General features: G+C 41.4%; 1 protein-coding gene, 1 long non-coding RNA gene and 1 pseudogene across 3 annotated transcripts; all 3 read right to left on the minus strand.

The window, feature by feature from the left end:
• Positions 1-8830: 8830 nt before the first annotated feature.
• LOC110220196 (immunoglobulin superfamily member 1-like) lies at positions 8831-43419 on the minus strand. The gene is made up of 21 exons (XM_078146270.1): positions 43386-43419; positions 43097-43132; positions 42614-42889; positions 40490-40789; positions 39889-40185; positions 38597-38896; positions 37887-38174; positions 37360-37461; positions 26384-26503; positions 16711-16783; positions 16416-16451; positions 15926-16302; positions 14656-14952; positions 14031-14330; positions 13007-13306; positions 12302-12589; positions 11763-11870; positions 11600-11627; positions 11355-11431; positions 11204-11241; positions 8831-10821 (listed from the first exon to the last, which is right to left on the minus strand). The coding sequence occupies exons 1-21, from the start codon at positions 43417-43419 to the stop codon at positions 10690-10692; spliced, it is 3807 nt and encodes a 1268-aa protein (XP_078002396.1). The 3' UTR covers positions 8831-10689.
• On the minus strand, positions 23037-23133 carry LOC144454616 (U6 spliceosomal RNA; annotated as a pseudogene).
• LOC144454291 (uncharacterized) lies at positions 35060-37091 on the minus strand. Of its 2 annotated transcripts, none has more exons than XR_013482665.1 (2): positions 36940-37091; positions 35060-36432 (listed from the first exon to the last, which is right to left on the minus strand). It is a non-coding gene; the product is annotated as an uncharacterized LOC144454291 (long non-coding RNA). The 2 variants fall into 2 exon arrangements; XR_013482666.1 differs by lacking the exon at positions 36940-37091 and adding an exon at positions 36638-36898.
• Positions 43420-57740: the final 14321 nt, after the last annotated feature.

The following is a 57740-nucleotide window of genomic DNA, read 5'->3' on the forward strand; positions in this document are numbered from 1 at the left end:
TGGTGCTCTATCCACTGTGCCACCTAGCCACCCCTGGCTTTTTAAATTTTTACCTATTTTCCTCTGAATATTAACTCAGATATTCTTTTACATCAAAGTAGCTATCAGCAATTGGGTTCTTTTTCCATTGCTTACACATTTTTATTTTTAGTTAGTCTTAATTTTTAGCAGCTTAATATTATCACAATCAAGTTTCAGCCCAAGTTGTGGGTAATGTTGCCCTTGGCCTCAGGTCCTCCTCCGACTGTTTTCTAAATTCTGTCTAGGGGCTCAACCTCAGGGACTGCTGTCCTTCTCACCCACAGCCACAGTCTGGGATCCTGTGTGGTCAGCACCTCTAGTTCTGGAAACAACAGGGGGTCCTTCAAACTTCCCTCTCTCAGCGTCTACTCTTTAGATGAAAGTTAGTGAGGTGAAATTTGTTGAGGTCTAGTCTGCTTCCCTCAGGGTTTACTGTTTGCTGATTCAGTGGCATCAGCCTGGAGGCATCTACACTTCACTCAGGCCCAAACTTCAGCCCCTGGAGTCTTTTTTGATGCTCTCTTAACTTGTCTTAGGAGGACAACTGCTTCACCCCCTTATTTCTGCTGCTCTGCATTAATTTTGTGGTGATTTTCAGTCTGTTTGTGGAGGAAATCTGGGGAGCCTAGACATTTCTGAGTCAAACCATCTTTACAGAATCTTTACAACATTTTCTAAAAGACTATGCTTACCAAGGCCAGCCACTGAGAGTCATAGATTTTGCCAGGCATATGGGATTTATGAGACTTATAGTTCCTATATGGGACCACTTATATTCCTTCTTGCTAGGCTTTTTCCTGTATATTCATTCTCCTCTGTAGATACTGTTCACATTGGTAAAAAGTGTGACCAAGGGTTTATGAGTCTCTTATCATGTTTTCCTGTGGATGCCATACATTCTGCCCTTGTAATTCCCATTCCAGTTTTAAATCTCTGAGGAACAGTGTGTTATGGTTATATGGTCTTCTCACATTCTCCATGGTCCTCTGTCTCATCAAATATTGGCTTCTTTCACCTTACTTTGCAGTATCCCTAGATGTTAACACTTGTTTCCTAGATCTGAAGGCCCCATTTCTTTCTGCTGTTAATGATTATCTGTTGGTTTATCTGCTTATGTTCAAGGTCTTTGAGGTTTCTTCTTGCAGAGATCTTTGGTGATTTTAGATTTTTCTGCTTGTTTTCCCCTACTATTAATTGTTTGACTCCATCCTCTCTTATGGAGGTTTCCTTGAAGGCTGGATCTCCAAGCATTTCAGCCTCCTTGCATACTGGGCAGTTCATGGTTCACCAGCAGTGATTTTTGCCTTAAGTAACTTTTGGGTGAACAGAACTGACCTCAGCTTCATGCTGAGCTCTTTATCTCAGCTGTAGTGGTTTGCCACTCATCTTCCCTGTTCCCCTCCATACATAGTGACCTGTTCCAGTATCTTGTCCTTCTTCTCCTCTTCTTCAATTCTCTGGCCCAGCACCAGCAGGCAGAGAGCTATAGCCTTATATGCTATCCAATTGTCTGGTTCTCCAAGGCTCTGGGAGGAGGTGGGGAGGGGGATGTGGTATTATGTTCTATTTAAAGCCCAGACAAGCATCTGGCCCCTTTATGGTTCTTCTGCAGACATCTTTTGCTTCCCTAGGAAGCTTCTGCCCCTGAAATGCCAGTGTGGCACTGACTTTGTGGCACCACAAGTCTCTGCCCCAGGAGCGCAGTATATAGTGACCTGAGCAAACGTCCATAGCCTGGAACCAGGATCATCACAGCAATGGAAAGAGGGGTGGGGAATGGGGGGTGTGGCTAGATTTTGCTGTGATTGCTTGTATCAAATCTCTGGGTCAGGTTCTTGGGTTGGCTGAGTAGATAAGCTTGGGGGGTGAGGAAATAATGCTAAGTGAGCTCAGGGTAGAATCAGTTCATGTTCTTGTTGTTCTTTATTTATTTGTTAAAACCTTTTGTATCGCAGGTGTCCTAAGTCATGGAGACAGCTGAAGCTGCTTTCATCTTGGACTCATAATTTCTCTTTTGGAGAGGTTTGGGTGGCAGGGGAGTTAGAAAAAATGTCTAGTCCACCATGTTGTTGATCATGTGGTCCATACTATTACATTTTGATTATTTCTGCTTTTTTCTTCCTACAATTAAAGGTTATTCCAGCTTTCCTTTATGTTGTTTGGTAAATGTTCAGTCTTTAAGAGTTTATGGTATCAGCAGTGAAGAATTGAAAACAGGAAGATGCCTGTCATTTAGGGAATGACTAAGCAAATCAGCATTCATGAAAATAATGGAATTTTGCTGTGGTTAAGAAAAAAATGCATATGATGAATATGGACAAAAATGGCAATATTCACAGTCGAGTGCAGAGCAAAGTAATCCAAGTGAAAGGAATGATACATTAACTGAATAAAACAATGCACATGGAAAGAGTGCCCACAAAACTCTCAACAGTAAATGACACAGTCAGTGTCTCTGATAAAGGCATCATTTCGAAAACATATAGAGAAGTGAGTCAAATTTATAAGAATGCAAATCATTCCCCAATTGAAAAATGATTAAAGGATATGAACAGGCAATTTTCAAAAGAAGAAATCAAAGCTGCCTATAGTCATATGAAAAAATGCCCTAAATTACTATTGACTAGAGAAATCCAAATCAAAACAACTCTGAGGTACCATATCACACCTATCAGATTGGGTAATATGATAAAAAAAATGAAAATGATAAATGTTGGAGATGTGGGAGAACTAGAACACTACTGCGTGTTGATGGAATTGTGAACACATCCAACCATTCTGAAGAGCAATTTGGAACTATGGCCAAAGGGCAACCAAACTGTGCCTACCCTTTGATCCATCAATACCACTACTAGGTCTGTATCCCAAAGAGATTATTGAAAAGGGAAAAGAACCCACATGTACAAAAATATTTATAACAGCTCTTTTTGTGTAGGTAAAGAATTGAAAATTGAGGGAATGCCCATCAATTGGGGAAAGGCTGAAAAAGTTGTTATATATGAATATAACAGAATACTATTGTTCCATAAGGAATGATGAGCAAGCAGATTTCAGAAACATCTGGAAAGACTTGTATGGATTGATGAGGAATGAAGTGAGCAGGAGAACATTGTACATAGTAACAGTGATATTGTACAATGATCATTTGTATGATCAATGACTATATAAATCAATGATCAAGGATGAATGACAGCTCTTCTCAGCATTACAGTGATCTAAGATAATTCCACAAGACTTATGATGGGAAATGCTATCCACATCCACAGAAAGACTTTCTGTTCACATGCCCTATTCAGCAGCACAAGCCACTAACTTCTTCCTGTTGAAAAGCATTGTTCTCATCCCTTGCTCACTGAATGAAAATCCATAGATTGTGATGATAATTAGAATAATGATAGCATCCATTCATATGGTAATTTAAGGTGTCAAAAAACTGTACATATATTACCTCATTTGATCCTCACATCAAACCTGGGGGGGGTAAGAGCTATAACTATGCCCAGAGACTTCCAAATACTTGGAAACCTGGGCTGCTCTGAATTATGCCAGCACAGTACTACTGTCTGCCTTGTTCCAGGGGTACAAAGTCTCTACCTTGTGCAAATAGATTTGGGAGTCAAAGGTATGGAGGTATTAACTGACTTCTCTTCCATCTCCCTTGCTAGGTCACCAGCCAGATATTGGGTCCTCCTCTCTTGTTAACATTGTCTCTTCTTGATCTCATTAGCACTCATGGATGCAGTTAACAATTCTGCTATTGAAGCCCAAATCCATCTGCCTACTCCAACACTAATCCTGGCAAACTAAGTCTTACATTACTTTATCAAAAATGACTTTTTAATGTTTCGAGATGGGTGGCCAATAGTCATTTCAAACTCAACATGTCTAAACCTGAGATCACTGCCTTTCTCCTGAAATTCATCCCTTTTCTGAAATTTCTATTTCTTCCTCAGGCATCTCCATCCATCAAATTAGCTAGGCTCATGCCCCTGAGGTCATCCTTGACTCCTCTCTCTCTGTCTCACCCCTTCCTCCAATCCAAATCTCATCACTTCTAATCTATAACATGTATAACATCAAGACCCTTATATTGTGGCAAGGGCACCATTTTTTTTTTCTTGGCTTTCACCCTCTTCTATCTGAACTGTTGTGTAACTCATGATTTTCTCTCCATCACTTCATCCTCCCCTCCAACTACCAAAAAAGATTTCCTAAAAGTTCTAGTCTTGGCATTCTACTTGGCAATAAACTGCAATAGCTTCCCCTTACCTCCAAGATCAAATATAACTTCCTCCATTTGGCATTTAAAGACCTTCCTTATCCTAATTCCAACCTTTCTTTCCAGCTTTGTGGGGATTAAGTATGAATTGCATGCTCTGTGGCAGAGGTAAAACAGCTACCTTATTCTTCTTTCCACCCAACATATGGGTCATATCTCTTTCCCATCCCTTTGGACAGGCTGCCTTTCTTCTAAGGAATATGTTTCCTCCTCACCATTAACTTGATGTGTGTGTGTGTGGGGGGGGGAGTGTGCTTCAAGTCTGACCTGGGCTCAATTCTCTGACTCTATCTAATTCATTTCTCTCTCTCTCTCTCTCTCTCTCTCTCTCTCTCTCTCTCTCTCTCTGCCTCTCTGTCTCTCTCTGTCTCTCTGTCTCTCTGTCTCTCTCTCTCTCTCTCTGCCTCTCTGTGTGTCTGTCTTTCTTTTTCTCTGTAACTCTGTCTCTCTCTAAATCACCAAATGGCATGTCCACAGGGATTGGAGAGGAGGAATAAGGCAAAAAACATGGATTGTAGGGGTGTGTAGGTGAAGACTGGAGAGGGTCCTGGAGGATAGAGACCTGAGTGTGAGTCCCAGCTCTAACCTGTTTCATGGGGCTCTGTGATGTTGGACAAATCTCTTCCCCTCCATGGGCCTAACTTTCCCATTTCTAGAGCTGAAGTCTCATCATTCATTCTACCCACCTACTTGATCAACTCTGGTGGTTCCTTGTAGCTTCAAGAATTAAGTATAAAATATTCTGGTTGGCATTCCAAGCCTGCTAATCTTTCCAGTCTTCTCTGACACATACTCACTGATCCAGAGACACTGGCCTCCTGGCTGCTCCGCCGACAAGACACCCCCTCTCTCAGCTTGGAATGCTTTCTCTACCATCCCCCACACCTGGAATGCTCTCCTCTTCCACTCTGGTTACTGACCTCCAGGCTGCTGGGGATTCTTCCCTCATGTTGTGCTACCAGTGAATTACATCGACACTCTTCAACTTGCCGATGTTCATGAATAAATCTTTCGGTCATAACAAGCCACTAGCAACAGAACCAGCTGAAGTTACATGATTCATGTTGCAGAAACACATGCCTCTTCCTCATGTACTTGTCCATCAATGAAGTGTTTGTACCTTAGTACAAATGCTTTTGTGTCTGATCAAATCCCCGATATTACTTATTATTTGAACCAGACTGGAAGGTTAGGATCAAAATTAGAACATATTAAATACAAGGAAACATCTCAGTGAGATATTTGGAGTTGGTTGCCAGTGTCAGGTTCAAATATCATCTCTATGCAGGTGACTTCCACCTCTATGTCCCCAGCTCCAGTCACTCCCCTCAGCTATAGTCTTTCATCACCACCTGCCTTTTGGATATCTTGTGTTTCACAGGCATCGCAAATTCAACATGACCAAAATAGGACTCCTGACCTTTACCCCTCCCATCTTCCAAATGTCTCTAAGGTGCTGTCCAAGGCACCACCATTGTCCAAGTCTTCTTGCTTGGCAACCTTGGTGACACCCTTGATTTCTCTGTCTCTTATATTCCACACATCTACTCAGTGGGTAATTCTTGTTGTTTCTTGTATGTGCCCAGTTCCCACATACTTATTTTAGCAACAATTTTTAAAATACTCACCAGAGTGAATAATGATAAAGCAATACAATCCAATAGTAAATTACTTCTAGTGCAGAACTGGACAAAAAGTTCACTAGAACTCTACCACAGTTGGAAAAGTGGCTGGTAATAAAACCAACACCAATACAGGCAAACAAGCCAGAATCCTACCAGCACCAGCTTGCTCTTTTGGGACTAGATTCCCTCAGATGCTAAGGAAAACTCCTTATCAGGAAACTGACCATCCTGCAAGATTACATCAGTTTTGGCACTCACTCCACATCTGAACCCTAATCGTTGCTCCTCTTGTCCAATGCTTTTAGTTTCCTTTTGTGTGTTTTCTTCTGCCATTGTTCTGTATACTTCTTGATGGAAAGGATGTCTTTCTCTTTGATATTGGTATCCACAGTGCTTAGTCGAGGGCCTGGTACACAGGTGCTTGAAAATTGTTTATGACTGACTGACTAACAGCACAATCAGACTGACACCAGAAACACATGTAGATTTGAAGTCTCAATGTCCAGAGTCTGCAAGAATGAAAAACTTCCCCTGAGAAAGCCCAAGGGTGTCAGAAACCTCAGCGTGGAGATTTTGGAGACCCTGGGAAAATGCAGATCATACTACTAAATTGGCAGTGTTCAGAGCAGCCTAGATTTCCAAGTATTCTGATGTCACTAGGACTCTGCCCTGGGATGTTATAAAGGCTCCTTAATATACAGTTTTCTGAATCTCATATCTCCAAAGAAGCTTAACCCTGGGAAGCAGAGGTCAGTGAAGAAATGCAGGGAACCTTGGGTGAGACTAAGCAGGGCTGACCACCTCATCAACAATTGCAACAAAGCACAGGCCTGGCCCTGACCCAGAGTCTTAGGTCAGGAACTCATGTAGGAGAGATCAGCAAACCAAAAACACATTGACTAATATTTCATATATATATATATATATATATATATATATATATATACATACATATATATATATATGTATACACACATACATACATACACATACACACACACATATATTGATATAGATAGATGTGTATGCATGTATATATGTGTGTATATATACATATATATGTATAAATGTGTATATATATATATATGTGCATGCATGTGTGTGTGTGTGTGTGTGTGTGTGTGTGTGTAATACAGATCACCAAAGAAAATTTTTCTTTAACAACTCTAAGCAAAGACAGGAAAATGTGGATTTTCTAAAAGAATTACGCTAAAATATATGGAATAGGAATCAATGATTCCATGAGATAGGAAGAAATTTTAAATAAAAATGGCTGAAAAAGTAGAATATCTGATATAGAAAACAATACACGTGGACAAAAGGTCAAGAAAAGATACTTTAATAATCCCTGGACTTCCTGAAAACCATGACCAAAAAATCACCCTGTAACGATATTTCAAGAAATCATAAAAATGATCCACTTCTATTAGAACCAGAGGGCAAAGTGAATATCAAAAGAATACACTAACCATTTCTGAAAGAGACTCCCAAAAGAAAAGTCAGAAGAATTCCACACACCAAACTCCAGATCTCTCACATTAAAGGACAACAATGCTGCAAGCCTTTGAAAGATGATCTTTCCCAAGGAATCACAGTCAGGATTATAAAAGACTGAAGAGCTTCTACTCTAAATGAGTGTAGATTTTTGTATAAAATGTTCAAAAGTGTATGACCTCAAAACTCAGAATTGCTTGCCTTATAAAGCTGAGTATATGCCTATAAAGGAAAAAAAATGGAGATCTTTAATGCAATAGAGAACTTGCAAGCATTTCTGACAGATTTGAAACAATAATAAGAACGAAGCAGCAGCAATTGAGCAGCAACATAAGAAGTCTAGAGAAAACTGGAATGGCCAATTGACTCGAATAATTAGAAGGGGCTGTATGATGGTGGAGTGCTAATATTTTATGCTTTTTACACTGGAAAAATGACTCTCTGTGACTGTTTTTTGGTTTTGATCCTCAGATTTTGGTTTGACACATTTTCTTGGTCATTGCGGAGGAGGTTTTGGGGAGCTGAGGCAAAGTTTCTAGCTCTCTGCCATCTTGACTCTGCCTTTGCCTACATTCAAACAGAGAGCAAAGAAAGAAGTACCCCTTCGGAAGCTGAATGTCTTCAAAGGATACATATAGAGTTAAAAAGAAATCACAGGACTTGGATGCAGATTGTTTTAATCATTTTAAGAGGCAGAAGAAAAAGGAGGGTGAAGGTATACATTACTATAGATGTGAGGAAGGGAGGGTAACTATTCCTCATATTTGGGGTGCATGAGAAAAGAGTATACAAACAAGTAGGAAAAAGTTGGGGAGTGGGCATCAGATGAACCTCACTGTTATAGAAAAGGTACAGAGAAGAATTACATACACACGTGCATAAATAATTTTGCGTAGAAATATATCAAACTCAATAAGGAAATGCAGGGATTAGGGCGGAAGGGGTTAAAGGGAAGGATAAGAGTAAGGATAAATGTACCTTTAGCAGTCTTGAAGAAGGAATGGCAAGGGAGAAAAAGAAAAGAACAAGAACCCAAGTGGGTTCCTTGATTGTCCTTTAAACAATTGGGAATGGCTGCACCAACAGGAAATCAAAATGACAGAATAATATTGCACCATGTGAAACCACAAATGAGATGATTTCAGAGAACCTTGGATAATATGAACTGATGCAGAGTGAAGGGAGCATAACCAGGAGCATAATTTATGCAAGGAGAGTAATATTGTGAAAAGGAAAAATAAAACTTTGAAAGACTTAAGAACTTTGAAAAATGCAAATGCTAACCACGCCTTCAAAACACCTCTGATGAAGCATGGTGCCAACTCTTGACTGAAAGTAATGACACAAAGTACAGAAACATAAATTTTTGACAAGAACACCATCAGGATTAATTTCACTTAACTTTGCTCATTTATTATAAGGATTTTTTCTTTTTTTAATTTGGAAATTTTTAAAATTCTGGGTAGGGATAACAATAGAAATGCCAAAAGAGAAGAAGCATTTACATATTTTTAAAATATACAGAGGAGAATAGAAAAAAAATTTCAAAGGAAATATGCGCAACAGGATGGTTTTGAAATCAGCATATGAAAGTTACATGTGTATGAGTGCATGTGCATGTGTGTGTGTGTATGAAATGGAAATTCACAGTCTCATATGTTATCTGTTTTTACGTTCCATTGGGCACATGGAAATGCTCAGTGTTTTTTTGTATGTGTTTAAATTCAAAATAATTTGAAAAAACACTACAAAGAATCTTGCCTTGAAGACACAGTATAAAAGAAAGAAACAAACAAAAACCACAACTGTGCACAAAGGCAACTACCTGGTGACCAGGAGGAAAATATTTCAAAGGATATGAGCAGTAGATATTGAAAGGGATGCCAGACAATTCCCAACAATCTGCCCATCTCTGTACAAGAATGGGGTAGACTTAAGGGTTCTTTTCCTTATGGGTGCCTCATCATTCCTTGGTCCCTTCCTGACTTCTCCATCTAGCCTATATTCCAAGAGACTCCTATCTCTTTATTGTGAGTCTCTAATCTTTCACTTTGATTAAACTCAATTTCTAAAGGGACTCCCTAGCCACTTAATCTCTGCAGACCTCCATGGTCAGACTAGATCACATATACAAGTTCCTTCAGATTTCAAGCCTGTTTTCAAAGACTATCTGGACCTGGCCTACCTTGTTACCAATAAAAGTCTACAAAAATCTCTTAAGCACTTACTCTGCATGAGCCATCATGGTAGACACTGACAATAAGAGTATGAGTTGAGTAGAAGAGGGGTGGGGATCATGGGAATGCCTTGATGAAGTTGATGGCCTTTGCTTGGGACTTTGACTGTCTGTGCTGCCAAGAGTGTATGAGAAGACATAAGTTGTAAGAAGACTTGAAAGGTCATGGGGAAGCCTATGAAGGGACTTTGAATGATACAGGGTTCTATTTTTAATCCTAGAGCTGATAGGGAGCAAGTGGAGTTTATTAGCTAGGGGGCTGACATATTCAGGCCTGCACTTCAAATACAACAATTTGATGGCTGAGGGGATGATAGATTGGAGTGGGAGAGACTGGTGGCAGGCAGACCCACCAGCAGGCAACTGCAATAGACCAGGGGTGAGGTAAGCCCTAGGGTAGTCACTGTGTGATTGGAGAGAAGGGGACATATGCAAGAGACTGTGTGATGGTGGAAAAGACAGCTTGACACCAGACTGGATACATGGGGTGAGTTTGAGGGATCAGTGGAGGACATCAGGGAGGTGATGAGCCTCAGTGGATGCCTCCTTTTCTAGTCTTCTTGCACCTGATATCCCTGTACTCATTGTATAAGCCAGCTACACCAGAGCATTATTTTTGTCCTTGCACACAATAGTCTCCTAACTTCATGCCTCCATGGTGAGTGTCCCTCCTTCCTTGAATTGAATCCTTCCTCCAATCTGCCTCTTAGCTTGCCTGGTTTCCTTCACAACTTAGCTCCAATCCCATCTGGTGCAGAAGGTCCTTTCTGGTCTCTGTGACCACTATTGACCTCTCTGAGATGATCACCCCCTTCTACTCTGTAAGTAATTGTGTGTATCTCACGATTGGAGACTGATGCACTTGGTTTGTGTAACTCTAGACACCTGTGGCTATCCCTAATTGCCATCAGGGCTCCTCAGCGACGGGAACCTGGGGAAGATGTACCAGAGAACAGATGAAATGAGGCTGAGGGAGAAGACAGGGGTGGAAGAACAGAAGGGAGAGAAGTCTTTCATGAAAAGTGCCCAAACCATTAATTCTGGGACACAGTGGCATAGAGGGTAGGTTCTGTGGGTGTCTCCTTGGGGTTGGCTTTCCTCTTATTTAAGGTTCTTATGTTCAGCTGAACGTAGGTCACTCCCTGGGGTTCTTCTGCTATGGGGCCCTGAAGGGAAATACAAGAGTGAGGGAACAGTGAGTGACATTGGAGCAGGACTTCTTAATGTATTGGTGCATCGTGAATGCTTTGACAGCCTGTCTGGTGAAAGCTATAGATGCCTTCTCAGTCCCATTCCTTTAATTATATGAAATGAAATCCATGAGATTATGAAGGAAATAAATGATATTGATGCACAGTTATTGAAATACTAAAAAAACCACGTGACTTTGAAAACGCCCAATTCAGATGTACTCTAATGAGGAAGAGAAGAAAGAATATGTAAGTGATTAAGAGGTGGTCCAACCCTGGGTTTAAAGCCTATTGGGAAAAGTTAGGGTCAAGGATGAAACAGGCTTCTCCAGGTGGAGGACAGGGTGGGCTAACTCACCGATGGTTCCCTTGGTCTGTCCTTGGCCACTTCTGTATCTGAGGTGGAGGGAAGGTTCCATCATTCTTCCTGTTTTTAGGACCAGAAATCCCATTCACCATGCCCTCGCCCTGCCCCAGGATCATACCCTCTCCCTGTCCAGATAACTTACACAGGACTTCCTCTCTGGGGGCCTTAGGTTGATGGGGCAAGGAAGTGCTACAAGGAAGACAAGGGTGACAGAGGCACCTGTTAGTAAAGAGAGAGAGAGAGGTAGGAAATAGGACATAGGTAAAGAGTTGGGAGCCTCTGTGAGCAACCCCTCTTCACCAGGGACCCTGTGCAGTGCAGAGCATCCAGGGTTACATGGGAAAGAAGGAAAAGGGGACTGTGGGAAGAGGAGCTGAGTCTCCTTACCTCCTAGGGTTCTCTCCTGGTAAAGACCCTGGTGAGAGAGACATGGGAAGGGAAGAAGCAAGTTAGGGAAGATCTCAAAGGCAGAAACGGAGGGCCCAGTCCTTACCCACCTCTTTATTCCTTCAGACCCTGAGGGGTTTCACTCTATCTTTGCCACACTCACCCACAGGGATGGATCCTTGGCAGAGGAGTGCCAGCAAGAGAAGGCAGAGGAGGAGGAGGGAGGAAACACAGCTGAGGGTGATGAGGAGGGTGTTACTGAGCTCTGAACCTGGGATGGTGGAGAGAGAAGAATCTTCATAAATCACTTTCCTGAGGGGACCCTGTTCTTGCCCTGAAATTGTATCTGAATTTGGTCTACTTATCCCCTTCTGCAGCACCACAACACCACCGCCCTCCAACAGTTAGACACAAATACTGCTCAGAGAGGGCTTATCCCTTGGAATCAGGGTGAGAAAGCCAGAAACCAGGATAGAGATGTGTGGGTTATCAGGGAGCATGAGACAGGGGAAGCCTCATGACCCAGCTCACATCCTTGGTCTCTAAAGTCCTGGAACTGAGAAAAGAGTCAAAGTGTCTGCTGTCTCTTATGCTGTGTCTCTTGGCCAGAGCCAAGGCCTTGGTTTCATTTCCTTGTAGGAGCTGAGGGAGGGAGTGGTTGTTGGTGCCCTCCAATGGGTCCTGTGGGTGTCTTCCTCTCACCTGTCACTATAAGCTGCAGGGGGTCACTGCATTGTGTCCAGAGACTTCCATTGGTGCTGAGTTGGTATCTGCAGCTGTAATTGCCAGAGTGCTTGGGGGTCACATGAGTCAGGAAGAACAGGGCTCCATCTTGAGTGGGATCCATGCTTGGCAGGTTTTTGTCATCTCCCTCCTTGTAGAGAAGAAACTTAGAACCTCTTAATGGCCCCCAGCACCGGAGAGTCACATCGGCCCCTGAGGCCACCTCTGGGCTAGGCCAGGCTGAGAGGGAAGGCTTGGGAAGTGCATCTGTAAACACAAATAAATGCCAGAGAATCTTAAGGTCCTTTCCACATGGAGAATGGGGATGGGGAGAAGCAACAGACTTGCGTTCCCTGAAGAGCTCTCTGACCATCGACACTTACTTCCATTGGCTCTTTGATCATTCCTTGCCCCAAATGACTTTCCTTGGGCAGGGGTGGATGCTAAGCCTCAGATATTCACTTCCATCATTGTCTCTAGAACTTGGAATAGTACCTAAGCTAGCCCATTCTTCCACTTTTTCTTTTCCCTTCCTTAGGTACCAGCAGTTGTCCCAACCTCTATCTCATGATGCTCAAAAGAGTGCCCTCTCACCAATATGCCTTTTTAGACTTCCTGGGCTACCTCTTAATCTTAACTTCAAATCTTCTACTTTATTCCCTGGGAACCTGGACACACTCTCACCTGTCACCCAGATCTCTAGGACATTGCTGGGCTGAGAAACCTGGTATGGAACCATCCTGCTATAGTAGACACAGCTGTAGTTGCCAGCATCCTGGGCCCTCACAGAGAGGAGGGGAAAGTCAGCTGAGGTCCCAGCTGGGCTCTGGCTCTGCATGGGTTGAGAGGTCCCCACCTTCAGCAGAGTGAATGTCACCCTCCAGAAAGATGACTGATGGGGCTGCCGGCATTGGAAAGTGACATTCATCCCGGACTCCACCACAAAGCCCGGGAGGGCTGAGAGGGAAGGCTTGGGCAGAGATCCTGTGAGCAAAGAACATAGGTCTGGGAGTGAGGACATCTGTGTGAAGGTGTGCTCTGCCTCTGCATCCCTGTGTGACCTTGGCCCAGTGTATGGCTACATCTGAGCCTCAGTTACTTCCCCTGTAAATGAAGGGGTTGGAATAAAAGATTTCTCAGCACATTCCAGCTCTAGCAATTCAGGAATCTAAAGAGACTTTCATATTTGAGGGATCCCATCCGATCTCTGGTCTTGGGCCTCTGATGACTCTTGGGTGAGAAGGTCATGACCCCTCACTTTTCATCTGGGATGTCACAGACAGGCCCAGGACTCTGACTAAAACCAGGGCTCAGATCATGGTGCAGGAAAGAGATGGTAGGGTTCATTTCCAGACTCAGTCACTTACTTGTGTGATCCTGGACAAATACTTTCCTGTCTCTGGCCCTCAATTTGCTCATTGGTAATAGGAGGGTTTGGCCTCAAGAACCTCCAAGGCCTCTTTCAGCTCTGGGTCTCTGTGACTCTTCTCCTAACTCCCAACTCAGTCCCCACCATCACCTTTCTCCCCAAGATTCTAGTCCAGAACAGAAATGCCTCATGTCTTCCAAGACCTCTGAGTTCTGCCAGCCCCCAGGGTAGAGCTGGCTGTGTAGACACCAGGCTCTTGTCTCTGTGACACCCCTGTCTGGGTTGAGAGCAGAGGGGTCATACTCAGAGTTATTTTTGGGGCCCACACCCTCCCCTCACCTGGCACCACCAGCTCCAAGGCCTCACTGGACTCTGATTCTCTAGCAGACACTCTCCATTCCATGTAGGTACAACTGTAGCTCCCAGTGTTCTCAGGTCTCACAGATGGGAGCAGGAAGCTAGTCCAGAGATCTGCTGAGGTGTGCTGCTGCAAGGGCCCCTTGGTCCCAGTCTTATACAAAGTAAAGGTCACCTCTTCAAGGGAAGACAGCTTGGGCCTTGAGCACCAGAGAGTGATGTTGGTCCCTGGGGCCATCACGAGGCCAGGTTGGGCCCACAGAGTGGGCTTGGGCAGTGGTCCTCATGAGAAAGAGAGACACCAAATGTCAGGGTTAGACTGACCCTTCAAGCACCCCTACCTTAACCACTTAACAAGAGGGGAAACAGTAGTTTAAATTCTGTTCTCACTTTCTTGTTGGGGGCCTGCCTTGAGGTCGGAACACCCCTACTATCCTGGGGCCAAAAGCTGATTCCATTTAGGTCAGAGAAGGATCCCAGTATCTTCTCCAGCCTCCTCCCAAAGCGTCTCTTCAGAATTCCCGGGATGTTATGCTGTCACCATAGCTCTGTGGGCCCCTATGTGCTTTTTAAAATTGGGGATTAGGAGGTTCCCACCTCCACTCACCATGCACAGTCAGCTTCAAGGCCTGGCTGGGACGAGATCCTCTGTGGGGGGCTGTCTTCTTGTAGTAAATACATCTATAGTTCCCGGTGTCCTCCACCCTCACAGATGGAAATGAGAAAACAGCCTGGGTCTCTGCAGGGCTCTGTTGCTGGAAGGGCTCCAGGCTCTTTGCCTCCAGCAGGGCAAAACTGTAGTTCTGAGAGAATTCAGTGATTGCCATTTGGCACCTGAGGGCCACTGTTGTCCCTGGGGTTGTGAAGTGGTGTGAAATTGAAATGGAGGGTGCAGGGAAGGCTCCTGTGGAAGGAGAAAGGAAGAAAATTAGGGACCTGATATCTCCCCCTAATCCCCTCACATCATTCCCTGAAACAGAGCTGAGGAGGAGAGTGGGCTTAGGGCCCCTGACCAGGCCCCTTTGACCAGTCCTGCAGGCCTGTTCATGGCTCAATGACTTGGCTCCCTGGACCCAGATGTTCTGGGCCCAACAAGAGTCTTAGAGTTCAGATTGAAGGGAAGAGCAAGGCCAATGGCAGAGGAGGTCACCCTCCGCATCTGCACCTCTTCTCTCTTCCTCCAAGGAGCCCATGTCTGCCCCTACAATCTGAACCTGCTGGACCAAGGCAGGATGCCCATGCAGTATCTCTGGCAAATTCACACCTTTCCCTTACACTTGGATGTTTGCAAACCTCTTTCCTACATCAAATCTTATGAGTCGGATGTTAGACAGTTGCCCTAATTCAGTCCTGGGCCCTACACACTTCCATACACTGCCATGTGGTGCCATGTCCCTGGAATGCCACCCTTGTCCCCCGCTCAGTGAATTCAGATGGCTGGCAGAGCTATGCATGACCCTGGGTGGTCATGGGCTGCTAGAGGAGGATGGGAACTCTCTCTGGGCACCTCCATAAGGAATGACATTTTTCTCTGGTTCTCCTGTTCTCATTCATCACCCAATTATCAGGTGCCACCTGCTCCACAATGGGGAATTCCCAAAGATTTAGGGAAAGAAGCACCTCTGATTTCCTCATGGAGCACACAGTCCCAAGAATCACAGGGGTTTGAGCTTAAATGGCCTCCTTAGATAATTCAGCCCATGCGTTTTATGTCATAGAAGAGAGACTGAGATCCACAGATGGCTGAGGACTTGCCCACTGTCACCCAACCAGGAGCTAAGGGGGCAGGTTTTGACCCCTCTGCCACAGCCTCCAATCTCATCTCTCAGGGCTAGTCTCCTTCCCACCAGGGATGGTTGTAGACCAGCACCCCTCACCTGTCACCACCAGGGCCAGGGCTTCACTGGGCTCTGACCACCACGGCCCCTGCCCAGAGCGGCAGCTGTAGCTTCTCGCATCTCTCTGGTCATCCACATTCCTGAGCACGAACTCTGCCTGCTGCCAGGATGCATTTCTCTCATCTCTGAGCTCTCCATCCTTCCAGAGCTGGAATCTGTCACTCCCCAGGTGGCCCTGGCACCTGAGGGTCACGTCTGCTCCACAGCGGACCACAAGACTTGGGGTGGCCCAGAGGGTGGGCCTGGGAAGAGTGTCTGAGAAGGAAACAGAGTCCATATTCCTGGGGATTTCTCTAAGCCTTGTTCTTCCTTCACCATCAGATTCTGAAGCCCCTCCTTGAATCACTACATCCATTTACCATAATGTCCCATTTCCCTTCTTGCTTATACTGGAAATAGATGTCTGAAGTACTGTAGTACAAGGAAAGCAAAGGAAAGAGAACAGTAGGATCTTAGGGGCAGAACTCACCCATCTGTGCCCTCACAGCCCAGTCGAGACAGAGCCCTGTAAGAGAAGCTCAGGTTACACATGCTTCCCCTACAGCCTATGCTGACCCCATCCCCAGCTCTCACCAAAGGCCCAGAACCTCTCAGTCTGCTTCAGTCAGAATATGAAGGAAGAGCCCTTTGAGCAGACACTGGGGTCTGGCTCGCCCAACAAGTTTCTTTCTTCTTCTTAGGCTTCCTCCTTGTTCTTCAGCATTGGGAGCCAAGGACCTTGTCTCAATGTCCCTCCCTCCCCTGGCCTGACCCTGGACACTCACCAATGGAGATCAGGAAAGTGACTGTGGCGCGCATGGTGGGTCTTCAGCTCTGGCCTGAGGTGCCCAGCCTCAACTGTGCACAGGGGAAAAGGTAGGCGGAGTAGAGGGTGACCCAGGATGTGGTGGCTAGCCCTGCTGTCTTACACACCTTAAACCCAGGCCCCATGATTTCCGCTGTTATACTGATGAAGGAGGGACCATGGTCCTTTAAGGATTAGCTCTCAAAGGATCAAGGTGTCATTAGGTTAGTATAGCTGGCCAAAAACCAGAGAATCTGATGGGTAACAAGTATTGAAGACCGTTGAAGAGTACTAGGGCAAAAATTGCCTTGCCTGACAATGACTGGGACATCCCAAAGGAGCCTTATCCTGAAAAGTCAAGATTAGGCACAAGATTGGGCCTAATGCCATGGCCTAGAAGACCCTTGGCCCAACTGGTTATGGAGCACGTGTTCCATGTTTGGCATATCTTTTGGGTCAATCTCATCATCTGCTCTATTGAGATGAATAAGATTAGCATCATCGTTAATAACAATGGCTATCATTTATCTAGCGCTTTCAGGCTTGGAAAGTAGTTCACAATTTTTTTCTCCTTTGATTCTCAAAACAACGTGGTGGGTACATTCTATGTTATCCCCATTTCATAGATTTTAAAATCTAGGTTTAGAGATTAAAAACCTGAGGTAGACAGAGGTTAAGTTATTTGCTGAGGTTCTCCCAGGTAACAAGAGTCTAAAGCAGGATTTGTACTCAGAATTTGAACTCGTTGATTCCAAATCAATTGAAGTGATGAATCTGGCACCAGATACTGTGGGGATTTGGTGCAATTTGGGGGTGCCTGACCCACAGGTATCTAAAGATCTCAGTTACTTACTGCCTCTTCTGTAGGACCCCACAATGGCAGCACCTTTCAGTCCAGGAATGGCCAGACATGGTGTTGGCTGCTCTGATTCCTGTTTGGTCAGGCATTGCAGCTACTCATAAAATTGTTCCTTGACCAGGAAATCTCAGGAGGCCTTCATGGCAACAGCTGCCAGCTCTAGGCTGCCTTGCACATCATCACTCAGTACTTCCCTGTCAGAGAGGCCCATGAAGCAGGCAGCCTCCCGCCTAGAGAAGACCCTGCTGAAACTCAATGACCATTTATTAAGCTTCTGCTTTATGGCCTGCCCTGTCCTAGGTGCCGGAATTCAAAGACAAAATAAAGAAATGGGACTTCCCTCATGGAGCTTACACTCTATTGATGAGGACAAAAGCATACTTAAGCATATATGTCAATACCAAATACTTATGCATAATGATTTTTGAGTGGAAGGCAGAGTTCTATCTTGAACAGAAAAGGGCTTTTTAGAGGGCACAGAGGAAGAGTAAAAGAGGGTGATCTGGGACACAGGAGGGAGTTAAGTTGAAATAGATGAGTATGATAGAAGAGAGTCTGGTGATCAGAAAAGATAGCCTTGGCCTGGGCAACTCATGGCTCTGGATCCTGAGTAGTAGCAATGGGTAGTAGGTAGTCAGCCCTTCACTTCAGGACAAGGTGAGATTGAGTAAATTTCATCCTCTGTGGCTGGAAAAGGGAGTTGAGCGCACATGTGTGATGCCAGCTCAGATAGTCACGGGTATAAGCAATCATCAAACATTTATTGAGCCCCTAGCGTCGGCGGGCTCTAAGGTAACTGCTGAGGAATCAAAGTCAGAAAGGTTCTCAGGAAGCTGCCATGTTTTCAGGGGAGACAGCGTGTGCCCAGGTGGAGGTTTGTGCAGAATAAATGCACACAGTATCAATATAAAACAACTCATGTGAGAGGGAAGGCACTAGCAGTTGGGGAATCAGTAATGACATTAGGTTGAAGATAATGTATGAGCAGTGTCTTAAATGAAAAAAAAAAAAGAATACCCAGGACCTGTGAGGCAAAAGTCAGTGGAGGGGTATATTATAGATATAACAGATAGCCCAAGCAATTATATAGCTCTATATTGTTACTGTTTTATGCTGTATATATACATAGAGACACACATATATGTGCATACTTATACACACATATGCATATGTATGTGTGTATCGGTATAGTGGAAAATCACTTTCAATTTTTCATCTAATGATCTAGTGGTTTTAGTAAATGGAAAGCTTGAGAGATAAACAATGTGGTGAAACAGCAAGCTCAAACGCTTCTGAGATCATCACCAGCATTTAGAGAAGCAATGTTGAGAACTCAGACTACCATTACAATTGTTTACAAGAAACACACCTTAAATATCAAAGACACATTAAAAATTAAAATGATCAAGTTACTTAACCCCATTGCCTAGCCAAAAATAAATTAAAATGATCCACTGGAACAAAATTTATTGCTTGAAGTGAATTAAAAAACAGCAGAGGCAGGAATGATAAGGTCAGAGGAGAAAACAATCAAAACAGACAAGAGAGAAACAGGGAAACTATGTGCAACAAAATAGCAGAGTATCTAAGCACTAAAGGAAATGTTAAATGTATTATAAGGGGAACTACACAGAAAAATTATAAGATTTGGGGTCTTTACTCTGCCCTTTCAAGAACTATATGAATTTAGCAATTAGAACAACAAAATGAATAGGAAAGAATTGAAGAGTTTATGTGGAATTTTGGATAAGATAGATACAAAAGATTTCTGCTGATTATTAATAAGAAAGTTGTTATTCAGTCATTTCAGTCATGTCTGACTCTTCATCACCCCATTTGGGGTTTTCCTGGCAAAGATACTGGGAAGGTTTGCCATTTCCTTCTCTAGCCTATTTTACAGATGAGGAGTGACGTAAACAGTGTTAAATGACTTGCTTAGGGTTACACAGCCAGTAAGTGTCTGAGGCCAGATTTGAACTCTGGAAGCTGAGTCTTTCTGACTTCAGGCCTTACATTCTATCCACTGTGCCACCTATTAGCCTTATGAATATTAATGGAAAGGAAAATATGTATTTCTAAGTTTTTCATAGGCTAAAAATCCCCTAAATAAATTAAAAACAAAAGTAACAAATGAATCTTTTACTGAACACAACACAATACAATATAATTAATAAAGAACATTTAAAGACAGTATTAAAATATATGTCAAACTAGTTTAATCTATAAAATTTTGTAGGTTAAAAGACAAATCAAATACCAATAGGTAATTTCATCAAATAAAATGATAATTATGTGATAAAAATTAAAAAAAAAACTTCAGATGCAGTCAATAATTTGTAGGTGGCAAATATGTATATCTAAACCTATTGATTAAAAAAAAATCCAGAAAGGGTGGAGTACATGGATTTGCCTTTGCTGCTATGCTGAACTGTGTGGTTTGGTTTTTAAAATCTGCTTCTTTGCAATAGTAGGAAGTTGTCCTTCTTGCAAAGATAATGGTGACATATATGTAATAGTTCACTTTAAAGGACTGATTTCAAAAAACGGAAGGTTTGTTGAAAAAAAATGACCAAATTCAGAATAAATCAGAATCAGTGGACATTGAATCTTTGAAAGAATTGCTTTTTTGCTGATGCTATGACTTAGTAAGCTATAGAGAGTTACCAAGAAATGTCATTAGAAAGAAATAGAACAAAGAGATTCTATTAACAATTAGTACAGAATATGTAAATTATCTGAGAGTCCCTGTACCAATGCACACAAAGGCACAATGGGAATTCATCTCAAATTAAAGACAAAGTTTGATCGTTGGGCTAGTGACCTTACCTGTGATTTCATTAGTCTAGGTAACTCCCAGGTGAAGGAATTTCATTTACTAATGTACTTGAACATGTCCTGGGCAACCTAAAGTCCAAAAGTTTGCCTAGAACACTGAGAGGACAAATGACGTGCCCAAAATTGTAGGGACAGTATGTTGTAGGGTAGGCTTTGAATGTAGCCCTTGTTGGCTTCACTTCTGCTATCAGCTATACCATACTGTCCATAAATTGCTAAAGGCTGAACCTCACTAAGAAAATAAAAATACAAAGCATTACTAAACCAAAATAATCTATTTACTTGTTTCCATATCAATAAATTACCAAGGATTTCTTCATAGAATAAGGCAAATTATAACAAAATTCATCAAGAGGAATAAATAGTGAAGATTTCAAGGGTAACAATGATTTAAAAAAGTAGTTAGGCTTTGTGTTCTGGGGCCTCTGATCCTGGCAGTTGGAGGTTGTAGGGTTCTGACAGGTTACCTGGTGTAGGGCTAGAATCAGCAACACTGGAACTCTATGGGTAGGATTGGGTAGTCTGGCCCCTGATGGTTGCCTGCTCACCCTGGCCTTTCCTTCTTTTCACTTTCCTTGGCTCCTTGCAGATGGATATCTCACTGCTGTGGGATGTTTTTCCACCTGGGGTGAGCCCTTGGAACTTCCCAGAGTTTTGCTGAGGCACTGGGAAACCTGGCTTCCAGAGAATACCGAGGCACATGGTGGTTTTCTGAACCAGTTTCCATACATTCCCCTGCCTGTACTGAGGCATTCGGGGGTCCTTGTGTTGGTGTTTGCCTGCTCCAGCACTTGGAGTTCAGAATCTACTCCTGGTATGCTGAGGTGGGGCTTAGCACTAGCTTCCTGGGATGCCTCTTATTCTTTGCTGCTCCCCTTCCCCCAGAGCAAGAGGGGCCTTTCCCATTAATCCCTCAAGCAACCTGTGCTACTGGACTATTGCACCCAATCTCTGCTGGTTCAGCTATTCCAGGGTTTTTCCTGGGGTGATATTTTCTGGGCTTTCAGAGGTTAATAAGGAAAGGTGAGAGCAGCTAACTTTTTATTCTGCCATCTTGGCTCCCGGAAGCAGACTCCCAATTCTAATTTTTAATGAATTGTTTTCCTCAGTTAGCTTTTGCACATCCTTTTCCATTTGGCCCATTTTATTTTATAGGGAGTTCTCTTCAGTGAGTTTTTGTGTCTCCTTTCCCATTTATCCAATTAACTTTTTAAGGAGTTGTTTTCTTCACATCCTTTTTTTCCATTTTGTCAACTGTATTTTTAAAGAAATTATTCAATTTTTCTTTTATCTCTATTATTTGACTTTTAAAATCCTTCTTGAGCTCTTCCAAGAAGGCTTTTTGGGCTTGAGACCAGTTCATATTCCCCTCTGAGGTTTCAGATGTGGATATATTGACAATGTTGTCCTCTCTTGAATTTTTATTTTGATCTTCCCTGTCACCAAGATATTTCTCTATGGTCATTTTTTATCTATGTTGATTTTTGCTCTTTTTGTTTGCCTTTTTTCCTGGCTTTTAAAGCTTATCTCTGCCTCTGAGGCATAGAGGGCACTGTCCCAGGCTTCTTATGCTGGGGGCTAAGGGTCTGATTGCTGGTTTGCTGAGGAAAGGCTTGCCACTATCTTGCTGGGATGCCTTCTTTCCTGTATTTTCTCCCTTTGGCCACAGCAAGAAGTACCTTTTTCATTAGTTCTCCTCATTCCCTGAGCTAAAAGACTATTGCAACTCATCTTTCCGCTGGCTCTACTATTTCAGTATTTCTCCTGGGGTATTATTCTCTGGGTTTTTCCAAGGTCAATAAGGGAAGGTGAGAGGGATTTACTTCTTACTCTGCCGTCTCAGCTCCTGGAAGTCAAAATAAGTCTTTCAAACATTCACTCTGTGGGCTGATAGCTCCAGGAGCAGTGTTGCCACTGCTATTATCACTACTACTGCCAATTCACTCACTCCCAAGGCCTATTCCAGGTTTACTGATGCAGTGGCTGTATTGGCATGCCCTGCAGCCCTGCACTGAATTGTGCTTCTCTCTTAATCAGTTCCAACAGATCTATCCTGCTGATCTTCTAAGCTGTCTCTGGCATCTGTGGGCTGAGAAGACTGGAAAACAGCACTGCTGCTAGTGATTCAGTCCCCTGAGGCCTTCTTTGGCTTTGCTGAGGCCAAATCTGCTCCTCCCCTCTCAAGGTGGTGCAACAGACCTTTCCCATAGACCTTCCAGGTTGTCCTGGGCTGGAAACCTGCTTCAATACATTTTTTTGTGGGTTCTGCCGCTCTAGAATTTGTTCAGAGTCACTTTTTAGAGGTATTTGAAGGGGTATGTGGAAGAGTTCAGGTACATCCCTGCTTTCACTCCACCATCTTGGCTCTGACCGCCCCCCCCCCCCCGTCTGTAACACTTAATAGATCACCTCTTGTTCTGAATGGTGCTCATCCTTCCTTAAATAAGAAAATATCTATTTATCAAAACAAAACAAACCTGTCAGCTAAGATAATTTTGTCCATGTTTTTATTGATCAGTCATTTTCAGTCATGTCTGACTCTTTGAGACCCCATTTGGAGCTTTCTGGGCCAAAATTCTGGAGTGGTTTCCCATTTCCTTCTCTTGTACATTAAAAGTTTCGAATATTTCACAAATTTGACCATCATCATTATGCAGGGGTCATGCTAATCTTTGTATCATTCCAATTTTAGTATTTACAGAATTTAGTTTAGAACATTTTTTCATATGACTATAGATAGCTTTGATTCATCCACCTGCAAACAGCATATTCATATCCTTTGACCATTTCTCAATTGCAAATGACTTGTATTCTTGTAAATTTGACTCAATTCTCTACGTATTTGAGAAATCAGGTCTTTATCAAAGATATTTACTGTAATTCTTTCCCTAGCTTTCTGCTTTCCTTCTAATCTTGGTTGCATTAGTTTTGTTTATTAAAACACAAAAAACAAAAAAAACCCACCCCAAGCCCTTTTAATTTAATATAATAAAAATTATACATTTTACATTTTATAATGCTCCTTGTTTGGTCTTAAATTCTTCCTAATCCATAGATCTGATAGTTAAACTATTCCTAATTTTCTTATGGTAGCACTCTTTAAGTGTAAATCATGTAACCGTTTTGACTTTACCTTGTTATACGGTGTGAGATGTTGTCTATATGTATTTTCTGCCATACTGTTTTCTAGTTTTCCCACCAGTTTTTGTCAAATAGTGAGTTCTTACCTGAAAAGCCTGGATCTTTGAATTTATCAAACATGAGATTGCTACGGTCATTGCTGTTGTATGCCCAATCTATTCCATGGATGCTCCACTCTGCTTCTTAGCCAATACCAGATTGCTTTGATCGCTATTGCTTCATAATACAGTTTGAGACCTGTCACAGCTAGACTGCATTCATTCATACTCTTTTTCATTCGTTCCCTTGGTACTCTCGAGTTTTTGCTCTTCCAGTTGAATTTTTTAATCATTTTCTCCAGCTCTGTAAAATACTTTTTGACAATTTGTTTGGTATGGCCATGAATAAGTAAATTAAGTTAGGTAGAACTATCATTTTTATCATATTGGCTCAGCTGACACATAAGTACTTGATATTTCTTTTCCAATTGTTTTGATCTGACTTTATTTGTGTGAAAAGTGTTTTGAAATTCTGTTCACATAGTTCCTGGGTTTATGTTGGCAGGTAGACCACCAAGTATTTTCTACTGTCTATTGAAATGCGATTTCTCTTTCTATCACTAGCTGCTGGGCTTTATTGTTCATGTAATGAAATGCTGATGATTTGTGTGAGTTCATTTTATATCTTGCAATTTTGCTAGAGTTGTTAATTATTTCAACTGGTTATATAGTTGATTCTTTAGGATTCTCTAAGAATGCCATCATAACATCTCTAAAGACTGATAGTTTTATTTCCTCATTGCCTATTCTAATTCCTTTAATTTCTTTTTCTTCTCTTATTGCTAATGCTAGCATTTCTAGTACCATATTGAATAATAGTGGATCTGATAATGGACATTGTTGGTTCACCCCTGATTTTATTAGGAAAGCTTCTAGTTCATCTCCATTACTGGTAACACTTGTTGATGGTTTTGGATAGATACTACTTGTAGTTTTATGAAAAGCTACATTCATTTCTATGCTCTATCATGTTTTCAATAGGAATGGGTGCTACATTTTGTTAAAAGTTTTTTCTGCATTGATTGAGATATCATATGATTTCTGTTGCTTTTTGTTATTGATATGTTCATGGCTGGATAACTGGGCTCCTGGGTCACCTTCAAAAAGATACTCTGGGCCCAGGAAGGCTCTGAGAGCAGAGAGTGATGGGAGAAGGAACATGAGTAGAAGATGTCACCCTCCCCACCTTCCTCTCTTCTCACTTCGTCCAAGGGGCCCAGCTCTGTCTCTACAGCCTGGGCCTGCTGGTCCAAAGCAGGATCCTCATGCACCATCACTGGCAAATTCAGACTCTTCTGTTAAGCTTTGAGGTTTGGAAAGCTCTATCCTCTCAATAACCCCATGACTGGGAGGTTAGGAAAAAAACAGTGAGATTCCCAGTTGTTGGCTCTACTCACTTCCCCACATAGCTGCATGATGGGGGGGCATACCTGGCCTGCCACCCCTGCCCAGCCCTCAGTGAAGCCAGAACAGAGCTAGCAAAGCTCTGTGTGTCCCTGGGTGGTCAGGGGCTGGCAGAGGAGCATAGGGACTCCCTCTGGGCATTCTCTGAGCAATGAGATTTTCTCTGGTTCTCCTGTCCTCATTGCCCACCCACTTATCAGTCTCTTCCTGCTCAGTGATAGGGGACACCCAAAATTTAAGGAAGACTCTGCTCCTGCTGCTCTCAGGGAGCCCACAGTCCCAGGGACCACAGGAGTTTGAGCTCAAATGACCCCATTAGATAATCCAGCTCATAAGCTTCATGACATGGAAGAAGAAATGGAGGTCCACATAGGGTTGGGGACTTGCCCACTGTCACCAACTAGGACATGGGGGGTCAAGTGTTTGTATCACCTGCTGCACTATCCCAATCTCAGCTTCCTTCCCCCTTCAGCAGGCTGCCTTCTAACATAGGCCAGATGGACAGCAGCCTGGGATGGTGGGAAGGGCCCCAGTGCTAGAGTGGGTGGAAGAGAGAAGTGTAGGCACTACACTGGAAGGGTCAAGGGCTAGGACATTGCCACTTGATATAATCAGGTATAGCATCCTGGAGCAGCCAAGATCTGAGCTGGGCTTTAAGGATGAGTAGGAAAGTGAAGGATGAGAGTGGGAAGGGCCTCCCAGGCAGGGGAACTCTGAGCAAAGGCAGAATGGTGGGATATGAAGAGAGGCGATGTTGTCATCTGTCCAGACTGATGAGAAAGTAATGAGGGCAAAAGGGAACAAGGGGAGACACAACTGGACAGGATGCATGTTGCCAGTTTGGGCTTAAGAGGAGACAGGAAAAGTTTATGTAGATAAAGTTTGCTCTGGTAAAGCTGTGTGCCCCTTCTCCCAAAGGCTGCTGTTTATCCTCTGAGGGAGGAGCAGCCCAGCTCTCCTGGCTGGGTCACCAGGGAACTCTGACCACATGAGGAAAGATTCCTGGGTTTGGGGGTGGGAGACATGGGTTCAAATAGTGGCCCTGACACTATAGGACCCAGTGACCTGCTCAAGTTACCTTACCTCTTCTCCAGGCCTCAGTTTCCCTAATGGGAAATTATGATGCATGTGTGCTCTCCTCCTCACAGGGTTATTTAGGAGAAAGATTTCAGAACCTTATTTATACTCTTAAATTGTGAGCAGGGGAGCCAGGAGTTCCTATACAGTAGGAAGGTGGAGTAGTAAAGTGTAGGCAGGTAGGAAAGCCTGAGGGTTTGTCCCACTTGCAGGTGACTTTCCAGAGAGGAGTCTGGAGCTCCTCTCTCAGGAGTGACCTCCTTCCCACCAGGGGTGGTTGTAGACCAGCACCCTCTCACCTGTCACCACCAGGACCAGGGCTTCACTGGGCTCTGACCACCAGGGCCCCTGCCCTGCAGTAGGATCTTGGGGACAGGACTCACTCATCTGTACCTTGACTATCCAGTCCACATGCAGCACTGTAAGAGAAACTCAGGTTATAGAAGCCTTCCCTCCAGCCAATGCTGACCCCATCCCATATATAGGTATAGATCTATATATACACACGCATATATACCCTGGATAATGAAAGACTGGTGGAAACATCTTCGGTATATTTATTTTTAATATATCTATTTTTATTAATATCTTTTAGTTTTTATATGCTTAGAATTTCTTCCAATATACCTGGGGTACTTCCTCCTTGCAAAGAATATCCCCATAAAACTCATAACATTTTTCGAGGTAAAAAAAAGAAGAGGAAAAGAAACAAACCTGTTCATTACATTAAAGAAGTCTTAAAATATATGCAGTGCACTCCATGCATGGAGCTCTCCTTGCACAGCAATGTGTTAGGGGTGTCTTCTCTCATCTCTTTATGAAGACTCTGTTTGCTCCTTGTAATTTTGTCACATTCATTTTTATACTTTACCTTTTTAAATTTAATGTCTTATTTTCCCACAATTACATGTAAAAACAATTTTAAACACTCTTTTTAAAAATTTTGAGCTCCCAATTCTCTCCTGCTCTCCCTATGCTCCTCCCTCACTGACAAGGCAAGCAATTTGATATAGATTGTACATGCAAAACATATTTCCAAAACATATTTCCATTTCCATTCCGTATCATGAAAGAAACCACAGACCCCCCAAAAAACAAGAAAAATAAAATTAAAAAAATATTCTTTGATCTAGATTCAGATTCCATCTATTAATTATCTGGAGACACATAAACATTTTTTTTCAACTAAGTTGTTCAGAATTGTCTTGGATCATTGTATTACTAAGCATAAGTAAGTAATTCACTGTTGATAATTCTACAATATTGCTGTTCCTATGGGCAATGTTTTCCTGGTTCTGGTCATTTCACTTTGCATCAATTGATACAAGTCTTTCCAGGTTTTTCTGAAATTTACCTTCCCTCATTTCTTACACTACAATAGATTCCAATCAAATATCACAACTTGTTCAGTCATTTCCAAATTGATGGGCATACCCTCAATTTTCAATTCTTTGCCACAAGAAAAAGTTGTGATCTGTCTATCTATCTATCTATCTATCTATCTATCTATCTATCTATCTATCTATCTATCTATCTACACATGTATGTGTACACATATGCATACATATATATGTATATACATACATATATACATATATACATACATATATACATATATACATATATTAAATATAGGTCCTTTTCCTTTTTATTTTTTCTCTCCTTGGGATCCAGACCTAGTGGTAGTATTGCAGAGTCAAAGGGTGTGCATAGTTTTATAACCCTTTGGGCAAAGTTCCTAATTGCTGTACAGAATGGTTGAATTGGTTCACAACTTCACCAACAGGGCATTTAGTGTCTCAGTTTTCCCTCATCCCCTCCATCATTTGTCATTTTCCTTTTCTGTCATATTAGACAATTTGATAGGTGTGGGGTGGCAGTTCAGAGTTGTTTCTTTAATTTTTTAATTAATTAATTTATTTTTAGTTTAGATAAATTAATCAAAGAAAATTATAATAATGTGATACAAATTCTAAACTTTTCAGACAAACCCAAGGCAGTCCTTAGAGGCACATGTGGATATCTGAACACCTTCATCAATGAAATAGAGAACTTGATCATGCAATGAAAAGAAACTCTGAAAGCTACAAGTCAAAAAAGCCAATTCACACAAAAACAGAAATTCTGAAAATCATAGAAGAAATAAAAAAAATAAAAATGAGCTCTTAATTAAGCACATTAAAAATTTTAAAAGTAAATAAACTTTAATCTTATTTTAAAAGATTCATTAAAATCAAATTTCCAATATTAAAATTATTTTTAAAAGGGCAAAGAAAAGAGAAATAAAGGAAATTACCAGACAGAATTTTGACTAGTTAAATGTCAGCACAATTATAAGAAATAAAATGGGTGAATCATTTCAAAAATCTTAAATAATCAGATTATTACCAAAAGAAATAGAACATTTAAATTGCTCTGTATTAGAAAAATAAATGAAAATTAAAAAAAAACATAAATGAGACTCAAGACTAAGAAGAAAATGTCCCAGGACCAAATGGATTTACAAGTGAATTTCATGAAATATTCAAAAGAAGCAAATTCTAGGTTTGCATAAATCGTGTGCAAAGTTGTTAGTTGATTATTGTCCTTTGTTGTCGAGGAGGACCAAAATGACATCCCTATCCTAGGATTAAGTTACAGTGTGTCTACCTGTGGCTGATCAGAGCAATAAGAGATCAGAATGCTCTAGCCCAGGTCAGGCAGAAATAGTCCATGTGAACATAGGGGGTGGATTCCCTAAATTTGTGCATCTCCTACTTCTCTTGAGCTAGTTCAATTCTGCTTTGCTCACAGAGCTCAGCATCTTCTCTGATGAGGGCACACCATGCTGGGCAGTACTGTGCCAGTGTCTCCCATGTTTCACAATCAGTTCCAAAGTTCTCAAGACAGACCTTGAAAGCATTCTCATATCGCTTCTTTTGACCACCAGGTGAAAGCTTGCCTTGTGTGATTTCTTCATGAAATAGCCTTTTTTTTTTTGCAAGCTTATATTTGACATTTGAACAATGTGGCCAGCCCATTGGCCTCTCTGCTGTAGAGTTTGAATGCTTGACGGTTTAGTTTGAGAAAGGACCTCAGTGTCTGGTATCTTATCCTGCCAGATAATCTTCAGAATCTTCCTAAGACAGTTCAAATAGAAGTGATTGAGTTTCCTAGCAAGGTGCTGACATACTGTCCAGGTTTCACAGACATACAGTAACGAGGCCAGCAAAGTCAAGGAGATATAGTATTTTATGGAACTTCTTCTGTGAGATAAATATCATAATATCAAAACCAGGAGAGATATCTGAGAAAGAAAATGTAAGACCAGTATCTTTAATGATTAGCAGTGCATAATACTGGATAAAATATTAGCAAAGAGGCTTCAGCCACATACTTAAAAGATAATGTATGTGATATGTTTGAGTGTTATCTCTAGAATTCAATGATCATCTAGTATAGGAAAAGTATAAAATTGCAAGATAACAAAAATATAAAATTATAAAATATAAATGCAGAAAAAACTTTTGACAAAATGCATCTTTACATTTTGAAGACATTAGAAAATATAGAAACAAATAAACCTTTCACTAATGGGGTAAATTATATTTACAGAAATCATAGAACTAGAGTTCTTGGTAATAAAGAAAAACTAGAAGCTTATTCAATGAGAGTACCCTTTCACACCTTCCATATCAATTTTTTTGTCAAGTTCTTTCAATTCTACCTTTTGAGAAGATTAGAATTGATATTGTATTATTTTCTTATTGACGCTATTTACAATTAATTGAATTGTTTCCTGTAACTGTGTATGTCCTATCGTAGTTCTCTGTCTCTGAACTTGAGGTTTCAGCTGGTGTGCAATGAGTTAAGTTTAAAAATCCACTCCCCTGCTGCTCACTGTTCTATTCTTGCCTCAAGGAATTAGCTGACCTTGGGGTATGAATGTGAACACAGAGGAGTCAGGCCTAATAACTTTACACCACCAAGCTATCTTCAAAGATGTCTGCTTTGTTGTATAAAAAAGTCTGGGCTGTGATCTCACAGGTGGATTTAAACAGTGAATGCTTATAAGTTTCAAGGAAGAAGGAAGGAGTCATTTCTAGCCCCTCATTATGAAACTTTCAACCAATCATATTGTTACCCGTCTCTCAGCTCTGCGATCAATCATCTTGCTTGCAACCCTATGCTATCACCTACCCTGTTCTGTTTGTTCTATGTTGCCCAAAACCTAGAAAAAGGGGAGCTGGCTTTTTGCTCAGGGTCTGTGGCCAGAGGAAGAGTCATTGACTTTTTTATTGGGCAGGTAGCATGTCCCCATTAAAAAAAAATGCCATCTTGCTCAAAGAGTGGCTTCAGTTTATTATTCGTTAAATTTCACTTTTGCTACTTTAATACCATTCACGTATTGCCCCTACTCTCATCTGTCTGTGGACCACCCTGCAACAGGGTTTCATCTCACACCCAGATTATCAGAGTAGTCTTCTGATTGACCACTCTACTCCAACTCATTCCCCACTCATCCTTCCTTTACTCATCTGTCAGTGTGACCATTCTGAATTGCAGGTCTGATCATATCTCTTTCCTAGTAAATAACCTCCAATGACTTCCTATTTTGTCATTGATAAAATATAGAATCTCTTTTGGCTTTTAAAGCCATTTCAAACCTGTCTTCTTCCTATCTCTACAGTCTTCTTACACCTTATTAATCTTCATGTACTCTGAGTCAGTGACACTGGCCACTAGTTGTTTCTTACTCCAGACAACCCATCTCCTAACCATAGTTTGGGAGGCTTTCCTTCCTCATGCATACTTCCTGGATTCCTTGACCTTTTTTCAACCACTTTCTGCAAGAAACCTTTTGCAAATCTTCCTATTGCTAACATCTTCCTTCTGAAATTATTTTGATTAATTATGAATGTATCTGGTTTTTGCATACTTTTTTGCATGGTGCCTTCCACTTAAACTACAACCTTCTCAAGGCCAAATACTTTCTCTTGTCTTTCTTTGTATCCTCACAAATTAGCACAGTGTCTAAGACACAATAGGTGCTAAATAACAGCTTCTTGATTTAACTGTAAAATAAGATTATTTGTTATCACTACTATAATTTTCTATAGGTCTAGAAGTACTAATACTATTATTATAAGAAAAAAATCAAGGCAATCAAGATACACAAAGAAGCATCAAAAGTACTGCTTTCTTACAGATGATATGATTATTTAGCTGGTAAACCACGGAGAGGTGACTTTTGAAAAATCACTAGAAATAATAACTTGAAAAAGTTGCAGGATACAAAATGAATCCAAGAAATCCCAAGTCTTTCTTTATTTTACTTACAATAGTAATTAGAAAGAGGTAGAATAAAGAAATTTTATTCTAAGTGACTAGAGAATATGTAAATTATTTGAGTCCCTTTACTAAGGCACTCAAAGGAACTATGAAAATTCAAGTCTAATTAAAGGGAGGCTTTAATCATTGGGATAGTGCCCTGTGATTTCATTGGTAAAGTATAAAGAATGCCCAGGTCATGTCAGATAGAAGGAGAAGCAAAGAATTTGTGATAAAACAAAAGATATAGAACATTATGAAATGCAAAATGGATAATTTTGATTACATGAAATTAAAAAGTTTTTTGCACAAACAAAACCAGTGTAATCAAGGTTAAAAGGAAAGCAGAAAGCTGAGAAACAATTTTAACTGCCAGTGGTTCCAATAAAGGCCTCATTTATAAAATATATATAGAAATGAGTCAAATTATTAAAAATAAAAATAATTAATAAAAATAAAATAAAAATAAAAATAAAAATCGTTCTCCGATTAATAAATGGTCAAAAGATGTGAATAAGCAGTTTTCAGATAAAAAAATAAAGCTATCTATAGTCATATAAAAAATACTCTAAATCACTATTGGTTAGAGAAATACAATTTAAAACAATTCTGAGGTGAACCACTTCACACCTAGCAGATTGCCTAGTATGAAAATAAAGGAAAATGATAAATATGGGGGGAAATGTGGGAAAATTGAGACACTAATGCATTACTGATGGAGTTATAAACTGATCCAATCATTCTGGTGAACAATTTGGAAATATGACCAAAGTGCTTTAAAACTACGCATACTCTTTGCTTCATCAATACCACTACTAGGTCTGTTTCCCAAAGAAATCATAAAAAAGGGATAAGGACCCACATGTACAAAAATATTTATAGCAGTCCTTTTGTTATGGCAAAATATTGGAAATTGAGGGGATGTCTATCATTTGGGGATTGGCTGAACACGTTGTGGTATATGACTATAATGGAATATGATCATGTTATAAGAAAAGATGAGCAGGCTGATTTCAGAAAAACCTGGAAATACTTATATGAACTGATACTGAGTGAAGTGAGCAGAACCAGGGGAATATTGTACAGAGTGTAATTTTTAAAATTTATTTTTTGAAGGCAAACAGGCTTGTGAAATTTTTTAAAAAATTATTTTTGGAGGCAAACAAGATTAATTGACTTGCCCAGGGTTGCACAACTAGTAAGTGTCTGAGGCTGGATTTAAACTCAGGTCCTTCTTACTCCAAGGCCAGTGCTCTATCCACTGTACCACCTTAGCTGCCCCATTTTGTGTGTGTGTGCGTGTGTGTGTGTGTGTGTGTGTGTGTGTGTGTGTGTGTGAGTGTGTGTGTATCCTGATCAACTATGATAGACTTGGTTATTCTCAGCAATACAATGATTCAAGACAATTCTAAAAGACTGGTGATGGAAAATGCTAACCACATCCAGAGAAAGAACTATGAAGTCTGAATGTAGATCGAAGCATACAATTTTTACTGTTTTTTTTCTTTTTCATGTTTATTTTTTCCTTTTGTTCTGATTCTTCTTTCACAACATGACTAATGCCGAAATATATTTAATGTGATTGTATATCAGATTGCTAGAGAGGGGGAGGAGAAGAAGGGAGAAAAATTTGGAAGTCAAACTCTTATAAAAATGAATGTTAAAAACTATCCTTACATGCAATTTGAAAAAAATAAAATACTATTCAATGTTAAAGATAAAAGAAATGAATTCTCAGGTGGGGAAATTCCATCTACCAATGCAACTGATAATCTCCTATGGAATTTAGATTCTTATAAATGTTGCCTGGAGCACTGAAAGGTTAAATGAATTGCCTGAGGTGACAGAGCCAATATGTAGTAGGATGGGATTTGCTGGCATCATTTTTGTTTCCTTTTAATTACTATACGATGCCTATAAATTGCTAACAACTGAGCCTTGGTAATAGAATAAAAAATTCAATAATGAAATGAATTAATTTATATTGATTTATCATTTCAATATCAACAAAATGACCAACTATTTCTTCATAGAATTAGACAAATTATAACAAAATCCTTCAAGTGTTACAAAAAATGGTGAAGAATCTCAAGTGACATAATAGAAAAAAAATGTGGTCAACATGGCAGAGTAGTAGGAACAAACATAGTTCATATCACTTCCCCTCTAACATCCTTCAAAGAAAAAAAAGGATTAATGGTGGATTCAAGATGGTGGAGAAAAGGCAGGGTCTAGCTTGAGGTTTCCCCAAAACTCCTCAAAAGAAACCTTAAATAATGCCTCAAAATGAATTCTGGAGCAGCATGGCACACAAAAGAATGGGATGAAACAATTTTCTAGCCCAAGAAACTTAGAAGGTTGATAGGAAAAGTGTGTCACAACTGATCCAACCACTTCAGAGGCCAATTTGGAACCATGCCCAAAGGGCTATAAAAATGTCATACCTTTTGACCCAGCAATACCACTTCTAGGGCTGTATCCCAAAGAGATCATAAAAATGGGATAAGAATCCAAATGTACAAAACTATTTATAGCAGCTTGTGTTTGGTGGCAAAGAATTGGAAATTGAGGGGATACCCATCAATTAAGGAATGGCTGAACACGTTGTGGTATATGAATGTAATGGGATACTATGAGAAATGATGAGCAGGCAGACTTCAGAAAAACCTGGAAAGACTTGTATGGACTGATGCTGAATGAAGTCAGCAGAATCAGAAGAATATTGTACACAGTAACATCCACATTGTGTAATGACTAACTTTGGTAGTGTCTTCAGGGGACTGCTGATGAAGCATTGAATCCAATTCTTCACTGAGAAGCAATGGACACAAGTGCAGATTCACACATTTATATATGCATATGTATATTTGTAAACTATCGTCTGGATTCATTTTTCTTCACTTCACTGATTCGGTACAAGTTTCCTTTTTTATTTGGGGTTGGCTGGGTTATAGGTAGGGGTGACGATAATAGCAATGTTTTAAAAGAGGGGATATTCATACGTTTTAAAAAATGCACAGGAGAGAAAAGGAGAATGTACAGAAGGAGGAATATGCAGCAGGGCAGTTTTGAAAGTAACAGGTGGAAAATTATACACACACACACACACACACACACATATATGTATATATATATACATTTAAAGGAAGAAAAGGTAACAAATGGAAATACACATGCTCATACACCACCTTCTTTTTGTGCTCTTTTGGGCATATGAAAATGCTCTTATTTTGATGTCTGATTATATACGTAAGGTCAAAATAATTAGAAAAATATAAAGAATCTTTCCCTGTTCCTCTAGTACAAGACAAGCAAGCAAATTCAACTGCGCCCAATAACTTCCACCCCCGATCAACAGGACCAGATTTTCCCAAGAGCAGGGGCAGACTTGGGACTCTCTTCCTCACGTGTGGCCCATCATTCCTTGTCCCCTCCCTAAATTCTTCATGTAGCCTACGTTCCAAGAGGTTCCTACTTTGGGGTGAGCCATGAGCAAGCCTAGACCATCTCTCCTCTCGTCTCTTGACATTTTCCCTCCTGGTGATCTCCTCAGCTCCCATGGGCTGACTGCCTTCTCTAGGTAGCCAGTGAGTACTAAGCCTCTTGGCCATCTCAAGTGAATATCTCCTGGCGCTCCCAAATGCAAAATGAACAGTCACACCACGTATCAATCATGCATTTATTACATGTCAAGTCCTTACCAGTTACTAGGTAGTCCCTGAGATACATAGACACAAAATTCAACAGTCACTGCTCTCGTTATTGAAAATTATCTAGGGAAAAACAACAGATATACATATAATTGGGGAACAAAAATAGCTGATGTGGATTGGTTTGGGAGTCCTAATGTAAATTTTCACCACATATAAGAAGATAAAAGTTGTATTAATTGTCCTCTCAAGTACTGAAGTGTGTAATAATGGTTGGTTGGGGGTGTGGTGGGACTGGACCCCATGAATACCAACAAGATATTCAAAGGGCACCTGTACCAAGAGAGTGTGAGAGGACATAAAGTGTAAGAAGAGTTAAAAGGTCATGGGGGAGGTTAGGAAGGGCTTGGGATGACACAGGATTTCATATTTAATCCTAGAGTTTATAAGGAACAAATGCAGTTTATTGACTAGGGGGCTGGCATAATCAGACCTGCACTTTAGAAACATCAGTTTGATGGCTGAGTGGATGATGGACTGGAGTGAGAGACACTGGTGGCAGGCAGACGCACCAGCAGGTGATTGCAATAGACCAGGTGTGAAGTGGACCCCAGGGTAGCAGCTGTGTGATTGGAGAGAAAGGGACACATACAAGAGATGTTATGGAGGTGGAAAAGACAGGCTTGGCATCAGACTGGATACATGAGAGGAATCTGAGTGATGAGGGGAGGATGGCAGTGAGGAAGTGAGCCCAGTGGTTTACTCCATTTCCAATCTTCTTACACTTCATTTTCCTCTACTTTATAAAACAGCTACAAAGGAGGTTTTTTTTGTCCTTGTACACCATAGTCTCCTAACTTCATGCCTCTGTGGTGGCTGTCCCCTTTGCCTGGAATGTTATCTTCCCTCTTAGTTGCCTGGATTTCTTTAAAACTCAGCTCCAATCCGGTCTAGTTCAGAAGGCCTTTCCTGATCTGAGCAAATGGTAATAACTTCCTCTCTGAGATGAGTGTCCTCCTTCTATTCTGTATGTGTCTTGTAATGTCTCTCATTATCATAGATGGATGCACTTGCTTTGCACAAATCTAAAAATGGATAACCCCAATAAACATGGTTCCTCAATGATAGAAACCTGGGGAAGATGTACTCAAAAAACAAATGAAATAGTGGTGAGGGACAGGAGAGGAGATGGGAGAAGAGAAGATGGGAGGGGAGAAGATGAGAGAGAATTTCTTCTGTGAAAGGTGCCCAAACCCTCAGTGCCTGGGCACAGTGGAATAAATGATGGACTGTTTCTGTGTCTTCGTGTGGGCAGTTTTCCTCTTATTAAAGGTTCTAATGTTCAGCTGAGCATAGGTCATTTCCTGGGGGTCTTCCACCATGGGGACCTGAAGGAGAAATACAAGGTAAAGGGAACAGTGAATGACTTTGGAGCAGGAGTTCTTAATTGATTGGTGCATCATGAATGCTTTGGTAGCCTGTCTGATGAAAGCTATGAATACCTTCTTAGTCTCATTACTTTAATTACATGAAATGAGCTCCTTATAATTTCAAGTAAATAAATGATACTGACATAGTGATTAGAATATTTACCAAATTGCCCCAATAAATTAAGGGATCCCCATGTCAGAGGCCTCACACTGGATGACTAGAAGAAAAAAATTTGCAAGTGATTAAGAAGTGGTGCAACAGTGGGCCTAGAGCCAGTTGGGAAAGGTAGGGGTGAAGGATGAAATTGAGTCCTCCAGCTGGAGGACAGGGTGGGCTCACTCACTGATGGTTCCCTTGGTCTCTCCTTGGCCACTTCTGTATCTGAGGTAGAGGAAAGGTTCCATCATTCCCACCTTTCCCAGGACTCCAATCCACAATATCAACCCCCTGACCCAGTATCATACCTTATTCCTTCCCAGATAACCTATGCAGGGTGTCCTCTCTGGAGGCCTCAGGCTGATGGGGCAGGCAGGTACTCCAAGAAAGACAAGGGCAACAAAGACACCTGCAACAAGGAGAGAGGGAGAAAACAGGACAGGAGGATAGAGTCCACCCTGGGAGGCTCTATGAGCATCCTTTTCTCACCGTAGACTATGTCCAGTGCAGAGGGTCCAGGGTTATGTGGCATGGAAGAAATAGGGGACTATGGGAAGAGGAGTTAAGTCTCCTTACCTCCTAGGGCTTTCTCCTTGTGAAGACCCTGGGAGAGAGAGACATGGAAAGGAAGAAGCCAGGTCAGGGAAGGTCTCAAAGGATCAAATAGAGGTCTCAGTCCTTACCCGTCTCTATTGCTTAAGACACTAAGGTGTACAGCTCTTTCTCACCCATATTAATGTATCCTTGGCAAAGCATTGCCAGCAAAAGGCAGAGGAGGAGGAGGAGGAAGGAAACATAGCTGAGGATGATAACAAGGGTGTTACTGGGCTCTGAATCTGTAGTGGGGAGAAAAAAGAATCTTCATTAATCACTATCCTTAGGGGATCCTCACCTTGCCCCTGGAATTGTCCCTCTATTTTCTCATCATATCTCCCTCCAGAGATGCCCATCACCACCAGCATCCAACAGTTTGGTACACATGCTGCTCACAGTGGGCTTACCCCTTGGAACTAGGTTCAGAAACCCCCAGGATAGATATATATGGGTCACCCGGAAGCATGGGGGGGCCTCCTATCCAGCCCACACCCTTGTTCTCTGTGGGATTGGAATTGAGGAAAATGTCAAGGTTCCTCTTGTCTCTTATTGCGTGTCTCTTGGCCAGAGCCAAGGCCTTTATTTCATTTCCTTGTAGAAGCTAGAGAAGGGAATGACCATTGGCACCCTCCAGTGGGTCCTGTGAGCTTCTTTCTCTTACCTGTCACTATGAGCTGCAGGGGCTCACTGTGTTCTATCCAGAGACTTCCATCAGTGGGAAGTTGGTAGCTGCAGCTGTAATTGCCAGAGTGCTTGGGGGTCACGTGAGTCAGGAAAAACTTGGCCCCATCTTGAGTGGTATCAGTGCTTGGCAGCATTTTCTCATCTCCATCCTTGTCCAGAACAAAGGTACCACTCCACGAGGGCCCCCAGCACAGGAGGGTCACATTGGCTCCTGAGGCCACCTCTGGTCCAGGCCAGACTGAGAGGGAAGGCTTGGGAAGAGAATCTGGAAACCCAAGGAGAGGCCAGAGTTACTCAAGGGACCCACACAGTTATAATGGGGGTGGGGTTGAGGGAGTAAATAAGAGCTGGGAAGTCCCTGAAAAACTCCCTGAATGTCAGATCTCACTTCCTTTGGCTCTGTGGTCATGCCTTGCCCAAAGCCTCCTTTCCTGGAGAGGCATGGATGCTAAACTTGAGATGTTTTCTGGGCCCACCTAGAAAGGAAGGGTTTCTTCCTTCCATTTTCTCCCTTGAGCTTGGAGCAGTACCTGAGCTGGTCCATCCTTCCACCTTTGCTCTGCCCTTCCTTAGGGACCCTCAGCCCTTGTCTCAACCTCTTATTCCTTCTCTAGATTTCTGGCCTGCATCTCAGGCTTGAGTCCCAAACCTCTACGTTATGCCTTGTGTATCCGGATACACTCTCACCTGTCACCCAGATCTCTAGGACATCGCTGGGCTGAGAAACCTGGTATGGAACCATCCTCCTATAATAGACACAGCTGTAGTTGCCAGAATCCTGGGCCCTCACAGAGAGGAGGGGAAAGGCAGCTGAGGCCCCAACTGGGCTCTGGCTCTTCAAGGACTGAAGGGTCCCCACCTTCAGCAGAATGAATGTCACATCACTGAGGAATGTCTGATGAGGCTGTTGGCACTGGAGAATCACATGTGTCCCGTGCTCCACCACGAGGCCTGGGAGGGCTGAGAGGGAAGGCTTGGGCAGAGATCCTGTAAGAGGGAGAACATGGGGCTGGAGTTAAGACAGCTGGGTCAAGTCCCTGCTCTGCCTCTGAGTCCCTGTGTGACCTTGGCCCAGTCACTGGGCCCATCTGAGTCTCAGTTTTGTTGTTCAGTTGCTCTTTTCAGTCATGCCTAACTCTTCATGACCCCATTTCTGGTTTTCTTGGCAAAGGTACTGGAGTGGTTTGCCATGTCCTTTCTCACCTCATTTTACAGATGAAGATACTGAGGCAAGCAGGGTTAAGTGACCTGCTCAAGGTCACAAAGCTAATAAGTTCTGAGACCAGATTTGAACTCGGGAGATGAGTCTCCCTAATACTCCCAAGCCCAACATTCTTTCCACTGAGCCACCTAGCTGCCCATGAGACTCAGTTATGTCATCTGTAAATGAGGGGTTTGATCAGAAGATTGTTCATACATTTCTACCCATAGCTAGCTAGGAATCTAAGGAGGTTTTCACTCCTGAGGAAGCTCACCCACCCCATGGTCTCATGCAGCTGTTGACTTATGGGAGGGAATGTCATGATCCCTCACTTTTCATCTGGGCTATCACAGATGGTCCCAGAGCTAAGCCTAAAACCTGGGCTCAGATCATTGTCCAGGAAGGAGAAGGCTCAGGCTAATTTCCAGGCTCAGCCAGTCACATGTGTGACCTTGGAGAAGTCCTTTCTCTCTGGGTCTCACTTTGCTTATTGGTAATGGAAGGGTTTGGCCTCGAGAATCTCTAAGGCCTCTTTCAGCTCTGGGTCTCTGTGACTCTTCTCCTAATCCCCAACTCAGTCCCCACCATCACTTTTCTTCCCAATAGTCTAGATCAGAATAGAAATGCCTCATGTCTTCCAAGACCCCAGAGCCCTGACAGGCCTCTGGGCAGAGCTGGTTGTATAGACACCATGCCTTGTCTTTGAGAGGCTCCTGTCTGGATGGAGAGCTGAGGAATCAGAACCAGATTTATTCTGGGGCTCACACACACCCCTCACCTGGCATCACCAGCTCCAGGGCCACACTGGGCTCTGATCTTCTAGCAGATGCTGTACTTTCCCTGTAAAAACAGCTGTAGCTCCCAGTGTCCTCAGGTTTCACAGATGGGAAGAAGTCAGTCCAGAGATCTGATGAGGTCTGCTGCTGTAAGGGAGTCTGGGTCCCAGCCTTCCACAGAGTGAAAGTCACCTCTTTAAGAAAAGACGGCTTGGGCCTTGAACACCAGAGAGTGATGTTGGCCCCTGGGGCCACCATGAGGTTAGTTTGGGCCCACAAAATGGGTTTGGGGAGCCATCCTGAGAGGAAAGAGAGACACCAAATGTCAGCGTTAGATGACCCTCCAAGGCCCTGTCCCCTAACTTCTTCAGAAGAAAGGCAACAGCAATTTAAGCTCTGTTCTCACTTTCATATCTGGGGCCGCCTAGAGCTGGGAACACCCCTACTATCCCGGGGTCTGAAGCTGGTCTATGTAGACCACAAGAGGGTCCCAGGGTCTCCTCTCACCTCTCCCCAAACCAAACCTCAGAATTCTTAGGATTTTATACTGTCCCCCAAGTGAGGGATGGGTTTGCTGATTTGGGGGTTCCCATCTCCAGTCACCAGACACAGTCAGCTCCAGGGCCTGGCTAGGATGGGACCCTATGTGCGGGGCTGTGTCCTTGTAGTAAATGCAGCTGTAGCTCCCAGTGTCCTGGGGCCTCACAGACAGAAGTGAGAAAACAGCCCGGGTCCCTGCAGGGCTTTGTTGCTGCAAAGGCTCCAGGCTCTTTGCCTCCAGCAGGGCTAAGCTGTAGTCCTGAGCGGGAGCCCGTGATGATATTTGGCAGCAGATGGTCACTGTTGTCCTTGGGGGTATTGTGGAGCCATGTAAGGCTGAAATGACAGGTTTGAGGAGGGCTCCTGTGAAAGGAAAAAGGAAGAAAGTTAGGGATTTGATCTCTTCTCCTCATCCCCTGAAATCATTCCCTGCAAAAGACCTTGGAAGGGGGAGGGTGGGCTGAGGGGCCCTGGATAATTTCCTCTGCCCAGTTCTGTCAGCCTGTTCATGGCTGGGTAATTGGGTTCCTGGGTCACCTTCAGAAAGATGCTCTGGGCCCAGGAAGGCTCTGTGAGTAGAGGATGATGGGAGAAGGACATGGGCAGAAGACATCACCACCTCTACCTGCCCCTCTTCTCACCAAGGGACCCCGTTCTATTTCTACACCCTGAGCCTGCTTGACCAAGGCAGGATCCTAATGCACCATCACTGGCAAATTCTATTAGACTTTGAGGTTTGCAAAGCTCTGTCCTCCCAATAACCCCATGACCGGGTGGTTAGAGAGAAACCCAGCTCCCCAGTCCTGAGCTCTGTCCATTTCCTCTGAAGCCTGCCTGGTGCCAGGTCCCTGTCCTGCCACCCCCCTGCCCACCCCTCAGTGAAGCCAGAGCAGAGCTGGCAGAGCTGTGTGTGTCCCTGGGTGGGCAAAGGCTGGCAGAGGAGGCTCCCTCTGCAGTTCTGTGTAGCATTTATTTCTGTCCAGTTCTCCTGCCCTCATTCATCGCTCACTTATCAGGAGCCTCCTGCTCAGCGGTGGGGGAGCCCCAAATGTGTAGGGAAGCTCCCTCAGGAGCGCACTCACGGGGATCACATGGGTCTGAGCATACATGATGTCATTAGACAATCCAGCCCTTGAGCTTCACATCATAGAAGACAGAACCAAGGTCCACCAAAGGTTGAGGACTGGTCCATCATCACCCAGCTAGGACCTGGGTGGGACAGATGTTTGAATCCCCTGCCACAGAGCCCTCAGCTCAGGCTCCTTCCCCCTTCAGCAGGCTGCCTTCTAATACAGGCCAGACGGACAGCAGCCTGGGGTGGTGGGAAAGACCCCGATGCTAGATTGGGCACTCTAGAGAGGTGAAGGCACCATTCTGGGAAGGCCAAGGGCAAGGACAGTGTCACTTGATGTAATCAGGAACAGCATCTTGAAGCAGCCAAGATCTGAGCTGGGCTTTAAGGATGTGTAGGAAAGTGATGGATGAAAGGGGGAAGGGTATCCCCGGCAGAGGGAACTGCGTGAGCAAAGGCAGAATGGTGGGACGTGAGGGAGGTGATGTTGTCATCTGTCCATGCTGATAGGAATGTAGGAAGGGCAAAGGGAACAAGGGGAGACACAACTGGACAGGATGGATGTGGCCAGGTTGGGCCTTAGAGGGGGCAGGAAAAGTTTATCTAAATCAAGTTTGCTCCGATAAAGCTGTGTGCCCCTTCTCCCAAAGGCTGCTGTGTATCCTCTGAGGGAGGAGCAGCCCAGCTCTCCTGGCTGGGTCACTGGGGGACAGTGACCACATGGAAAGATCCCTGGGTTTGGGGGTGGGAGATGTGGGTTCAAATCCAGTCCCTGACGTTAAAGAACCTGTTGACCTGTTCAAGTTATCTTACCTCCTCTCCAGGCCTCAGTTTCCCCATCTATAGAAGGGGAATCATAGTGCATGTGCTCTCATGCTTACAGTGCTATTGAGGCAGAAAGTTTCAGAACCTTACTTATGCCCCCAAAATGTCAGCTGGGGAGCCAGGCATTCCCACAGCCAAGGGAGGGGTGTGGTGGTAAGAGGAGGCAGATAGTCAAGCCTGAGGGTTTATCCCGTTTATAAGTAGGACCCCTACAGAGAGGACTCTGGGGCTCATCTCTCAGGACTTACCTCTTTCCCACCAGGTATGGCTGTAGACCAGCACTCCCTCACCTGTCACCACCAGGGCCAGGGCTTCACTGAGCTCTGACCACCAGGGCCCCTGCCCAGAACGGCAGCTGTAGCTTCTTGCATCTCTCTGGTCATCCACATTCCTGAGCACAAACTCTGCCTGCTGCCAGGATGCATTTCTCTCATCTCTGAGTTCTCCATCCTTCCAGAGCTGGACTCTGTCACTCCCCAGGTGGCCCTGGCACCTGAGGGTCACATCTGCTCCCCTGGGGACCACAGGACTTGGGAAGACCCAGAGGGTGGGCCTGGGAAGGGTGTCTGAGGAGGAAACAGAGTCCATATTACTGGAGATTTCTCTAAGCCTCATGTTTCCTTCACCAGCAGATTCTGAAGGCCCTCCCTGATTCATCCCATCATTTTGACAATGTCCCCTTTCCCTCCCTGTTTATCCTTGAACTAGATGCCTGCATTATTTTGGTACAAGGAAGGAAAAGAGAACAGTGGGATCTTGGGGCCAGGACTCACCTATCTGTGCCCTCACCGCCCAGTCCAGACACAGCCCTGTAAGAGAAGCTCAGGTTATAGATGCCTCCCCTCCAGCCCACACTGACCCCATCCCCAGCTCTCAAACCCCCTGAAGCTCTAAGTCTGCTTTGGTCAGAATATGAAGAGCCCTTTGAGCAGACGCTGGGGTCTGCCTCTGCTCCAAATGGTTCTCTATCCTCCATAGCCTTCCTCCTTCTCCTTCCCGGTCAGCAGCGAAGGACCTTTTCACAATGTCCCTCCCTCCCCAGGCTTGACCCTAGAGACTCACCAATGGCAATCAGGAATGTGACTGTGGGGCCCATGGTGGGTCTTCTGCTCTGGCCTGGGCCAGCCTCAACTGTGCAGTGGGGAAAAGGTAGGCAGACTAGAGGCTGGTCCAGGATGTGGTGGCCAGCCCTGCAGCCTTACACGCCTTCAACCCAGGCCCCATAATTTCCGCTCCTATACTGATGAAAGAAAGACCATGGTCCTTCAAGGCTTAGCTCTGAGGGGATCAGCATGTCTTAAGGTTAGTTAAGGCAAGGACCAAAGGCTCTGATGGCTATCAAGTATTGAAGACCACTGAATGGGAGCTGGGCCCAAATACCAAGACTTGTTTGGAAATGGCCAGGGCCCCCATAAAAAGCCTCACCCTGAAAGGACCAAGAATGGGTGCAAGGGCATTCCCTGGCCCCAGAGTCTCGGCCTCCGACCCTTGGCTCTGCTGGTTAGTGGGCACCTGATCCACGTGTCCTGTGACCTTTGGGTCAGTCCCATTTTCTGCCCAACAACAACAGCTCTCATTTATGAGGCACTTTCAACTTGGGAAAATATTTTGCACATAATTCTCATTTGATCCTCCCAACAACACGGGGAACGGGTTCGATATTCTCACCATTTTTTCAGATGAGAAAACCGAGGGAGACAGAGGTTAAGTTGCTCAGGTTCACACAACTAATAAGCGTCTAAGGGAGGTTTTGAACTCAGGCTTTCTTGACTTCAAACCATTTAAAGTCATGAATATAGCACCAAATATTGTACCAATTTGTTGCCCCTGAGCCCCAGAATTTAAATGACTCAGTTATTGCATCTCCTGTAGGACCTCACAATGGCAGCTCCTTTCAACCCAGGAATGGCCAGCCATGGGGATGGCCACTCTGACTGAAGTTTGGTCAGGCATTGCACCTACCCTGAACAGTGACCCTTGACCAGGAAGTCTCAGAAGACTTTCAGGACAACAGCTGCCAGTTCTGGGCTGCCTTGCACATCATCGCTCAGTCCTTCCCTGGATCAGAGCCCTATGAGGCAGGCAGCCTCCCACCTAGACAAGATTCAGCTGAAACTCAATGACCTTTTAATAAGCTTCTACTATATTGTATACCATCTTCCAGGTGCTGGGAATGGAAAGATTAGAAAAGAAATAGTACAGCCCTCATGGAGCTTACACTGTCCTAGTGAGGACAAAAATATATTTTGGTACAAAACATTTATGCATAAGGATTTGTTTGGGGAAAGGCACCTTTCTGTCTTCAATGGAAGTTTGGTAATGATAGAAAAGGGCTTCCAGAAGACCCAAAGGAAAAGTGGGGAAGATTGAGCTGGGACACAAGAGGCACTGAAATTGAAACAATTGTGCATGATAGAAGAGTCAGACAGTTTTGGCTTGGGTAGCCCATGGCTCAGAATCCTGACTGGAGGCATTGAGTCATAGATAGTTATCTCTTCTCCAGTAAAAAGTAAGATTGACTTAATTTTCATTCCCTGTGGATGGAAAAGGGGGATGAGAATGCATGCATGATGGCAGGTCAGATGATCACTGGTCCTGTCTGATACACAGTCAATCATAAACAGTTATTAAGCACTGAATATTGACAAGACTCTAAGTTCACTCCTGGAAATTCAAAGATAAAAGGATTCTCAAAGAGCTTCCATTCTTTCAGGTGAGACAACATGTACACAGGAATATGTCTATGCAAAATAAATTTATACCAGGTGAATGGAAAATAAATATATGCAGGTGCATAGATATGTGTTTGGGAGGGAAGGCACTAGTGGCTGGAGAATCAGGAAAGATTGTTTTTTTTTTAACATTTTTATTTGAAATTTTGAGTTCCAAATTCTATCCTTTCCTCCCTCTGTCTCCCCTTCTCCCTGGATGGTAAACACTCAGATATAGGTTATACATATGAAATTACATAAAACATTTCCATGTTTGTCATTTTGTACAAGAAGACAAAAGAAAAAAATGAAAGAAAGTGAAAATAGGATGCTTCAGTCTGTATTCAATCAATATCTGTTCTTTTTCTGGAGGCACATAGTACACTTCATAATTAGTCCTTTGGGATTGTCTTGGATTGTTGTATTGCTGAGAATGGCCAAGTTATTCACAATCCTTCATTGAACAATATTGCTGTTACTGTGTACAATGTTCTCCTGTTCCACTCACTTTGCTATGCATCAGTTCATGTAAATCTTTCCAGGTTTTTCTGAAATCATCCTGCTTGTCATTTCTTATGGCACAATCATATTCCATTACAATCATATAACACAACTTACAATCTTATATTGCAGCTTGTTTAGCCATTCCCCAGGTGATGGACATCCCTTTGATTCCTAATTCTTAGCCACCACAAAAAGAGCTGCTGTAGATGTTTTTGTGCAAATTGTCCTTTTCACTTTTTTGGAGGCTTTTGGGATATAGGCATAACACCGGTACTGCTGGACCAAAGGGTATGGACGGTTTTACAGCCTTTTGGGTATAGTTCCAAATTGCTCTCCAGAATGCTTGGATCATGTTACAACTCTACCAACAGTACATTAGTGTCCCCATTTTCCCACATTCCCTCCAAAATCCAACATTTTCCGTTTTTGTCATATTAGCCACTCTGATGGGTGTGAGGTGGCACCTCAAAGTTGTTTTAATTTACATTTCTCTCACCAGGAATGGTTTAGAGCATTTTTTTCCATATTAAACAGTACCAGATTGTTTTGCTAATGACTACATTGTAATACAGTTTGACATCTGGTGCGGCTAAACCATCATCCTTCGCATTTTTTCCATTGATTCCCTTGATATTCTTGAGCTTTTGCTTTTTGAGATGAATTTTGTTAATATCCTCTCTAGCTCTATAAAGTAATTTTATGATCGGTTGGTTGGTGTGGCACTGAATAAATTAATTTAGGTAGATTATCATTTTCATTAATTGGTTCAGCCTATTCATAAGCAATTAATAGTTTTCCAGTTGTTTAGATCCGACTTTGTGCGAAAAGTGTTTTATACTTGTGTTCATATACTTCCTGGTTTTCTTTTGGCAGGTAGACTCCCAAGTATTTTATATTGTCTACAGTTATTTTAGATTGAAATCCTCTTTCTATCTCTTGCTGCTGGACTTTGTTGGTAATATATAGAGATGCTGATGATTTATGTGGGTTTATTTTGTATCCTGCAACTTTGCTAAAGTGAATAATTTGAAGTAGTTTTTTAATTGGTTCCTTAGAATTTTCTCAGTATAACATCACATTATTTACAAAGAGTGATAGTTTTGTTTCCTCATTGCCTATTCTAATTCCTTCAATTTCTTTTTCTTCTCTTATTGCTATAGCTAATATTTCTACCATAATATTAAATAATAGAGGTGAAAATGGGCTTCTGTGCTTCACCCCTGATTGTACTGGGAAAGCTTGTTGATCCTCTTCATCACAGGTAATGCTTGCTGATGGTTTTAGATAAATATTACTTATCATTTTAATGTTAGCTCTATTTATTCCTGTTCTTTTTAGTGTATTTCATTGCAATGGGTGCTTGATTTTGTCAAGTCTTTTTAGGCATCTATTGAGAAAATCATATGATTTCTGTTGGTTTTATAATAGATATGGTCAATTATTCTAATAGTTTTCTAATGCTGAACCAGTGCTGCATTCTGGTATAAAATGCACCTGATCATAGTGTATGAATGATCCTTGTGATATATTACTGTAATCTCTTTGCTAGTATCTTATTTTAAAATTTATTGCATCAATATTCATTAGAGAAATTGGTTTATAATTTTCTTGCTTTTTTGGCTCTCTTCATGTTTGGGTATATTTGTATCATAAAAGGAATTTGATAGGGCTTCTTCTTCACCCACTTTCCCAAATAATACATATAGTATTGGGGTTAGTTATTCTTTAAATGTTTGGTAGAATTCACTTCTGACCTCATCTAGTTTGGGGATTTTTTCCTAGGAAATTTATTGATGTCTTGTTCAATTTCCTTTTCTAAGATTGGGTTATTTAAGTATTTTATTTCTTCTGTTAATCTGGGTAATCTATAATTTTGTAGATGTTCTTCCATTTCATTTAGATTATCAAATTTATTGGCATATAATTGGGTAAAATAGCTCCTACCAATTATCTTAATTTCATTTTCATTTTTGGTGAATTCATCACTTCCATTTTTGCTACTAATAATTTGGTTTTCTGATTTTTTAGAAATCAACGTAACCAATGGTTTATCTACTCTATTTTTTTTTATAAAACCAGCTTCAAATTTTATTTATTAATTCAATGGTTTTCTTACTTTCAATTTTATTAATTCTACTTTTGATTTTCAGGATTTCCAATTTGGTGCTTTTTTTTTTAATGTGTTCTTTTTCTAGTTTTTGTAGTTGCATACCCAATTCATTGATCTGATTTTTCTCTATTTTGTTGATGTAAGTAATTAAAGATATAAATGTTCCTCTAAGTACCACTTTGGCTGCATCCCACAAATTCTGATATGTTGTCTTGTGGCTGTTTTTTTTAAATGAAATTACTGATTCTTTCTATGACTTGTTCTTTTACCCATTTGCTTTTTATGATCAGATTATTTAATTTTTAATTAGTTTTAGTCTCTCTTTCATTTTTTTGCGTGTTTGTTTTTGGTGAAGCAATTGGGGTTAAATGACTTGCCCTGAGTCACACAGCTAGGAAGTGTTATGTGTCTAAGGCCGGATCTCAACTTAGGTCCTCCTGACTCTTAATCTCTCTTTATATTATCCATTATTGAATGTAATTTTTATTACATTAGAATGTGAAAAGGGTGCTTTACAATTTCTGCTTTTCCACATTTGGTTGGCAAGTTTTTATGTCTTAATATGTCTTTTTTTTTTGTATAAGTGCCATGTACTGCTGAGAAAGAGGTATTGCTTCCTATTCTCATTCAAGTTTCTTCAGAGATCTATCATATCTAATTTTTCCAGGATTTCATTCACCTCCTTAATTTCCTTCTTGTTTATATTTTGGTTAGATTTATCTACTTCTGAGATGGCAAAGTTGAGTTCCCCCACTAATACAATTTTCTTATCTATTTCCTCCTGTAACTCAGTCAACTTCTCCTTCAAAAATTTAGTGCATGTATGTGTAGTAGTGATATGACTTTGTTGTCTATGGTATCTTTTAGCAAGATATACTTTCCTTCTTTATCTCTTCTAATTAGATCAATTTTTGCCTGAGATCATGATTACTACTACTGCTTTCTTTTATTCATCTGAAGCTTAATAGATTCTTCTCCAGCCCCTTATCTTTACCCTTTGTGTATCTCTTTGCTTCAAATGTATTTCTTGTATACAACATATTATAGGATTCTGTTTTTTAATCCATTCAGCTATCTACTTCTGTTTTATGGGTGAGTTCATCCCATCCACATCTATAGTTATGATAAATAAGTGTGTATTTCCATCCATGCTATTTTCCATTTGTTTACCTGCCCTGAACCTCACCTTTTCCCTCCTCACAAATGTTTTACTTTTGATTACTGCCTTTCCTAATATATTCTCCCTTTTATCAGTTCCCTCTCCCTTTTCCATCATTCCCATTGTTTTTTTTTACTTCCTTGTTGGATAAGATAGATTTTTGTATCTAGTTAAGTATGTTATTCCCTCTTTGAGCCAATTTTGATGAGAGTAAGTATTCAGCTTTGTCTTCCACCTGCCTCACCCATATTTCCCTCCATTATAATAGCTCTTTAATGCCTCTTTCTTGTGGGATAATTTATCTCATTCAATCTCCCCCCTCTTTATTTTTCTACCTACTGCTTCTAATTGCTCTTACAGAAATAAAGTTGTTAAGAGTTACAAATGTTATCTTGTCATATAGAAATATAAACATTTTAATGTTATTGAATTTCTTATGTTTTCTCTTTCTTGTTTCTTTTTTACCTATTTATGTTTTCCTTGAGTCTTCCATTTGGAGAACAATTTTTTTTTATTCAGCTCAGATTTTTTAATTAGAAATGCTTGAAAGTCCTCTATTTTGTTAAATATCAATCCCCCCCCAAAAAAAATTACATTCAGTTTTGCTGGGTAAGTAATTCTTTGTTATAATCCCAACTCCTTTACCTTTTGGTATATCATATTCTAAGCCCTTCTGTTCTTTAATGTGGAAGCTGCAAAATCCTTTGTAATCCTGACTTTAGCTCCATGATATTTGAATTGTTTATTTTTGAATTTATTTATTTTATATTTGCAATATGTTCTCCTTGCTCTATAAGCTCTGGAATTTGTACATGTCCCTAGAATTTTCATTTTGGGGTCTTTTTCAGGCAGTGATTGGTAGATTGCTTTAATTTCTATTTTGCCCTCTACTTCTAATACATCAGGGCAGGGTCAGTGGGGTACTAAGCTGCACAGACTTCTAACTTGCCTGGGGGGCTGCTGGTCTGCAGTAGGGTAGGTCCTTGCTGGTGGATTGCCCCAGGCTTGGAGACTTGCTGCAGGCCCCCTGCCATGAGACTAGCTGCTGCTGCTCTTGGACCTCACTCCACTCCCACCCCAGTGATATTGACCTTTCCTGCTGGTAAGCTGCTTCCGTGATCCTAGATTGATTCTGAGGTGGTTTTTCTAATTATTTGGAGGAGAATTTGGGAGGGCTTCAGAGGGTTCCTTCTTTCGTCCACCATCTTGGCACTGGAAGTCCCCAGGGAAGATTTTATCTTGAAGATGGTGTGTGAGCAGAGTCTTCAATGAATGGAAGGACCCTGTGAAGCAAAGGCCAGGGGGGAGGGCATTACAGATATGATAGATGGTCCAAACAAAGATATATCCCTATATAGATAAAGATGTATGTGTATACTTATACTTATTTATAATAGTGTAGTGAAAATATCCCTCTCAGTTTTTCATCTAATGATCTGGTGGCTTTAGTGTATAGAAAGCCTGACATGTGGTGAGTAAATGACCCCAGCCACTGCAGATGTCACCACTTGCATTTCAAGAAGTGGTGTTGACAACACATGTTGTGATAGCGCTACCATACCGTGCCTATGTCAAACCACATCCAGTGTACAGTGGTCAGTCATGTGATCCTCTAGGAACAACATGGATAAACTGGAGAAAATCCTATGTGGGGTGATGATACATCTACTGATAGAAGGGAACTCAGTGGTGATCTATTCCAATCCACTCATTTTGTAGATGAGGAAACTAGAGCCCAGGGAATTTTAGTGACATTATCAATCTTAGAAAATGGAAGACCACTCCATATGAGGACAGGTTAAAAGAACTGAGATATACTTAGCCTTATTAATAAAAGACTGGGTTACGGCACTGGTATCTTTATTTTAAAAAATAGCTTTTTATTAATATCTTTGACTTTTTACTTCCTCAGCATTTCTTCCAGTATACCATGAGTACTTTTCCTTCACAGAACATATTCTCATAAAGTTAATGATTTTTTAAGGGGAGAAAAGATGATGAAAAGTAGCAAATCCAGTCAACACATTACAGAAGTCTAAAAATATGAGCAATGTACCAAACTCATGGAGTTCCCCTTTGCTGAGGAGTGGGATATGGGTATCACCTCATCTTTTACTTTAATCTTTTTTTGTCTGGAGAAATTTGGCTATGAAGAAAGACTGCCAGGATTAAACTCATTGAGGAAAGGTGTTTTGGTAATCAGGAGAATAGGAGAACCAGCAATGGGTTGAGAAAATGATTTGGATATTGTGAATCTCAGAGGAGAAGGAGAATCTAGGAGTGAAAAAGAGAGCAAGAAATATGTCAAGTCTTTAAATGCTATCAGAGAATTTGGGGTTATAACCAGTCCAGAGCTGTGGTTTGGGGGGGGATAGGATTCTGATGCTATTGCTCATGAGTCCCTATCAGTGTGTCCCCATACTATCAGTTGATAACAAATAGTCAGGTAAAGGTAATTAGCTTCCTGAAAAGTGTATTTGTTCAGGTGAAAGAGTAAGAATATTTGGCACAAAACATCACTACACTCCCCAATGTGTTTGACAAACCCTCTCCTCAATATACACAGAGTCCAATGGAAAATGGGCTCAAGACTAGAGAGCCCATATACCAAAAGGTGTAATACAGTTCCCAGTTCCCAGAAGTACTTCTTTTTTATTTGAAGAGAACTCATATCGGTCTCTTTAGGTATTATATAGCTTTTCTTCTTGGATCCTTGAAGAATCCTGATGCTACCCTTCCTCAGTGTGTCTGATCACTGTAACCTATCACTAATACTCCAGGGATGCTAGTAGGAAGCAAATGAAAATATCCAAATAAGGTATTATTGTTTCTTGTGGCCAAGATAGAAAATATAATTAAATCATGAAGAGAATGAGAGAAATTTAACATATTTTACAAAAATGTAAAGACAATGAGATTTTAAGTAATGAAAAAAAGTTGAACTTCAATAAAGGAATGGTTTACACCTTAATCACTTAGCTGAGGGGAAAATAGAGGGGAAAATTAAATAATTAAACAAAAACAAGGAAGAAAAGGGAAATAATAAGCACACTGTAAAACCAGGGAAAAGAGACCAACATTTGTTCAGGGTAATGGGTTCATGTTGAGGCTGAAGGGAAGGGAGCTTGTAAAAAAAAAAGTAGAATGATTAAGGTGAAGTAACTGAAGATATATAGTACTGCATTTATTTTTGAAGAGATTAAAATGCCATTTTGGGAAAATGTTAAAGAGAAATGGAGTAAAATATAAACCTAAATCTCAGAATTTTAAATGAAAAGATAGTAATATTTTAAGAAAATGAAGAAAGAATGAGAATTGGAACTACAAACACATACCCACAATTTGTTGCTTAGAAGAAATACATTAAAATAAAAAAAATACAGAAACAGGATTAAAATGAGGGGATGAAAAATATTACTATCCACTAAGTGAATCCAAAAAATCAGGAGCTGCTATCAGGCCATAAGAAATATCAAGGACAAACATTTAAAACATAAAAAGGGATAAACAAAGGAATACATTATACTGAAAGAAACTTATAGACAACAAACCCATATCAATATTAAAAGTGTATTTTCCAAAGGACTTAGCATCTAAATTCATAAAAGAAATACTAATTGAGCAACAAGAATGTGTAGGCGATAATAAAATGACAGGGAATAGCTAAGTCATTCACAGTTCATCATCTTACAATATTGCTGTTACTTTGTACACAGTACACATCACTTTGCATCAGTTCATGCAAGTGTTTTCAGGTTTTTTTGAAAGCATCCTGCTCATGATTTCTTGTAGTATTCCATCATAATCATACACTACAACTTATTCAGTCATTCACCAACTGATGGGAATCCCATCAATTTCTATTTTTTTTTATGCCTAGAAATGAGCTGCTATAAATATTTTTATACATAAAGGTCCTTTTCCTTTTTTTTTCTCTTTTGGGATACAGACCTAGCAATGGTATCCTTAGGTCAATGGGTACGCATGGGTTTATAACACTCTGGCCATAGTTACACATTGCTCTACAGAATGGTTGAATCAGGTCACAACTCCACCAACAGTGCGTTAATGTCTCATTTTTCCCACATCCCCTCCAACATTTGTCATTTACCTTTTCTGTACTGTTAGCCAATCTAATTGGTATGAGGTAGTACCTCAGAATTGTTTTAATTTTCACTTCTCCTATCAATAGTGAGTTAGAGTATTTTTCATATGACTATAGACAGCTTTGATTATGTCGTTTGAAAACTGAACATATCTTTCAATCATTTATCAATTGGGGAATGGCTCTCATTTTTGTAAATTTAAATCATTTCTCTATATGTTTGAGAAATGAGTCCATCAGAGAAACTTGCTTCAAAATTATTTTCACACTTACTATTGCTAACTGTATTTCCATCCATTTTATCCTTTTATTTATTCTATTCTCTCTCTCCTTTCACCCTGTCCCTTCGCAAAAGTGTTGCTTTCCTGACTACATCCTTCCCCAATCTGCCCTCCCTTCTATCATCACTGCCCCCTTCCTATTATCCTCTTCCCCTCCTACTTTCCTTTAGGGTAAGATAGATTCTATGCCCAACTGAGTGTGTATGTTATTCCCTCTTTGTGCTAATTCTGAAGAGAGTAAGGTTCACTCACTACACCTCACCTCCCTCCTCTTCCTCTCCACTATAAAAGCTTTTTCTTGCCTCTTTTATATGAAATAATTTACCACATTCTATCTCTCCCTTCCTCTTTCTCCTAGGACATTCCTCTTATCCATTAATATTTATTTTTAGACATACCCACTTCATGTTCAAATCATGCCTATACCCTCTGTCTATATATACTCCTTCTAACTACCTTAATAATGAGAAAGGTCTTACTTTTATTATAAATACTTTCCCATGTAGGAATGTAAACGGTTTGACCTTATTAAGTCCCTTATGATTTCCCTTTCCTGTTTACCTTTTTTATTATTCTCTTGAATCTTGTATTTGAAAGTCAAATTGTCTATTCAGCTCTGGTCTTTTCATCAAGCATGCATGAAAGTTCTCTATCTCATTGAATGCCATTTCCCGCCCCCTCCCTGAAGGATTATACTCTGTTTTGCTGGATAGGTGATTCTTGGTCATAATCCTATCTTCTTTGACCTCTGGAATATCATATTCCAAGCCCTGTGATTTTTTAATGTAGAAGCTGCTAAATCTTGTGTTATCCTATCTGCGGCTCCACCATACTTGAATTGTTTCTTTCTGGCTGCTTGCAATATTTTTCCCTTGATCTGGGAACTCTGGAATTTGGAGGTGCTTGGTGGAATCTTTCAATTTCTATTTTACTTTGTGGTTCTAGAATATCGGGGTAGTTTTCCTTGATAATTTATTTTATATTAGGCTAAAATACCAGAACTCAAATATAGAATAGAGAAAAAAAATCATAAACTTTAATATTGAAACAAAAGAAGAAAGCATGTCATGCATAGCAGAACATAAGAGAGGATTCCAAATACATAGCAATAAATTTTCATTTCAGGAAAGCCTGCATAATAAATACTGCATGTTATGTTGAGAGCTGTCCATCTTTGCTTCCTTGAGCTAGGATTTTGGAATTTGACTATAATATCTCTGTGAGTATTTTTGGTACAATCACTTTCAAGTGATGATCAATGGATTTTTTTTTCTATTTCTACTTTCTCTTCCTTGTTCTAATGCTTCAGGACAATTTTCTTTAATTATTTCTTGTATTATTGTATCAAGATTCTTTTTTTTGTTTTCTTTTTTTTGACCATAGCTTTCAGGTAGTCCTATATTCTTATGTTTTCTCTTCTTGTTCTGTTTTCCAGATCAGTTGTTTTTCTTATGTTTCACTTTCTCTTCTATTTTTTCATTCTTTATATTTTGTTTAATTATTTCTTGATCTCTTATAACTTTGCTGGTCTCAAATTGCCCCATTCTAATTTTCGAAGCGTCATTTTCTTCTTTAAGATTCTGGATCTCTTTTTCTAATGGGTTGACTTTATTTTCATAATCTTATTTTTCTTGGATTGTTTTTTCCCCCCTCAATCTCTCTTATTTGATTTTTAAAGTTTTTTATAAGTTCTATATTTTTTTGGGGGCAGATGACCATTTGACATTGCTCTTTGGGGTAGAAGAGGGTTTCTTTGCTTTAATATCCTCCTCTGAAGAGGAACGCTGGTTTTTTCTATTCTTATAATAACTTTCTATTGTTACATTCTTTCTCCTTTGCTTGCGCATTTTTTTTGTGTGTGTGTAATAGCTTAATTTTTGTAATCACTTATATAATTTTGGGATATGGGGAATAGTACTTTTTCCTGAGATCTTCAGGTCTCCCCTCTAGCCTGGAGCTAAAGCCAAACTTCCAGACTCCTGTAAGTGCCCATAGCCAGGGGCATTTGGCCCCACTGCTTCTGCACTCACCAGGTGTTATTAGTTCCTTCTTGTCCCTCCCACTCTCTGTAGCACAACTGGGGCTGGCATTCCTTGTCAGCAGAGGTTATCTTGATTTTCCCTGGCTCAGATGCCCAATTCCCTTCACTAGTCTGGGAGTAAAAGTTCTGGTGGCTGGGGCCAAGGCAGTCACCCAAACCAGCTGACCCCAGGGCTTGCACTCTGTTGTAAAAGTGGCTTGCCACTCCTTCTTAAAGCAGACCCTACTCTGGAGGTGTTTAATCTTCACAGGGATCAAACCTCTTCTTTGGATTTTTCTTCTGACTGCTCAGATTGTCCCAGGAGGGCCTCTGTTGTTCTTATTTATGTTTTATCTGCACTTTGGTCTCCCTGAAGTGCTATTTTCCCTGAAGTGCTATTTTATCTCTTTTTTGAGGAAAAATCATGAGAACTTGGAATTTTTCTTACCTACTCTGCCATTTTCCCAGATTCCTCTTTCCCTTGATAATTTCTTGAAAGATGTCTAGGGTCTTTTTTTTGATCATGGCCTTCAAATAGTCCAATTTACATCATCTCTCCTGTATCTATTTTCCAAGTCAGTTGTTTTTCCAATGAAATATTTCATTGTCTTCTAGTTTTTCTTTCTTTTGGTTTTGTCTAATTGTTCCTTGATTTCTCATAAAGTCATTAGGTTCCATTTGGAATTTTCTAATTTTTAAGGAATTATTTTCTTCAGTGAGCTTTTAGACTTATTTTTCCATTTGGCCAATTTTGCTTTTTAAGGCATTTTTCTCCTCATTGGCTTTTTGAATATCTTTTGCCATTTGGTTTGAGGTTTGACTTTCTTGTCTTCTTCTGAGGGTCACAATAGTAACTTGTTTGCTCATTTTTCCAGCCTATTACTTGACTTTTTACTCTTTGTTAAAGTAGGGCTCTGTTTCCAGGGTAAAGAGCACACTGTCTCAAGCTTCAGGGGTTTCGTGCAGCTGTTTTCAGAGATACTTCTAAAGACCTGTAACTTTTCAGTTCTTTCAAGGTTGTGTGCTCTAAGTAGAGGTGTTCACTACTCTCCTGGCCGATGCTCTGGTCTGGGAGTGAGCCACAAGCAGTCTTTTTTGCCCTGGAACTGGGAGGAGGGATTCCCCCTCACTGGGCTGCAAGCTGTTATGTGCTAGTGCTTTTCCTCACCCTGGGACTACCACCCAGGGCTATTACCTGGGTATGAATATGGGCAAAGCAACAGAGTCCTGCCTCAGAGCTAGCAAAAAGGCCCCTGAATTCTCCTTCTGACAAGTTGTTTGAACCCGACCTTCCCTCACTATCTGTGGGCTGAGAGCTCTGGAAGCAGCCACTGTGACTGCTGATTAAGTCATTCCCAAGGCCTGCTCCTAGTTCATACTATGTTCTCTTGGTTCTGCTCACTTCACTCAGCATCAGTCCATATAAGTCTTTCCAGGTTTTTCTGAAGTCTGCCTGCTCATCATTTCTTATAGCACAGTACTATTCCATCACATTCATACACCACAAGTTGTTCAGCCATTCCCCAGTTGATGGACTTCCTCTCAATTTCCAATTCTTTGCCACAACAGAAAGAGATGCTATAAATATTTTTGTACATGTGGGTCCTTTTCCAATTTTTATGGTCTCTTTGGGATGTAGACCTGGAAGTGATATTGCTGGGTGAAAGGGTATGCAGTTTTATAGCCCCTTGGGCATAGTTGCAAATTGCTGTCCAGCATGGTTGGATCAGTTCACAACTCCACCAACAATGCATTAGTGTTTCAATTTTCCCACATCTTCTCCAATGTTTATTATTTTCCAGTTTTGTCATGTTAGCTAATCTGATAGGTGTGATGTGGTACCTCAAAGTCATTTTTATTTGCATTTCTCTAATCAGCAGTGATTTTTCCATATGACTATAGCTTTAATCTCTTCATCTGAAAACTTCCTGTTCATATCCTTTGACCATTTATCAACTGGGGAATGACTTGCATTCTTATAAATTTGACTCAGTTCTTTACATATTTTAGAAAAGAGGCCTTTATCAGAGACTGTCTGTAAAAATTGTTTCCTAGCTTTCTGTTTCTCTTCTAATATTGGTTTCATTGTCTTTGCTTGTGCAAAACCTTTTCAATTTAATGTGATCAAAATCATCAGTTTTGCATTTCATAATGTTCTCTGTCTCTTGTTTGGTCATAAATTCTTCCCTTTTCCTTAAGTCTGAAAGGTGAACTAGTGCTTGCTGTCCCAGAGTGCTTATAGTGTCAGCCTTTCTATCTAAATTGTGTACTGATTTTGACTTTATCTTAATATATGGTGAAAGATGTTGGTCCATGCCCAGTTTCTGCCATACTCTTCCCATTTTCCCAGTATTTTTTGTTAAATAGTGAGTTCTTATCCCAGAATCTGGGGTCTTTGAGTTTATGTAACAATAGGTTACTATAGGCATTGACTATTGTATCTTGCATACCTAACATATTTCACTGATCCACCACTATTTCTTAGGCAGTACCAAGTAGTTTTGATGATTGCTGCTTTATAATACAA

Source organism: Phascolarctos cinereus, unplaced genomic scaffold, assembly GCF_003287225.1.
Source record: "Phascolarctos cinereus isolate Bilbo 61053 unplaced genomic scaffold, phaCin_HiC Scaffold_726;HRSCAF=1367, whole genome shotgun sequence".
Lineage (NCBI taxonomy): Eukaryota > Metazoa > Chordata > Mammalia > Diprotodontia > Phascolarctidae > Phascolarctos > Phascolarctos cinereus.

What these genes read in the sequence shown, in the direction of transcription:
- LOC110220196 (XM_078146270.1), bottom strand. Translation starts at nt 43,419, where the DNA reads ATGGGCCCCACAGTCACATTCCTGATTGCCATTG. An exon ending in CCTGGAGCTGACTGTGTCTG is followed by an intron (nt 40,186 to 40,489) that starts GTGACTGGAGAT and finishes CTTTCCTCTCAG; the next exon opens with GATGGCTCCCCAAACCCATT. An exon ending in CCAGGAGAGAACCCTAGGAG is followed by an intron (nt 11,432 to 11,599) that starts GTAAGGAGACTC and finishes CTTTACTAACAG; the next exon opens with GTGCCTCTGTCACCCTTGTC.